Source organism: Jatropha curcas, chromosome 5 (genome assembly GCF_041381405.1).
Source record: "Jatropha curcas cultivar XTBG-Jc1 chromosome 5, XTBG_Jcur_1.0, whole genome shotgun sequence".
Classification (NCBI taxonomy): Eukaryota; Viridiplantae; Streptophyta; class Magnoliopsida; order Malpighiales; family Euphorbiaceae; genus Jatropha; species Jatropha curcas.
Genome location: NC_143155.1, coordinates 2,787,136 through 2,859,224, shown reverse-complemented (window position 1 = coordinate 2,859,224; position 72,089 = coordinate 2,787,136). Strand labels below are relative to the sequence as shown.

At 33.0% G+C, this 72,089-nt stretch overlaps 1 protein-coding gene, 1 long non-coding RNA gene, 1 other non-coding gene and 3 pseudogenes across 5 annotated transcripts; 1 reads left to right on the top strand and 5 right to left on the bottom strand.

The window, feature by feature from the left end:
- Positions 1-14,975: 14,975 nt before the first annotated feature.
- Positions 14,976-22,096, bottom strand: LOC149496052 (cytochrome P450 71B10-like; annotated as a pseudogene).
- Positions 22,097-26,152: 4,056 nt separating this feature from the next.
- Positions 26,153-29,599, bottom strand: LOC149496051 (cytochrome P450 71B34 pseudogene; annotated as a pseudogene). The gene is made up of 3 exons (XR_016320759.1): positions 29,303-29,599; positions 27,851-28,747; positions 26,153-27,017 (listed from the first exon to the last, which is right to left on the bottom strand). The product of XR_016320759.1 is annotated as a cytochrome P450 71B34 pseudogene (transcript).
- Positions 29,600-38,821: 9,222 nt separating this feature from the next.
- On the top strand, positions 38,822-38,928 carry LOC119370763 (small nucleolar RNA R71). The gene has a single exon (XR_005178316.2). It is a non-coding gene; the product is annotated as a small nucleolar RNA R71 (small nucleolar RNA).
- Positions 38,929-46,419: 7,491 nt separating this feature from the next.
- Positions 46,420-48,818, bottom strand: LOC149496050 (cytochrome P450 71B34-like). Its single transcript, XM_089721147.1, has 2 exons — positions 47,873-48,818; positions 46,420-47,260 (listed from the first exon to the last, which is right to left on the bottom strand). The coding sequence occupies exons 1-2, from the start codon at positions 48,770-48,772 to the stop codon at positions 46,640-46,642; spliced, it is 1,521 nt and encodes a 506-aa protein (XP_089577273.1). The 5' UTR covers positions 48,773-48,818; the 3' UTR covers positions 46,420-46,639.
- A 6,521-nt stretch (positions 48,819-55,339) lies between these two features.
- LOC149496049 (cytochrome P450 71B37-like) lies at positions 55,340-57,927 on the bottom strand (annotated as a pseudogene). The gene is made up of 2 exons (XR_016320838.1): positions 56,872-57,927; positions 55,340-56,068 (listed from the first exon to the last, which is right to left on the bottom strand). The product of XR_016320838.1 is annotated as a cytochrome P450 71B37-like (transcript).
- A 1,169-nt stretch (positions 57,928-59,096) lies between these two features.
- On the bottom strand, positions 59,097-62,093 carry LOC149496048 (uncharacterized). Its single transcript, XR_016320837.1, has 4 exons — positions 61,657-62,093; positions 61,140-61,534; positions 59,783-60,903; positions 59,097-59,611 (listed from the first exon to the last, which is right to left on the bottom strand). It is a non-coding gene; the product is annotated as an uncharacterized LOC149496048 (long non-coding RNA).
- Positions 62,094-72,089: the final 9,996 nt, after the last annotated feature.

Sequence of the window (72,089 nt, the reverse complement as noted above, 5' to 3'; positions counted from 1 at the left end):
TTGAATGAACTGTGCTATGAGAGTTTAGTTAAGGAATTTTATGGCTCTTTGAAAGTTAATGGGACAGAGTCGATCTCTGTCAAGCTTCAAGGTGAAACAAAAGAGTTATCGTACGCTGATTTTGGGAAAATTTTTGATGTACCGAATGCTGGGTCTAGGGTGACCAAAATTAAGAACGTTTCTAGGGTTAGCTATTACAAAAAGGAAGAGTTTGTGAAAAAGATTGTGAAAAAGTTTTTTGCAGATAAATAGGGCACAATAGAATGCTCTAACTTGACAGAGAGCATGAAATGCTTGTACAAGCTTATTGTACATTATATCTATCCCAAGAGCGCTTCACTGACGTATGTGAATCAAGTAGAGCTATGTATCATGTGGCACATAGTTGAGAAGAAACCTCTCAATCTATGTCACATTGTTTTTGACAAATTGCAGAACAATCCCAAAAAGCTACCCTATGGTATGATTCTTACCCCTGTGTTTGAGTTTGTGGATGTTGATCTAGATGAGTATGTTGGTTAGTCTGTTTCCAAGTTAGATAGCGAGTCTTTGAAAATGAAGGACGAGGAAGGAGGAGAAGAGAAAGAAAAAGAAGAGAAGGAGGAGAAAGAGAAGGAAGAGAAGAGAAAAGAAGAGATTGAAAAAGAAAAGAAAGTAAAAAGAGAAGCTGGAAATACAAAGAAAGAAAAAGTAATGAAGGACAAGGAAAGTAAAGAAGAAATTGAGAAGAAGAGAAAAGAAAAAGGAAAAGGAAAGTTAGATGAAATAGTAGAAGAAGAAAAGAAATCAGAAGAGAAAGTAAGAGAAGAGGAAAAGAAGACAGAAGAAAAGGCAGAAGAAGAGAAAGAAGAAACACAAGAAGAAGAATTAGAAGAAGAGAGAAAAGAGGAAACTGAAAAGGAGAATACTGCAGAGGAAGAAGAATTAGAAAAAGAAGAAATAGAAAAGAAGAAAGAGCCTGAAAAGATAGAAAAAGGGAAGAAAGTGGAGGAAGGTAGTGATGTTGAAACTGAGAAGCTAGAAATTAGCGATGAAGAGAAGACTACTGAGGATAAGACAGAGCGAGAATCTGAGTTGTTGTCGACTCAAAGAAGCAGGGAAATTATGCTGGGAAGAATAGAAAAGGAGCTAATAAAAGAGCACAACAAAGAAATAGATGAGGCAATACAGCAGTGTCAGACTATAATTGGACAGAATCAGTCTCTCATCAAGACTTTAGAAAGAATGAAGGATGTAAATACAAGGAAGTTAGCCACTCTCAGAGTGAAAGGAACAACATACATCCCCTCCTCAGAGAAATCGAAGAACGTGAAGCACACTGCAGGAAAGCACAGGACTCATAGAAGAAAGCCCCCACTGCATCCATCTTCTAAAAGACAAGAAAGTTCTTCTGAGACTGCTCCAGCTCAGAACTTGAGGAGTTCTAAGAGACTTAGAACTGGTTCTAAGCCTCTCTGATTTGTTTCTTATATGTTTTGAACAATTTATTTTTGCTTTATCTTCGTAGGATTATATTTTTGAACTGTTTATTTTTCTTTATTTTGCTTTAATTGTATCTAACCCTTTTGTATGATGACAAAAAGGGGGAGAACGTAGGTATTTTGGTGCTATTCTGAATATTTTGGTACGTACTTAGTAACTAAGGTACTTATATCTGTGTAGATTAGTGATGGCTATTGCTTTCTATATGGTCTATTTTGTTGAGCATATTTTCTATATGATAAGCTGAGTGTTTTTAGAACTTAGATTCTTATTCTAACGAATGTTTTGCAGGTTGGACATAAGATTTTTGGTCTTAATATTAGTTTCTATTGTTTTTGCTCTAACCATATGTTCTGATTATTAGAACTTAGAACATCTTGTCTATCTTTGCTAGTTCTAATATATATACATATGCTCTGATTATTAGAACTTAGAATATCTTGCCTATGTTTTGCTAGTTCTAAAATCAGTTTCTAAAAGGCCTCCCTAGTTCTAATTTTTCACAAAATAGTTTTATTGCATCTATTCAGGGGGAGCAAAATACATGTTCTAATTTGCTTATTTTAAGATCTTTTGGCATGTTTAGAACTTATATGCATAAAATTCAGGGGGAGCACATGTTTTTATGTTTGCTAAATTTATTGGTTTTGTCATCATCAAAAAGGGGGAGATTGTTGGCTCAAGGGTCAATTTCTAATCTCGGATTTTGATGATTAATATAAAACAAATAAATTTAAATTATGTTATTTGTGCTAATTTGATTTTATGCAGAATGTGTATGGAAACAAATCGTACAAGGCAAGTCCTACATTGATGTGAAGATATTCGAAGAACCTAGTAGCTAGGTATTTAGAATACTTTGTAGGATAGAGAGAAAATCTATATATGAGCACAAAAATTATTTTTCTCTCTCAAAAATATTTTTCGGAAAATTAGATTTCTTCAAAATAATTTCGATCGTAAAAATATTTTATTTTTCGAAAATATTCTTTAAATCGAAATGATTTATTTTTCTAAAACTAAAGAGATTTCTTCTCTAATGTTTTTGGTAATAAAATCATACACTCTTCGGAAATATATTTTGAAAGATCTAAAGTACTTAAATCTATTTTTCTTACCTTAAGAACGAAGGGGAATCTTTTTCGTTTTTAGTAAGAGCATCCTTCCGCAAAAATATTTTCCAAATAATGCTGTCGAAAATCTTTTGGTTAAAGGAAAGTAAAAATCGTGTTTTATTCTCTTACCAAAAAGGTCAAAATAAATTTTTGGTAATAAAGATTTTCGTATCTTCTAAATGAGGAAAGAAGATATTCTGATTTCAATCTCTTTCCAAAGGCAACAGCTTCTTAACTCTCTATATAAAGGAGCTTTCACGTCTTGAACTTTGGTGAAGTAAGAGTTTTCGTTTTAAGAGCATTTTCTCATTGATCAAATCTCTATCTCTCAAAACTTACTCTCTACCCCCATTTTTCTTTTCATCTCTACACTTAACGATTTCAATATTTAAACGTGAAAAGAATTTTTACAATTACTTTTGAAAAACGGTTCTGTGTTTTAATCGATCTTCTAATCTGATAAACTATTTTTCCTGTGCTTATATGTGCGTGAAACACCCCGAATTTTTATTTTCAAAGCTTTCGAATTTTTAATTAAATCAAAAATCTCGACTTTCAACTATTTGGGCTATATATATATATCAAACAATCTCAATTCGAGTCCAAGTTTGTGAGTTGGGCCTAAGCCCAAATATATCATCGGAATTGTCGATTTGAGAACGATTAAAATTTTTGAGAAATAATATGAAACCCCTTAATTTAACTTATTATGAATATATATAAATTAATTTTCCTAAAACCAAATATTGTTACTATTAATATTTTTATTATTAATATTGAGTAAATGGAGAAAATATTATGGAACCAAACTAACTAATTAAAAGAAATCGAACCGGGCTTTAAAATCAAATTAATCTTTCGAAAACCACACAAATAGCTTGAAAACCAAGTGAAAAACCTGCAAACCAAACAAAATGAGACCAAATCACTAAATCGGACCGAACCGATTTGAATTGAACCGGAATGTCCTAGATTTTTTTTTTCCTTCTTTCCTTTTCCTCCTTTTCTTTTCTTTTCCTCCTTTTTCTTCTCCAGGCGCGCAACTCCTCCTCCTTCCCTTCCCGATCCAATCACCTGAGCTTCTTGCCGATGTCTCCTCGCCGCTGCAAGTCCGGTCTTGTCACATCGCCTCTCCGTTCAACTCCGATGCAAAAGGTTGTCGCTGAAAGCTGCAATCGCAACAGCCCCTCCTCCCTCTTTCTTCGATCGCGACAGCAGCGCCACAACTCAGCGCCATCGAGTCCGCCACAGATCACGCTTGATCTCATTCTCTCCGTCTCCGGCTTGCGGTTCAGGCGTGAGCGACTCTCTTCCATGGATTGGCAGCAACTTTGGTGGCGGCTCTATGCCCTAGCGAGCCGTTTCAACCAACGAGAGTAACTGATCTCGCTCAACCGACGCCGGAATCGGACTCCTGGCAGAAAAACGAGTCTAATGGTGTAAAGAGTGCTCAGTTTCGAGCAAGTTTGATTTTTCGACCACCGTGCACGGCAGTCGGCGGCAGCGGTCCGGTGACCGGCCGGCGACACTCCGGCGAGGCCCCGAGAGACAGACTGCTCTTCTCTTCGCGCTGATCGTGGAATCGTCGCCCGATTCTCAATTGGTACGTTCTAAGACCAGTTTCTTTATCTTCGGTATAAATTATAAACTTAGTAAACATTAGCTAATTAAATTGAATTTGGATGAATAATCAAACAAATATAATTTTGTTAAGAAGCAATCGGTATAATATTGATGTAAGCTAATTTAGGAACTTGGATAAATATTGTTAGGAGAAGTTATAGATTAAGGCTTAGACAAGTGAATAGTTTTAGAGCCATTAGTAGTATCATTGAATCATGCTTGGAGGTTAATATAATTTATTAATTAGTTAATTTGGAACTATTAAGTGTATATATATGTGAGTTTGATTAGAAATTCGGTTCTAGTAATGGTATGAAGAAAGAAAGACATGTATAAATTATAGATGATTTATGAGATTGATTAATTAATGTGTAATATATATAATTTTGGTATCGAAAAACTCTGAATTTAGTTGATGATTATTGAATACTTAAGCTATAGTTTTATATGATTGTTAAGTGTCTATATTAAATTGTTTAACTAGTAACGTGTGGAGGTTAAGCAAATAGCTATTTTTCACTTATTTGCTTATTTATTTATTTACTTAATGTTATATAATAAGTTGAAGTTTGACATTGACGATTAAATATTGATGTGATTATTTTGGACGGAGGAAGGAAAATTAATTTGTTTGATTGCCCGATGGATGGGCTGTGTGTGTAATGGTTGATGGATATAATATTGCTGATATTTAAGCAGGTAGATAATCCCATTTTTAGGGGAGATGCTGCCGAAATTTCGATAGAACTTAGATAGTTTTAATTAACAATATAATTAATAAGTTTATTTAAATAAATTCTATAATTTGATACATAATAAATAAAGTACTCTAATTATTTATCGTTTATCATTATTATTATTTATTTTATTATTATTGTTTATTGTTAACACTATTTACTTATTTATTTGCATTCGATTTTGGATGTCTAATTGTGCATTGCATTACGATGTTTAATTGATTAATATGCCTGCATTTAATTGCAATACTTGATTAATTGTGTTGTGATATTGCTGTGCTTTGTTTGTGTGGAATTGGGATGAAGTGGGTCACCATGGGTTTGTGAGGACGGTTGGACCGTCGGCCGGGTAAATGGGAGATCGACGCCCCCGTGTGTACCTACCGTTGTGATCTATATGATATGTAAAACCACAGGTTGGCTTCTTTATTGGGCACACCTGATAATCTAGATTTGATCACAGCCCTCAAGGTGGCCTCCTGTTGTGAGCGCCTGATGATCTAGATTTGATGGAGACGACCAAGTTGCCTCCTGTTGGTGTGGAAAAGAAAAGAGAGAATGGAAAAACAATGAGAGGGCTGGTCAAGTGAGGATTAGACCGGTCGGCCAGTATGGGGGATCGGCTCCCTGGTGCACATGTTATGAGAGGATGGGCCATGTGGGAGGACAGCTCATCGGGGGTTTCGGTGACGCCACAGACCAATTTCCATGTGATATGATTATATGAAGATGTTAATGATTGTGAGTGCTGGTATGTGCCATTTGTGTGACTGGCTGCGTGAGCATATAACTAGTCGGATGACTAGATTGATATTTTTACACATTTGTGTGACTGCGTGTGTTGTGCAATAACTATGACTCCTTAGAAAACTCACATGTCTTGTTTGATTTTTCAGGAAGTAAGTTTTTCTTTAATTCGATTTAGGCTATGTTTCTTCGGCGCAGAGCAATAGAGAAATTTTCCTAGTTCCATAAATATTTTGCTATGTAACTATATGTATAAAAAGCTATGTATACCAAATAGTTAGTGACTCCGTAGTTGTAGAATTTACTTACATTTAGTCGTGTATTATCATAGACGAAATTATTCCGTGAGCCCATATTAAAAATGTGATGTATTATTAATTGGGCCCGAACTGTGGAATGTGGTAACTGATAAATTTGGGCCGAGAGATAAATAAAAATCTTGAGGTTTATTTTCCTATAAATATGGGCTGAATGTTTAAAATTATATTGAGATGGTAAATTTTTTTTTTTTTTTGTGTTTCAGGCTTACTATGGGCCTCGGGGGCCTTAAGCTTACCTGGGCCCTAGTGCCGGTCCGGCCCACGAAAATGGGTCGTGACAGTGCATTTCTTTCTGTCTATTTTTATTGTGTAATCTGTAGTAGACAGACTTTTATTTGATTAAACATTTGTGTAATAGCTTAGGTGAGAAGCTATTGTGATAGAGGTTATCAAGCGACCTTCTCCATGTGTGGGATTTTAATGTCTTGAATTGAGTTTCTGTACTCTGCCAAAAACAGAAAGGGTTGAGGTTAACTAGAACCTTTGGAAAATCTAGTGGGACAAAAGGGTAGATCTAGGTGTTGATCTATTACCTTGTACTGTTGGTTTGTCTCTTACCCTTTAAAAGAGATAACATAGTTGAGGATCTCAAGATGCGTCTTGGGGAGTGGATGTAGGCGAGTTAGTGCCGAACCACTATAAATCTCTGTGTTAATCTTTTTATTTCTGAAGTTTGCTTGATACTGTCTTTATATCACCTCTGTTTAATTTTTAGAAACGCTAAAATTGTTAATGATTCAGATGTTCTAAAACGGTAATAAGTCTTATCTCTTCTGAACATTAGAACTCTAGAATTCTAATAAGTGGATATACCATGTTCTAACTGTTGTTCTATTCACAGTATATTTCACTGATTGGGTTTCTAATTGATTTTCTAAAACTTTATGAGGAAGTTCTAATCTTGATAGCTTTCTATCATAAAGTCGTTCTGACATTTGATTAAGGCTCTGTGAAGAAGTTCTAAATTCAATAACTGTCTTTCACATAGCTTTATATGATTCTCTAATACTTTATGAGGAAGTTCTAATTTCAATAGCTTTCCTTCATAAAGAAGCTCTGATATTGAATAAGTCAGTGTGAAGCTGTTCTAATCAATAGCTGCACTTTGCACAGACTTTCTATCTTTTATAAATAGAACATTGTGAGGTGATTCTAATCCATATTCTATTCTCACAAAGTTCTGTGTTTTTCCGCTGCACTTAGAATTCGATATTTTGTTTAGAATTTCTAAAATTTATATCTGTCTTTAGAAAACCCAATTCACCCCCCTCTTGGGTTGTGCCATACATATACGGGACCCACATTATCTAGTCTTACCACTTATAAGAAAGAAGTTTTACCGCTTGTACCAATTAAATATCACATCACACAGAACAAAAAATTAATAAAAAATTAGATGGACGTGGCGCATTGTATTACTTTATTGTTGTATACTTTATTAGATGTTTCTTTCTCTATTCTACATATAAAAATAAATATTTATAAAAAAATAAATCCTACAACTTCAAAGAAATAAAAAAAAATTATAAAAGATATATATATATATATATATATATATATATATATATATATATATATATATATATATATAAACTAAAATATGGCAAATACATACTAAAAGCCCTAGACAATAAGTATTACTTAAAATTATTTTTATAGAATTATAAATTTGAAAGACATATGAAAAAATTCCATCTAAATAAATGGACATAAAAATTAAACAATTCAATCTAAAACTAAAAAATAATAAATATTCAAATATAAATATAGTTAATTATTAAAAAATAATAATTTTTAAACTTTAAAAAGTATTTAAATGACCCAATAAAAGAATAAAAGTTCAAAACAAAAATCCAGATATAGATTATTATTATTGTAAATGAATATTAATTTTAAAATATAATTATTAGATATAAATGATAATAAAATTTAAACAATAAGAATATTATTGTAACTATGAAGTAGGTATAAATGTTCACTTTACTATATATATATATATATAACTCTAAGTATCTCTTGGCAAAATAATAATAATAATAAATAAATAAATAAATATAAATAATACTTATATTTCTCTACCCAATTCTAGTGAAACTCTTTCAAAACTCAAATAATCAAATCATGCAATATATTGGCTCAATAATTTTAGAATAAAAAAACATTTATTACTATAATAATAATTACATGAGTTAAAGAAATTATAAATAACTAAATTTACATATATATGAATATGAAACAATGAATAAAAAAATTTACACATTTCTACTATATGCTAAAAATATAATAAAATTAAAAAAAAATACATAAATGGATTACTAGCTAGTTAGGTTTTTTTCCCTCTTCATGTTCATCAATACGATATTTCTCATACTTGTACTTACACACATACGACACATATGATTGGTGAAAAATAACAAAGAAAATATTACTAAAGAAATAAAGATTAAAGAGAAGAGAAATCACAGGATGCACTGAAAAAAAAAAAAAACAGAGACCATTAAAATTGCACAAAAAAAATTAAAAAATCTGAAAAAAAAGGAAAAAAGAGATAAAAAAATTAATAAAGAAAGCAATTAAAACTTAGAGAATTGAAAAGCAACAAAAAAAAAAAATACTCACTACGTTCGTTTTATATAGACAGACTTTTCTTTTGTGGTGTTCTTTTTATATAGACAAATTTTTCTTATTTAGTAACATTGAAAAAAAGCCAATGTGAAAACTTCATATTACCCTTGTCTTATTCTTTGTGAAAAGTTTTATTGTAGGAGATTAGACAAAAGTTTAGATTGATATTAATTGTAAAGAAAATTCGGTGATAGAATTGTTATTCTTTAATTTACATCGGAAAAATAAATACGGTTCAATTAAGAAACTGCACTCTGATTAGATGGAATTTGATCACAAAATTTAGAAACAGAGAACAACTAAGGATGCAGAATTGAGTTTCCAAAATTTAAATTTTTACTACCTAATCAAATCTCTTAATATCCCATTTATTTAGCAACACTAAAGCAAATCCCTCTTTTTTTAAGGATGACAACGCATTATTTAAACTGATTTATTAATTAGTTAAAATTAAAAAGTTTTAAAAGTTTTAATTTAAAAATTCAAAATTTTTAAAGTATTAATTATTTAAAAATTTAGATATATAAGTATATATTCGATTAGATGTAGGAAAATAAATATTTAAAAATTTATTAAAAAATTAAAAATTTGTAAAAAAAGAAAAAAAAAAGGAATTTAGAAGAATAGAGTGCCACGTAAGCTTTTTAAGTGTCTATTAAATATCTAAATGGATATTTAATTAGATGGATTTGAGATGGATACATGGAATACTTAAGATGTTTTAGGAAAAGAACTAAGCAAGATGACCTCCTATTCAATAATCCCTCGTCGTTGGTAGATAATTAAGGTAGAGAAAAATGAAATTGATATTTGTGTAATTTAAGAGCAGTTATCAATATTCGGAATGATTCAAAATAGACATTAGGTCAGGTCAAACCTTATGGGGAATGTGTCGTTTTTGAGATTCATTTGTCATTATATAGTATTTCGATGTGTGCTAGTATGTGTATATATATACATATATACACTGTATAGCTTTTCTAAAATAAATAAATAAATAAAAAGAAGGGGAGTACAAATTTTGCAGAGTTGAACGAGAGGCTCCAATTGACAATTTTGTTGAAAATGGAAAAACCAATTGGCAGTTGCATTTTTTTTTTCAATTGGCAGGTATTATCGATTCAAATGACTCAAATGATTATTCTTTAATTGTTGAATCTGATTCAAGTAATGCGATTTTTTAGTGTCATGTAAGGAAAAAAGCTCTTAGAAATGGTGATATATTTTTAATATATTTTTGTCAAAACCCGTTGCATATTCAATTTCAACTTGTTTTTAGAGAACAAAATTACTTTGCAGATTCTTTAGTGAAAAAGAGTATTGAAGCATCTAATGATATCTTAGTTTGATTTTGATTTGTTAGGCTGTTTCAATACTTTGATTTGAAATTTTTTTTTATTTTTTATTTTTTATATCTTCTTATTTTAAGAAGAGATGAATCTTATGTAAATTGAAGTTTTTCAGGTCTTTTACTTAACATTTTGGAGTTAGGTTAGTGTATTTGGGAAACCTAATCGTTTGGATTTAGAAATTTAAAAATGCTAAGTTTTCTTTGATATAAATTAATAAAATAAATATATATTATTGATAAAAAAAATTCTTAAATAACAAAAGTTATTGCCACCCTCCACTACCTCGTAAAGTAAATTACGGGAAATGCAAGTTTTTACATATGGAAAAACACTGTAAATGCTTTGATATCTTATTTTTAAGACTGTAAACAAGTTGAGAGGAGCCTCTAGCTACTACTAGGTGTCAATAATTCCGAGCAATATAACAAACATGATCATGCTAGTTAATCACAATTCCAATACAATAAAAAAAATGTCTATCTTAAGTTACTATATAAAAAAAAAAAAAAAAAAAAAATGGTCTACTTGAGAGGAACAAGCTGGCACACATGTGAAATGTCCACTTGAGAGGAACAGACAAAAGAATCCCGTGCTACATTATACGAGAAGCATATACAGTTGAGGGGATGCATGTGCACCTCTTTGACTTTGAAAATTTTTTTGGGCACTCAATAAAATATTTATAAAGCCAACTCATTAAATTGTTATATTTATAATTTGTGCCTTAAAATAGGCATGGCTACCGGTTCGGTTCTAACCGGAATCGAATCGGAATCTAACCGTACTGTAGACTAACTGAAATCGGACCGAAACCGGCGGTTCATAATTTTGAACTGGAATTGGCGGTTCAAGGGCCGGTTAAGGTTCATGTGAATATTAAAATATGAACCGGAATCGGCTTGGAACCTGCGGTTAACCGACGGTTCCGGTCCGGTTCGAACCGAATGCACAAAAAAATTATCTTAAAATTTTATAAAAAAATTTATATCACTTGAGTTGATTATAGTTGATTTGATTTTTAGTAAAAAGAAGTACAACGGTATATAAGTTATAAAGAATGATAAAAAAATACACATTTTTTGATTTAATTTATACAAAAAAAATGGTACATGAATAGTTGATTTATATAAAAAAAATGCTTTCAAGTGTACAAAAAAAGAGTGTAACAGATAGTTTTTTATATGATATGTGTTTTTTATTTATTTTTTGGTAAATAAATTTTATTCATTTTTTATCATTTATTTATTGTAATTTACTAAATTATCCAAAAATATAGCTGTTGTTTTTCTGTTATAAGGGACAATTTGAAAAACTAATAAATGAGAAACATGTATAAATATAATGAGTTGATATTTTTTATTTCACAACCAATTATATCCTAACTTTTCTCTTATTTTCAATCAAAATTCTCTCAAATTTCCATAGTTCATTATTTTTTCTATTGCTTTAATTTCCTTAATATTGGAATTATCTATTGTTTATTTTTTATTTTCTTACATCCAATTCCAAATTCTTTCTCTAATTTCAATTTTTTCCATTCATAAATTTACTTCATTTGATTTTTTTAATAATTTTCTTAGTATTTGAAAATAATAATTTCCAACTCATTCCATTAATTTTATATTCCATTTATAGTTTTCTATGTTAGTGAATTAGCAAAATTTGTAAATTTAATGTAATAATAGTTTTAAGTTAGTTAATAGAAGTTTTTCTTTTAAAATTTTATAATAATTTATTTAGTTAATAAAATTTAAACATTTTAAAATTATTGTTTATTTATGAATTCGGAATCAAAATTTTATTATTTTTTTAAAAATTTGCGTATTGCCGGAACCGAATCGGAACTGTAGTTCGAACCGTCGGTTCGCCGGAACCCTGCCGGAACCGAAAGCGGACCGAAACCGGAGGTTCAAGGGTCGGTTCCGGTTTAAAATTTTAAACATCTCGAACCGACGGTTCAGTGAATCTGAACCAGCGGTTCACTGAACCGGCCATGCCTACCTTAAAAGTATACTATGCATGAGTACTTCCCATACTTCTGAAAATAACTAATTCTCTTATCTATCTAATCAATACATAGAGGGTCCGCATCCAACGTTTGTTCATTAAAAATCAATTTGAGTTAATCAATCCAGTTCAATTTATAATTAATTTTGAGTAATTTCAATTTTTGATTTGGTGTAGAAAATAAGACAAAATTTGGTTAAAAATAATGAACTTATCGAATTAAAATGGTTCAGTTCAATTTTATAAATAATTTTATTTTAGTTTGGTGTAGAAAAAATATGTATCCGAGTTGAATGAATCCATTCCAAATATTAAAAAATTCATTTATAAATGAATTATAAATTTCATATTTTAAATTAACTTATATTAAACTGAGAGCAAATTCATTTGTAAATAAAATAAAATATTTTATTAATTACAAATAAAATAAATGAATTATACCTGTGGACCGTATAATTTTATATTTTTTAATTTAATTGAATGTAATTTTTAAGAAAATTATTGTAATTTTATATTTATGTTGTTTTAATTTAAATAATTTGCTTATTTATTTTTAATTAAAAAATAAAAGTAAAATTATCAGCTCTTTTCAAAATTGTCAAGTAATATTAATTAGCACAACTAATTATTGTAAGTAAATTATTATAATTTAATTAATATAGTTAATTAATTTTTTTCTCTTTAAAATTCTCATATTTTCAAATTAGATGAGGTATAAGCATATTTAAATTTAATGAAATAAATTTTAGTTGAATTGAAATTAACATTTTAATTTTATTTGTTAATATAATTACATTATTTACTTAATTTTCATTAACTATAGCTCTGTTGGAACTCCATTTTTTTATAGAAAAAAACTATTTGGCAGAATAAATATTTATCAGGGATTTAACCATAATTTTTATATAAGATATAATTATATTTTTGGATTAAATATTATTATTCGGATAGAATCAAAATAGGATTAGGAGATCTTATTCCCACTCATTCACCAATACTTATCCAACAAGGATTTTAGCTACAACTTTAATTGAGGTTTTTCGATCTATACATAAAGCGATGAAACGCTCTACTTAGGTGCACAATATCTATGCAATATTTATGCCATAGACAACACGATATCTTATTCAATTATAACTATTTATTATTCTCTCACTAACTTAAATATTTGAGTGGTTGCAGGCTTAAGGCCTCTCTTTTCTCTCCCCTTTTCGTTCATAACTTGTAAATTTCTACATGGGTGTTATGGATAGATTTTTTCTAAATCTATCACTATTTAATAAAAAAAACTTAATATTTATTAAATGTAAAAAAAATATTAATTAAGATTTATTAGTTTGTAACTCCATTATTTAATAAAAAACTTTGTGATTTTTATTAAATTTTAAAAAATAATTATAATGAAAAAAATGGCACATCATTAGTTTCATATTCTAATATATTACCGCATAAGCATTTATGCCTTAGAGATTATATATTTACTAGTCATATGCTTACGCGATGTGCGGATTATAATATTTTTGTTATTATTCCTATCGTTCTTCAATACTAACCTAAGTAATTAATAAAAAAAGAGAAATAAAGTGTCTAAATTTCATTATGTTTTGTCTTGAATTTAGAAAAAAAAAAATTGATATTTATTTATAACTATAGATCTAACACTCTCATAATAAAATAACAGGAATATTTGCTAATTATTTGTTCTTTGAGTTTAAATCCGAGTGCACCATATGTGAATCAATATATCAAGGACATTATTTCACTAACGTTTGGGAATCTCATTTTAGAAGAAAACTAAATAAAAAGATAAAAAAAACGGTTGACAACCCAAATTTAACCATGCCAAATGTCCAATTCATACACAAAACATAGTAAATAAAATAGATAAAAGCTAAAAACTAATCAAATAAATTAAACTAATAATCATGAAAGATCTTTCATTATTTGTAAAAAAATAATAAAACAAATTCACAAATGTGTTATAATAATTAATAAAACAAAAAAAGCAAAGAGATCTTATTAGTTGATTTCTTTCATTAAAAGAAAAGTATTACTTTGGTAGGATTTGTAAACCAATAAGTTCATCAAATTTCATGCAAATATAAATAGTGTGACGTGTTAGAAAACTTCGATCATAAATTGTGATGGAAGCTTCTATTATTTTCCTCTGTTGTATTATTATTGGTTTTCGGTAGCTTCCTCTCTCAGAAGGGGAAAGAGAGAGAGGAAATGGAAGAATGATTTATTTATTTATTTTGAGAAAAGAAATTATTTACACTATTTTTCCATGCTGTATTCATGAAATATTCATTCACATTTAAGGCAAATGATTGATTGCCAAGAATACAAAACAAAGGTCATTACAAATATAAATTTCCCACTTTGTATCAATAAATGAGAATAATTAATAGTTATATAATAAAACAATGAATTAAAAATGCAAAAAGAAAAAAAAGCAAATGAGCACTTCAAAGCTCTAGTTTTGTGCCTTGTCAGCTTTGAAATTCTATTTTTATATATTTATATTGATAGATATATGTAGATATAAATATAAATAAAAAGCAAAGCTCTTTGAGCCGTCTATTTCTGTTTCTTTTTTTTTTCTTTGGTATACATGGAGAGCAAACCCTCAAAGAGAAAGACTAGACAATAATATTGGGCTAAAAGCAATACGCCAGGAGAAATTCTTACATACACTCATCTACTACATCAGCTATAAATCCATCCAATAAAATAAAATAACATCAATAATTTGTATTTTTCTAGTATCACATCAGTAACTCTTAAACCAACACAACCGTGTTTCCTATCTCTAACTAAATTGGAAACGTGAAAGAATTAACAGAAAATAAGCTAAAAAAATAAATTGTTGATGTAATTTAATTTCATTTTATGGGTCTATAACTGACGTGGCAGACGGAGCTATAATTTCTCAAGTCGATGCAGTTGAGACATCTATTTGTTATTCTAAATGAGTTGATATTTAATTGGTACAAGCATTAAAGCTTCTTTCTTATAAGTTGTAAGACCAGATATCTCTTCCATATTAATCTCTGCCTCCATATTGTTAGGCAACTTCCAATCAAAACAAAACAAAAGGTTTGCAAGTGCAAGCTCCACCAAAGCCAATCCCATTGTGATACCAGGACAGCCTCTCCTGCCCCCCCCAAATGGTAACAATTCATAATTCTGCCCTCTAAAATCAATCGAATTATCTATAAATCTTTCTGGAAAGAATTCTTCAGGATTTTTCCAAGTTTTAGGGTCTCTTCCTATCGCCCACACATTGACCTGGATTCGAGTTTTGGGATGAATTTCATAGCCATTGATGCTGAATTGTGACATGGTTTCTCTTGGTATTAATAGTGTTCCTGGTGGGTGCAATCTCATTGTTTCCTTCAATACCATCTTTAGGTATTCAAGCTTGTCAATGTCAGTTTCAGATACTTTTGTTTTGTTTCCAAGAAGAGTTCTGATTTCTTCTTGTGCTTTTCTCATTACTCAAGGATTTCTAACAAGTTCTGCCATGGCCCAGACTAAGACTATTGCTCCAGTGTCCACTCCAGCGATAAATATATTCTGATATATAATGTTAAATTGAATTATTCCAAGAGTGCCAAAATTAAGAACTAGAATTGTAAATTCAAAATGAGAAATTATCAAGATTCAAATTTCTAACTTATTGAACTATAATAGTAGTGTCAAATTTTAAGGATCAGTAAGAATATTACCATGAGAATTGCTTTGATATGATTTTGAGAGAATTGAATTCTGTTGGGAAAAAATTACGCAAAAAATCCCTAATAAATCAGAAAATAACACACAATTTGATAACGGAGTTCGGCCAATCTTGCCTACGTCTCCGGACTGCCACAGATCTTTTATAGGAGAAAAATAAATACAGTGTTTACATACACTCACAACTCTTTATTCAAGAATACCCGAAAAATTAAGCTTAATTTTTCTTCTTGAATAATCACTCTATTTTTCTCTCTCACAATTGCTCTCTCACAATTGCTCTCACTCTCACAATTGCTCTCTCACAATTGCTCTCACTCTCTCTGTCTTGTTGGTGTAAGTAAATGGAAATTCTATCCTCTATTTATAGGAGAGAAAATACGTGAATGAGTGAAAGAGCTATGCAATTCAAATGCAAATTGGCTACCAATTCCAATTTGCACAAATTTAACATGTGCCACCGACCTTCATTATTTTCTTCCTGCCTTTGTTGATTAGTAGAATACAAATGCAAATTTGCCACATGTTTGTTTTATTTTCAACCTTTGCCAACATACTTTGACAATCTCCCACTTGAAGACTGATTTTAATCTGTCTTCACACATCAATCACGTGGCAGTCTTCTCTGGTCTATTATTCTAGCAGGCCAACTGAAGTTGAGCACAACTTCAGTTTGTCAAAGGTCACCACTTTTGTTAACATATCAGCTGGATTCTTGTTTCCTTGAATCTTCTCTAACTTTAGCACATCATTCTCAAGCAGAGACCTGATGAAATGATATCGAAGACCAATGTGTTTAGTTCTAGAATGAAATGCTGAATTCTTTGCCAAATGTATTGCACTCTGACTATCACTGTACAAAACATTCTTTTCCTGCTTGAATCCCAACTCTGTTAACAAACCTTGAAGCCATATCATCTCTTTGCTGGCTTCTGTCACTGCGACATATTCAGCTTCTGTTGTGGATAGAGCTACAATCTTCTGTACTTGTGACATCCAACAAACAGCTGTAGTACCAACAGTGAAAATATAACCTGTGGTGCTTCTTCGGTGATCAATGTCGCCTCCATAGTCTGCATCTACATAACCTTGTACTTTTAGTTCTCCTTTACCAAAGTACAAACACTTTTCAGTAGTGCCTCGTAGATACCTCAAAATCCACTTTACCGCTTCCCAATGAGCTTTCCCTGGATTTGACATATACCTGCTAACAACTCCCACTGCATGGCCAATATCTGGTCTCGTACAGACCATCGCATACATCAAACTTCCTATGGCTGAAGCATAAGGAATTTTGGCCATGTCTTTTCTCTCTTCTTCCGTCTGAGGGGACTGGTCCTTGGATAGGCGAAAATGACTAGCCAAGGGTGTGCTGACCGGCTTAGCATCATTCATGTTGAATCTTTGCAATACACGATTGATGTAATCCGCCTGAGATAACTGCAACACCTGTTTTTGCTTATCTCTCGTGATTTGCATTCCAAGAATCTTTTTCGCTGGACCCAAGTCCTTCATGTCAAATTCTTTTGACAATTGCTTCTTCAAGTTTCTGATATCATCCATATTTGAACCTGCTACTAACATATCATCAACATAAAGCAGTAAAATGATATAACTGGACCTGTATCTTTTGAAGAAGCAACAGTGGTCAGCGTTGCACTTCTGGAAGCCTTCATTATGCATGAAACTGTCGAACTTTTTATACCACTGTCTTGGAGCTTGTTTCAGTCCATACAAGCTCTTCTTGAGTTTGCACACCATATTCTCTTTTCCTTTTTCTGAGAATCCTTCTGGCTGGTACATGTATATCTCCTTATCCAAGTCTCCGTGAAGAAACGCTGTCTTTACGTCCAACTGCTCAAGGTAGAGCCCTTCACTGGCAACAATACTCAACACAGACCTGATAGTATTGAGTTTTACAACTGGTGCAAATATGTCGGTGTAGTCAACTCCTTCCTTCTGCTGGAACCCTTTGACTACCAGTCGAGCTTTGTATCTCTTGGAACCATCATGTTCCTCTTTCACTCGATACACCCATTTGTTGTGAAGTGCCTTCTTTCCCACGGGTAACTCAGCTAGTTCCCATGTTTGATTGGAGATTAAAGACTTCATTTCGTCTTTCATGGCAAGCTCCCACTTGCTGGCATCTACCGTTTGACATGCTTCCTCAAAGCATTCAGGTTCTCCTCCATCTGTTAATAACAAATAATTCATATATTTTCTGTTAGGCTTTGGAGGACGTTCAGACCTTCTTAACGCTTGTGGAGGAGAAGTTTGTGGTGTGTCGATCGATTCCTCCGATTGAGGATCTTTAACTAACTCATTTGGCAGACTTTCTGAGATGTCGTCCACCTCTACAAACACTGGCCCTCTCTGTTCTGAGTCGCTGGCAACTGTGTCATGTCTGTTCTTGTACATCATTCTTTCATTAAAGACTACATCTCTGCTGCGAATCACTTTCTTGTTTTCTTCATCCCAAAGGCGATATCCAAACTCATTTCCGCCATAGCCGATGAAAATGCATTTCTTAGATTTGGGATCAAGCTTATTCCTGCCATGATCACTTATATGCACATATGCTACACAACCGAAAACTCTTAAGTGTGAGAGTTTTGCTTCTTTTCCACTCCATACCTCTTCTGGTATTTTGTGCTCCAATGGTACCGATGGACCTCGGTTGATCAAGTAAGCTGCTGTGTTGATTGCTTCTGCCCAGAACTGCTTTGGTAAGCCTGATTGTACACGTAAGCTTCTGGCTCTTTCTGTTAACGTTCGATTCATGCGCTCAGCTACACCATTGTGTTGAGGCGTGCCTGGCACGGTTCTCTCCATCTTGATTCCATGCTCATAGCAGAACTTCTTGAACCTGGTGTCTTCATATTCACCACCATTGTCGGTTCTGAGCTTTTTGATCTTCAATCCTGTCTCATTTTCAACCATAGCTTTCCAAATTTTGAAAGCATCAAATACTTCTGACTTATATTTTAGAAAGTAAACCCAAACTTTCCGAGAGTGATCATCAATAAAAGTCACAAAGTAGTGTTTCCCACCAATGGATGAGACAGTAGTTGGTCCCCACACATCGGAGTGAACAAGCTCAAGTTTCTCCTTCTTTGGGGTTCTTCTATTTGTCTGAAAGCTAACTCTTTTCTGCTTTCCAAATATGCAGTCTTCACACATGTCAATTTCAATTGACTGAAGACCTGGTAGTTTTCCCTGTGAGTGCAGAATCTTCATTCCTTTCACACTCATATGGCCAAGCCTCTGATGCCATATATTGGGAGTTTCACTGTTTGCTGCAACAACAATGGAATAGCTTGCTCCTCCTGTGCTGTAAAGAGTACCACTCTTACTTCCACGAGCAACCATCATTGCACCCTTTGTAATCTTCCACTTATCACCGTGGAAGGTTGTTGTGTAGCCTTCGCTGGCCAACTGGCCTACTGAGATTAAGTTCTTTCTCAGGTCAGGAATATGTCTGACATCCTTCAACTCCCATGTAGACCCATTCAACTTAATCTTCACTACTCCTTTACCAACAATATTACATGGTTGGTCATTACCAAGGTATACTTTTCCAAAGTTTCCGGGGGCATACCTTTCAAGGAGTTCTTTTTGTGAAGTTGCATGGAATGACGCACCGGAGTCTAAAACCCAAGACTCCTGCTTGCTCTCCAAAGAGCATATAAGTGCATCATCTTCCCCTGAGGTGGAGGCAACATTTGCTTCTAACTTCCCCTCCTGGTGTTTAGGTGCATTCTTGCACTGATTTTTGTAGTGCCCAGTTTTTCCACAATTCCAACATTCGATGGACTTCGTGTTATTGAAATTGTTGGGATTTCTAGATTTGGACCTCCTGTCCTTTGATTTGCCTCGGTAGTTCGATCTACCGCGTCCATTCCCTCTGGTTGAATTTCTTCCTCTTGATTCTGTATGCAAGACTGAAGAAGTTGAAAGTTCACCTGACTCTCTCCGTCGGATCTCTTCACTGAGAACCAGGTCACGAACATCATCAAATTTTAACTTCTTGCTTCCGGACGAGCTACTCACAGCTGTGACAGTAGCATTCCAACTTTCTGGTAGGGAAGACAAAAGTATCAATGCTCGTACCTCTTCATCAAATTCAATTTCAACTGAACTCAATTGGGTTGTCACTGTATTGAGTTCATTGAGATGTTGGGCCACCGATGCGTTTTCCATCATTCGTAGATTGAATAACCGCCTCATCAAGTGAACTTTATTTGCGGCCGATGGCTTTTCGTACATATTGGAAAGAGCCGCCATAAGACCCGCCGTGGTCTTTTCTTTTGCTATGTTGAAGGCAACATTACGGGAGAGGGTTAAACGAATAACGCCAAGTGCTTGTCTGTCTAGAAGATTCCAATCTTCTTCCTTCATAGCCTCTGGCTTTGTTCCGGAGAGAGGTTGGAAAAGACCTTTCTGATACAGATAGTCCTCTATCTGCATTTTCCAAAAGCCAAAATCTGCACCGTCGAATTTTTCAATTTTCGACTTTCCTTCATCTGCAGCCATTGCTCCCACTCAAGTCTGACTCCGACTTGATTGTTAGTATACGTGAATAGTAGCTGTGAATAGTAACCGTACACGTAAATAGTAACCGTACACGTGAATAGTACTGTACGTGAATAGTGACCGTATACGTAAATAGTAACCGTACACGTGAATAGTACTATACGTGAATAGTGCTAGGCTTAACAGTGACGGACTCAGCAACAGTAACGCCAATAGTACTGTTCACCACCAACTTTCAGTTACTGTTTTACTATTCACCACTAAGTCGATTCTGCAATGACTTTCCGAGCGGACAACACCGATAGACTCGTCGTAATTTTCTGATCGTCGTGGTATATTTGTTTTCAGAGTATATCCACGGATCCGGTACCGCTCTGACTAGCTGGACCTGCCGAAACCTTTGGCTCTGATACCAGTTGTTGGGAAAAAATTACGCAAAAAATCCCTAATAAATCAGAAAATAACACACAATTTGATAACGGAGTTCGGCCAATCTTGCCTACGTCTCCGGACTGCCACAGATCTTTTATAGGAGAAAAATAAATACAGTGTTTACATACACTCACAACTCTTTATTCAAGAATACCCGAAAAATTAAGCTTAATTTTTCTTCTTGAATAATCACTCTATTTTTCTCTCTCACAATTGCTCTCTCACAATTGCTCTCACTCTCACAATTGCTCTCTCACAATTGCTCTCACTCTCTCTGTCTTGTTGGTGTAAGTAAATGGAAATTCTATCCTCTATTTATAGGAGAGAAAATACGTGAATGAGTGAAAGAGCTATGCAATTCAAATGCAAATTGGCTACCAATTCCAATTTGCACAAATTTAACATGTGCCACCGACCTTCATTATTTTCTTCCTGCCTTTGTTGATTAGTAGAATACAAATGCAAATTTGCCACATGTTTGTTTTATTTTCAACCTTTGCCAACATACTTTGACAAATTCCACCAGATTCAGTTTGATCTTTCTCCATTTCCAGCAAAACATCAATGATATCTTCATGTCCAGGATCTGCTTTTCCCTTTTGGATATGATCATCAATAATCTTTTGGTAGAACTCATCAAATTCTTGAAAGTTTCTTTCTAGTCTTTCATGGAGACCTGTAAGCCTATCAACAATCCAACCCACATAAGGAAAAAAATCAGCTGCAGAAAAACTCCCCAACATAGCCAACCCTTCATGAATCACTTCTTGAAATCTTTCATGGGCAAGTCCTCTTTCTTGAAAACTTTCCCCAAAAGCTACTCTACAGGTAACATTTGCAGTAAGAGACAAAGTCTTTTCACTTAGATCAACAGGAGAAGAAGAGGCTGAAGAAGATTTTAAAATCGAATCAATTAAAAAACCCACTTCTTCTTCTCTAATGGACTGGAATGATTGAACTCTTTTAGCGCTAAAAAGTTGAAGTACACAAATCTTTCTTATTTCTCTCCAGTAATCTCCATATGGTGTAAAAGCTATATCAAGATAGCCGTAAGATAGCCTTCCAGTACCAGCCAAGCGAGGTCTGCTGCAACTATTGAGGTCATTTGCTTTAAAGAGCTCTTTTGCAGCTTCTGCAGAGGAGATAATAACTGTAGGAACTCGACCAAATTGCAGAAGCATCACAGGACCATATTTCTTGGATAGTTGCCATAAAGAATAATGAGGTAAGGCCCCAAGTTGGTGTAAATTGCCTATTATTGGAAGTCTAGGAGGACCAGGAGGGAGGTTCTTGCCTTTTCTCTTAGTTCCTAGTCCTCCTTCTAAAACAAGAAATAAAGCAAGAAGAAGCGGAAGTAACCATAAAAGCAGAGATGGAGAAACCATTTTTTTCCTGGTTCTTTTTTGGTGTTTGTTGTGATATATTTATATGTGAGCTTGCTCCAATAACTTCCTATCACATGTTTTCACATGTCAATCATACATGAACTATCTTTAATTTTATTTCTTATATTAGTCAATGATTAACATTAAACACTTCATTTTTTATCAAATACTACTTAAATAAATTTTTTTTGTCTCTAAATAATATATAATTTTATAATGTTACAAAAGTTGGATTTGCATATAATACTTCAATGATAAATAAAGATGGTGATGATATTTATTGCACCTTTCTTTGTGTCTCTGTATATGCATCCGATCCATACTTTTCAACTTTCTTTCCTTTTTTTTTTTTTCCAGTTTAAAATGTGATGCATGTGCTTATGATTCTGTCCCAATATAATATTTATAAATGGTGGGGGTTGTTGATATATATATATATATATATATATATATATATATATATATATATATATAACTAATAATCAAATTCCATTAATGAAAACCAAGAATCTCATCCAAAATTCCATTAAATTTATGTGCAATGTGGAATTAAAGTTGAAATTAATTAGAGAGTTTTGATCCAATAGTCACGGTTTTTTCAATAGTATGGTTAATACATGTATTCATTTTTAAATAAGAATATTGGTTGGAGGCTGGACCGAAATAAGCCGAAAAGAAAAAATGTATTGGGCTTAAATTCCATTAATAAATAAATAAATAAATTAGTAAAAAAAAAAAAAAAAAATCAATCATCCTCCCTCACAAAACTCAGTGCCGCCTCAGCCTCTCACAGCCGATCAATGGCCAAAAGCAACTACTTTGACCCTCGTCCAACCTCTCCTTTACGTCGGGATTCTACCTCTTCCTTATCTCGGCGTTTCTTTTGCACAATTAGAAAGAAAGAGGAGAGACGTCCTCTTTTTTCTTCCTTGAGTGAGATGTTATCTAGCTCTATTCACTATATTGAAACGCTCACTCCTGTCTCAATTAGGTCATTTCTTCCATCAACCCCTACTGCAATCAGTCTCTTCAAAGCAAAGGATATATGTTTTAGATTACTGTATTTTCTGTCCTAATATGTAGAGTTCCGTAATTATATAAGTGTGAGTTGTATAATAGATTTCATTAAAATTATATACTGAAGATGTATGAGTTATGGATTTATTTTAAAGTTAATTGAGGACCGCAAGCCCATGATACATTTGAGTAAATGAATGTAAAAGTTATGGCATGATGAGCATGAGGCTTGTTGCGGATTTAGGTGGAGTTGAGCATGCCCAAATCCTAGTACTGGTCGGTTAATAAATTTAAGTCGTAAGATTTATATACAAAATTTAAATTTAAATTGTTTAGGTATTTAATTCAATTAGTCTTTTTTTTATGACATACATTTGCACGTTTATTATACTCATTATTTATACTCATTTAATTTTTTTGTTTACGTAATATTAAAATATAAATTTTTATTTAGATTAAAATAAATAAAATGTTCATTTATATTACACTTTGCCCTAAAAACTACTTGTAATCTTGTTTCTATATACTTCTATTTTATATAATGAAATGGTCTTAAAGTAAAGTTTACCGTAACCCCTAAACGTAATTTCAGCTCCTAATTTATACAGATTTTTGAAACCATCTAAAAAGTAAATTAAACCATCACTCAATCCCCATTCTTTCTGTCCCCAACCCTTATCAATATCTATATATATTAATAATGGAGAAGTAAAAAATAAATAAAAAAAAATTCCTTGAAAAACTGATTTGAATTGTTTAAAAATAACATGAGCCAGAATAATAGTAATAATTACTTTGGCTATATTGATAGTATTATATACTTAATGCATTAGAAAAATGAACATATTCATATGCACGGATCCTTGAAACCTTCAAAAGTGATCGAAAATCGAAATATATAGTTCTAATTTTTTTTCAGTTTTTTAAATACTATTTTCCTTCGAATCAAACAAATTTAGGATATAAGAGAAAAAATTTCAAAAAATTAAAAATATTTAATCATCAAGAAACCATCTTTTTATTGCAAGAAGATACAAATCTCTTACTAAAGAAAACAAACTACTCCAATTTGAATATTAAAAATCAGCCCCTTCTTCAATTGGAAAGCCATGATTTAATGAAATTTGAGTTTGATGGACAAAAAAAAAAAAAAAAAAAAAAAAAAAAAACTAAAGTCAAGTAAAAGAACATATCCAATCAAATTATACAAATATAAAGAAAAATAATATTTAAATAAAAAATATATCCAATCAAATTATACAAATATAAAGAAAAATAATATTTAAAAATAAATGTAAAAAAAATCAAATAAAAATTGTAAAAAAATAAAAAAATTCAAAAATCAATTCTAGTCAAAATATTTTAAATTACAATCAAATATTAGATATTTTTAAAGATTTTTCCTTATCCTTTTCTCTCTCCTAATAAAAAACATTTAAAATTACATTAGATATTATAAATATTTTTTAAGATAAAATTGTTTTAATTGGCTATCATAGGTTATTTCAGAATATTTTAAATTTCACCGAAAAACACTATCGAAAATCTCATTATTTTTCCTATTTTCACATTTATATATAGTATAAACAGATTAAATAAAATTTTTTTGGATAATTTAAAATAAACACATTAAATGGAATAGATTCAATGAATTGACAAATTTTTATTAAAAATGATTAGATAAAATTTTAAAATATTTATTAGATGAACTAAAAAATATTAAAATTTATCATGTTCGTGCGTGCACTATTCAAAAATTTTAAAGTATAGAATTTTTAAAAAAAAATTAGCGAAAAGATCTTTGAAATTCAAAAATTTGAAAGTCATAATTATGTATGTATTTGTTTATAAATTACTCAAATATTATGTGTATGTAGTATTTAAAAATTTAAAATATAAAATTTTAAAAACTAAGGAAAAAATCTCTAAAATTCAAAAAATTGAAAATTATAATTATCTATTTAACTCAGTTTTCAAGCCCTTTGGATTGTTATATTAACCATCCTTTTATTTATGTTTTTCCTCTCTTTCATTTGAAATATTATTTAACAGTGTAGGACCCTTCATTGCTCTTTGCCTTAAAAAAAAAAAAAATCTATCGCTCTCTTTAACTATAATTACTATAATTACTATCTTTTTTCTTTATCAACAAAGATGAATTTTTATTTATTTAAGAAATAAATAAAAATAAAAATGGAAAAAACTCAACTAACCATGTTTTTGCACTCAAGCCATCTGGTTTCCCCAGTACATCATATCTTATTTTGGAAAGTTAATTAAGTAAAACCTGAATCCACACCCAATAGATAATCCAAAATATACGAGCAAATGGCAGCGGTCCCTTTTCATTAGGGAGAAAAGCAACTATTGACAAACAAAAAAAAACACAAATATATCATATATGAATTTATAACCATGCCAAAAAAAGGTAAAGGTATTATAGCCGTTATCCCTTTCTTTGCCAAAGAATCTGCAAATGAGCGTCTTTTTCTTTTTATACGACAGAACTAAACTTAAGATAAAATATTATATAATGCATCGGATTTGGTAATATTTTTCCGTCATTCCCATTATTTTTTATTTTTTCCATGTGATAGCATCCTTGAATCAAACTCAATAATCAAAAGGCAATTATTATAGTGCGATTTATAGAATAATTCTATTACATTTAGAATGGCTAAGAATTTAGTCTCGTTTTGAGTCCACAGCACCCACAAATTTAAAAAACAAACACAAGACATAACCTGAGGCATTTCTAAGCATACCACCAATATCTGTATCTCCTGACTTGCCTCTTGAGGATCCATCAACATTGAATTTCAAGGTTCCATGTTCCAGCGGCATACACAACTGAGATTCAACTTGGTACATTTTTCTTTAATTTATTCCAGCAACACTATTGCACATAAGAATGGGAAAACACTGAGCAATAAGGCGTCATTGGGAAATCTGCCTTTAGCAGTCACTATTCAATTTTCAATTAAATTTATGTTTAATAAATATACAATATTCCAAATATAAAAATATCCTACCGTTAAATTCACAAATCAAACAAATTATTTATTAACAAGAGGAGAGCACAAATCTAAGAAACTAAAAACTGAGTTTGGGATACGATACTCTGTTTATATCATGATTTAACCAGTAAACTAAACTAGCAGGGGGACTACTAAGACATTATATTAAACATTATAATATATTTAGACATTATAATATATAGGATACCAACATTATAATAAACATAGCAAGCTATTTGAGACATTTATTCTTTTTTTTTTTTTTTTTATGCAGGTTGATATTTAATTGGTACAAGCAATAAAGCTTCTTTCTTATGAGTAGTAAGACCAGGACCAGATGCCTCTTCCATATTAATGTCTGCCTCCTTCATATTGCCAGGTAACTTCCAATCAAAACAAAACAAAAGGTTTGCAAGCGCAATCTCCACCAAAGACAATGCCATAGTCATACCCGAACAGCTTCTCCTACCACTGCCAAATGGTAAAAATTCATAATTTTGCCCTATAAAATCAATGGATTTATCAATAAATCTCTCTGGAAAGAATTCTTCAGGATTTTTCCAAGCTTTAGGATCTCTTCCAATTGCCCACACATTGACCTCGACTTGAGTTTTGGGATGAATTTCATAGCCATTGATGCTGAATTGTGACATGGTTTATCTTGGTATTAATAGGGTTCCTGGTGGGTGCAATCTCAGCGTTTCCTTCACCACCATCTTTAGGTATTCAAGCTTGTGAATATCACTTTCAGATACTTTTGTTTTGTTTCCAATTAATCTTCTGATTTCTTCTTGTGCTTTTCTCATAACTTGAGGGTTTCTAACAAGTTCTGCCACAGCCCAGACTAAAACTATTGCTCCAGTGTCCAATCCACCCAGGAATATATTCTGATATACACGCATACATATTAAATTGAAATATTCTAACCGTGTCAAATGCTCAAGTCAACTAAGAATTGCTCAATTGAATTCTAAAATTTTTTTTATCAGAAATTATCAGTGCAAAGTTAATTGTAAAATGCATTGTTTAGACTACAAATATTATGATTCAAGAAAGGAAAATAGTTTTTTTTTTTTTTTTTTTTTTTTTTTTTTAATTTGGAACTTATTTTTCATTGATTTGGTCCATGAATAGGCTCATGGACCTAGTCTAGATAAGTCAATCCCATTATTTCAAAACTAGCAAACAAAAGAAGAAAAAGGAATTAAAGAATTGAGATTGAGTTCTTGTTTGAACCACAATATAATTTGGAATTTGGAGAGAGCATAATTGTTACCACATAGAATAGCTATTCATCATTTTGATTCAAATTTAAATTTGAAATGACTATTTTAAGCAATTGCAAATTTATAATGTTCAATTTTAGTTGAATTTTAATCATAAAATAATTTATTATATGTAATAGATATTTTCAAATTTTATAAAAAATAAATTTTTTTTATGTAAACCATGGGTATCCGGACTTTATTACCAGGGACCGCCTAACCTGGCTCAGGGTTTAGTCACAGTTAAGACTATTGGCTCCTTCCTGTAGATGCGTTTAGGAGGAGCTTTTTTCACATGTCCTCCCTGCGTTGCCAACTGAGCCATAGACTGTAGTTAAATAACAAAGTTCTTAAAAAGTGAAGAATAAATTTTCCTCTACCGACTAGCTATTCTATTTCTTTTTAATTTAATTCGCTAACTAGACAAAGTTTTTAAGAATCAATAAGAATATTACCATGATAATTGCTTTGATGTGATTTTTAGTGAATTGAATTCCTCCAGGTTCAGGTTGATATCTCTCCAAATCCAACAAAACATCGACAATATCTTGATGTCCATGCTTCTCTTTTCCCTTTTGGATATGATCATCAATAATCTTCTGGTAGAATTCATCAAGTTTTTGAAAGTTTCTTTCCAGTTCTGCATGGAGACCTGTAACCCTATCAACAATCCAACCCACATAAGGAAAAAAGTCAGATGCAGAAAAACACTATAACTTGGCAAGAGCTTCATGAATCACTTTCTGGGTAAATCCGCTTGCTTCAATACTATTCCCAAAAGCCACTCTACAAGTAACATTTGCAGTAAGAGATATAGTCTTTTCAGTAAGATCCACAGGAGAAGAAGAAGAAGAAGAAGCTTTTAAAATCGAATCTATGAAAAGACCCACTTCTTCTTCTCTAACGGATTGAAACGATTGAACTCTTTTAGCACTAAAAAGTTCAAGAACACAAATCTTTTTTATTTCTCTCCAGTAATCTCCATAAGGTGTAAAAGCTATATCAAGATAGTTGTAAGATAGTCTTCCAGTACCAGCCATGCGAGGTCTACTGCAACTATTGAGGTCATTTATTCTGAAAAGCTCTTTTGCAGCTTCTGCAGAGGAGATAATAACTGTAGGAACTCGCCCATATTGGAGAAGCATGACGGGACCATATTTCTTGGATAGTTGCCATAAAGAGTAATGAGGTAAGGCCCCAAGTTGGTGTAAATTGCCTATTATTGGAAGTCCAGGAGGACCTGGTGGGAAGTTATTGCTAGTTAGTTTCTTCTTCAGGAGAAAAAGTAAGGGGAAAAGAAGAAGAATAAGAGCTAACCACACATGCTGAGGAAGAGAAGCCACTATTGGTAGCTATGTTTCTATTTTGAAGTGCATATACTAGAAGAAGAGGAAGTATAACCATTGTGTATATAACTATATATATAGAATGCCTTGGCTCAGCATAGGCGGATTAATCTTTTGACTGGGTAAGAATACACATTAAAGTTCGGTTTTTATTCCTCAAAATTTAAACAAGAAAAATAATACCAAACCCACCAACTATTTTCTATTAACAATGATTTAGAAATATATATGTAATACCCCGAATTTTTATTTTTGAAACTTTCGAATTTTTTATTAAATCAAAAATCTTGATTTTCAACTATTTGAGCTATAAACACCAAATAATCTTAACTTGAGTCCAAAATTTTGCGAGTTGGGCCCAAGCCCAAGTATATTGTCGAAATTTTCGATTTGAGAACAGTTAAATCGGATCAAACCATTGATTTGGACCAAACTGGTTCGAATCGAACCGGAATGGCCTTGAACCCTCTAGAAACGCCTCCTCTCTTTTTTTTCTTTTTTTCTTTTTTTCTTTTTTCTTTTTCTTTTCTTCTCCTCCTCTTCTTCGGCGCGCGACCTCACCTGGCCCTCTTCTCCTCTCGTTTTTCGATCACCGGAGACCAGCGCCACGCCTTGCCGTCGCCTCCACGCCACAGCGGATTCCAGCCTCTCTTCCTCTCTCTCTCTCCTTTCGTCTTTGGCGAGCGCAGCTATCGCAGGGAACCTGCGATTTCGTCCGATCGGAAAATCACGTCGCAGCTCACTCGATTTTCTAGCGACTCCAATACCAGCGATCAGCGATGAAGCTTCGGTCTCTTCCTTTCTCGCATTCTCTCTTCTGTTTCCGGTTGGCGCAGTAAAACGATGAGCTAAGATCATGACAGCTTGTTTCGCAAGTGTACGAATCGCTACAAGTAATATATGATGAGTGAGATATCGTTCCCACGAGGATTGTAATCCAAGTACCAAAATTATGTTATCTTGTTATTATTTAAACGATAAATGAGGAAATTGTTTATAGAAATTAAATTTAACAAGAATAAGAAGTTAAGCGAGCAATTATTGATTAAAGAAATCAAGGAAGTAAAACTACTAGGGGTTTTGATTTCACTTAACTCTATCCAATTTATTTCATTAATTCATTAATCAATTTAATTATTCAAGTAGAGGAAACAACTCTGAATTCACTAACAAGCTCTTCCGATGTATTGCTAGCTATTTTAATTCCATTTAATTACCTATCTTCCAATAGCGCAATCAAATATAAATTAAATCATTAGGTTTTGTAGTTTGTTTATGAATCCATAAACTAAGGTTGTTAATTCATGAAAACCCCCCATGAGTCAAACCATATAGCTTCCGCATCAAGTTGTTATTCTCATGTGATTTATTAAACTTTTTCTTATCAAAAATCCTTCTTCCGATAGTGATAATTGAAATAAATCAATCTAGGGGACAATTTTGCCTAGAAGCATTAAGATCATTAACAAATCATAACTTGAATAAGGAAAAATAAATCTAATTGCATAAATTGGAAAAGAGATTAAGCTACATCAAACCCCTAGTATAAGAAATTAGTTACACATAGTACTTAAATAAAACTCAACAATACTTGATAAATATTCCATAATCAATAAAGATGATGAAAGAAATAACAAGAGTAAGAGTTTAGAATTAAGAACTAGTGATAGGTTGCTTGGATGGCTTCCTTGAAACACTTGACAACTCTTCAATGCCTAACTTCTAAAAAAGACTATATACAGGCTATGAGAGGGAGAAGAGAAGTAGAGATGAATGTAATGTGTGTGATGGGGATTGGATCCTGAGATGAACTATCCTCTTCTTTATATAGACTTCTTTGGTATATGATTCCATAAGGTTTAATGGTCAAAGTCTTCTTTTGTTAGGTTGTAAATCTCTCTTTTAGGTGTATATTTTCTTTAATCATGATTCACCCATGTGCATAGAGTTGATCTTGGTTTGCATGTAAGGAGAGTTGTCCAAAATATGCTTCATAATTTGGTAGAAGTAGGTTGCAACTTTTGACTGAATTTCAGTTTTCTTGATTGGCACGGGCGTGCTGCCTGGCACGGTCTGGGGCGTGCACTCTCCTGGAAGTCTGGGTGATAGCGCGCACGGCCGTGTGGGGTAGCACGGGCTGGGGCGTGCATCTCTCTGGGAGTCAGAGGCACATGAGGCACGGGCGTGTTCCGCAGCACGGCCTAGGCAGGCTAGCGAGCACGGGCGTGTTCCTCGGCACGGCTTAGGGCGTGCATCTCTCTGTCTCTTGGTTTGTCTCGCCTTGTGCAAGACACGGCCGTGCTTCTCGACACGGGCCGGGGCGTGCCATTTGTACCTTGCTTTATTTTTGTTCTTTTCTTTGCAAAATCCTACAATTTTCTTTCCAATCAAGTGAGTTGTGATTAAAGGAAGCTTTTGAATAAAAACATATCAATATTACATAAAAAAACTAATTTAAATAAATTAAAAGTAATAGAAATTCCAATAAAAATTACAATAAACATACTATAAAAATCAACACTATTAAAATTCCCCAAACTTAAACTATTGCTTGTCCTCAAGCAATAAAATGTTCTTGAAAAAGCATGGAATAATTAATTGCGAATTTAATCAATATCTAAATTATTAATCATAAGAATAAATTATATGTAAATTTTCTAAAGTAAGTTATTTCTAGCCAAAACTAATATAACATATTCTTTTTATTAAACATGAGTAAGGAATATTTTTGCCTCCTTTAGAATATTAGTTACTTGGGAATATTAGTTACTTGGGACAAGTTTAGCCTACATGTAATATTTCTTATCTCAATGCATTTTTAGGTAATCTACTTCTATTAAAAAAATTGGTTGCATTTTATGCTCCATACCTCTTCTCATATATATATATATATATATATATATATATATATATATATATATATATATATATATATATATATATATATATATATATATATATATATATATATATATTTTTTTTTTTTTTTTTTTTTTTTTTTTTTTTTGTGGTTGCATTTTATGCTCCATACCACTTATATAAAAATATAAGTAATAAGTAGCTGCATTTTATGCTCCCTACTACTTTGTTTAAAATAAAACCTTCATCCTTTATTGATTTAAAATCATACATGCAATATGGCTTTATTGTCCCTTGTCTTTTTATTCAAGTTTGGAGTCAAAATTCCTACACAAATGGTCAAAGCAAAGAAATATGTTAACAATATTAGTTTGGTTAAAAATAATTGACTTTAGAAATATTGATACTTTATTCAAATGTTAATGATTTAAAGATAAATCATAAATTTTGCTTGTAATTATTCCATACTTATTTTATTACAGCAAAACAAAACTTTTATTTTGATAGTTTAGATAAAAGGTCTACCCCCCAAATTAAACTAGCACATTGTCCGCAATGAGCAATTCCCCAAAATTATGGCATAATAAGAGGTGGAGAAATTTTACCAACGTTTGATGGGAGACAATAGAATGAAATGGGGTGGTGAAGATTATCCAAGCTATAAGGTGAGAAAACAGAATAAAATATCCAAAATATTAAAAACTGAAAGTAAATGATATCCAAAGTAAAATAAAATTAAAACCAATCCAAAACAAGATAAAAGGTTGAACAGAATAAGGAGAATGAGGTAGAAAATCATCAAGCCTCTGGTGGTGGAGGGGGAGGAGGCTGAAGCAACTGGATCACAGTCTGAAGCTGAGTGGAGAGGCCCTGGTAGTGACTCTGCAAAGTGTCCAAGCGAGAGTCAATGCTGCCCTGTGTGATCTCAAGAGACTGGAAGCGATCATTAATCATGGACTCCATGCCGGTAAGTCGAGTGTCGAACATATCCATGCGAGAAAACATACGGGCGAACAACTCATCATTTGACACAGTGGAAGTGCCCTGGAATGAAGGTCCAGCTCCAGATGTACCTGCACCGGAAGGAAAACCAGGGAAAGGAGGTGGCTGATCCTCCTCAATGTCAGTAGCTGCAGGTATGTCCTCGTTAGTGGTTTCCGCTGGGGCACCTATTACTCGATATGTATCTCCAAGTTTTTCCACAATCTTCATGTGAATCATAAGATCAATGTCTAATCGTATCCCTCTACCACCTCCTAAGCTATCATAAATCGGTCTGGCTGGATTCCACATCCTCAAATAGGTGGCAATGAGTGTAACAAAGCTACCCATCACAATGGCTCCCTTGTCGGCGCGTGCCACTCGAGCCCATTTTTGGCATAGCCAATAACCCACATTTATCGACACTCCATTTTTAATAGCCCATAAAAAATAAAGTTCATTGCGCCCTACAACTCCTTCACTCTCATTTCGTCCAAAAATAGTGTGCACCAAAAACTTATGGATGTATCGTAAAGCGGGGCATTTTAATTTTGATGCTTTGGATGATCTAGCACTATAAACACTGCTGTCTGCTAATTCACCCCACCTATGACGATCCATAAAATCATTCAGGACTTGGGTGACTGCATTTTCAGTAGGAAAACCGAAAATGTGACTAACCTCATCTATGGATAATTCAAAATTTCTTCCTAGGAGTCTAAATATGATTTTATTCCTAAAACTGCCAGCTGGAAATTTAATTGATGCAGAAAAGGAGCTTAAAAATTCTAACGTGAGGGGCGGATACACAAGGTCTTTCATTTCAATAAAGGCACCCCACCCTACACGTTTCAACGGTTCAATCACAGCATCTTTAAGCCCCACAATCGACAAAGCATGCTCATCAATAAATTTATTTGGTAAGATGGGGCGTAGTAGAAGTTTATTGTACCTCTCTAACTGGTCGCTGGAACCCATATCAAATGGAGGCAGTGGTGTAGTGTCCGAAGAAGGCGTGGAAGATCTTGTGGTGGAGCCTCGTCTAGCCGCTACTGATGAAGAAGAACGGTTGCGCTTGTACCTAGGAGGCATGATGTGAAAAATTATTGAAGAAAATCAGATATAAGTGCAAGAAGATGAAGGAAAACGAGAGAAAAGTGAGAGAAAATGAGAGAAAGAGGCTGTGACGGCTAGGGCGTGTTGAGTTGAATGATACAGTCGCTAGGGCGTGTCATTTAAATAAGGTAGCGCGCACGGGCGTGCAAAGTGACACGGTCCAGGGCGTGCACTCTCCTGGAAGTCTGGGTGATAGCGCGCACGGCTGTGCGGGGTGACACGTTCCCAGGCGTGCACCTCTCTGGAAGTCCTGCGCATGCGCGCATGGACGTGCTGCGCGGCACGGCCTTGGGCGTGCACCTCTCTGGAAGTCCTGCAGGGCACTTATCTTACCTGGCACGGGCGTGTGGTTCTGCACGCCTGTGGGCATGCATGAAGGCACGGGCGTGCAACTCTGCACGGTCCAGGGCGTGTTTCTCTTTTTTTTTTTTTTTTTTAAGCTTTAATTTTCTTTTGAGCATGGTTTAGCTAAGTTACATACCAAGATCATCTTAACCTTTTTGGCAACTGTAAAAAGCAATTAAAGTTATAACAAACTCATAAAACAAAATAATCAAAATGAAAATGGGTTGTCTCCCATAAGCACTTTTGTTTAACGTCGTTAAGTTCGACGTACCGAACCTGATTCAAACTTACTCAAGATTGATAACGGTTTTAACAGGATCAAAATTTCCACCTTGGTAAACCTTTAATCGTTGAGCATTAACTTTGAAACTTCGATCACTGTCCATAATCTCTACTGCTCCATGCGGGAAAATTTCTTTAATCGTGAAGGGGCCGGACCACCTTGAGCGTAATTTTCCTGGAAAAAGGCGGAGTCTAGAGTTGTAGAGTAATACCTGCTGGCCTACCCTTAGATTCCGCAGAATAATATGCTTATCATGCCACTGTTTGGTGCGTTCTTTATAGATCTTAGCATTTTCATAAGCGTGGAGCCTTATTTCATCCATCATATTCAATTGAAGCAACCTCTTTTGACCAGCTTCCTTAGTGTCAAAATTAAGAAATTTGATTGCCCAATATGCTTTATGCTCCATCTCGACAGGGAGGTGACAAGCCTTACCGTACACCATTCGATATGGTGACATGCCAATTGGTGTCTTGAAAGCAGTTCTATAGGCCCAAAGAGCATCATCGAGCTTCTTGGACCAGTCCTTCCTTGATTGGCCAACAGTTGTCTCTAAAATCTTCTTGATTTCCCGGTTCGTGACTTCTACTTGTCCGCTTGTTTGAGGGTGATATGGAGTACCTACACGATGTGTAACGCCATATCTGGAAAGTAGTGAGTCAAGGTACTTGTTACAGAAATGCTTACCTCCATCGGTGATTATTGCTCTTGGAGTACCATGCCGTGTGAAAATGTATTTCTTGATGAAGCTCATTACACTTTTGGCATCGTTATTGGGAAGGGCAACAGCTTCTGCCCATTTTGATACATAATCCACTGCCACTAGGATATATTGGTTTGAGTATGACGATGGAAATGGTCCCATGAGGTCTAGACCCCAAACGTTGAAAATTTCGACCTCAAGAATGCCATGCAAAGGCATCTCATGTCGCTTTGAAATGTTACCTAACCTTTGACATCGATCACAAAGACGAACATAGTTAAAAGCATCTTTAAACAGATTAGGCCAATACAAACCGCTTTCCAAAATACGTGCTGCTGTCTTGTTTGCTCCAAAATGTCCTCCACATTCCATTGAATGGCAGAATTTAAGGACACTTTCCATTTCACTTTCCGGTATACACCGCCTGAATAGTTGATCACTACAATATTTGAACAAAAATGGCTCCTCCCAATAGTAGTATTTGATATCATGGAAAAATCTTTTCTTTTGTTGATAAGAAAAATTGGGAGGAGTAATTTTGCACACAAGATAGTTGACTATATCAGCATACCAGGGGGTTTGAGTCATTAGCAGAAGATGCTCATGGGGAAAACTCTCGTTGATTTGTAGCTCGGTTATATCCTCTTCTCCTAATTCTAACCTGGAAAGGTGATCAGCCACCAGATTCTCGGTTCCCTTTTTGTCTCGAATTTCCAGATCAAATTCCTGCAATAAGAGAACCCAACGAATCAGTCTCGGTTTAGCATCTTTCTTTTCTATCAAATATTTGATGGCTGAGTGGTCTGTGTAAACTATTGTTTTGGCCCCAATTAAATATGCTCTGAATTTATCAAAAGCAAAAACAATAGCTAACAATTCTTTTTCAGTAGTTGCATAATTCAATTGTGCGTCATTCAATGTGCGACTAGCATAATAAATGACATGCAACTTCTTGTCCTTTCATTGTCCAAGAACAGCTCCAACAGCATGATCACTAGCATCACACATAAGTTCAAATGGGAGAGTCCAATCTGGTGTGGTGATGATAGGTGCTGAGATTAACTCCTTCTTTAATCTGTTAAAAGCATCTAAACATTCTTTGTCAAAATTGAAAGGGACATCTTTAACTAATAAATTACAAAGAGGTTTTGTGATTTTTGAGAAGTCTTTGATAAACCTTCTGTAGAACCCTGCATGACCAAGAAAACTTCTTATGCCTTTCACTCAGTTAGGAGGAGGTAGTTTTTCAATTACCTCGACTTTGGCTTTGTCTACTTCAATTCCTTGTTGAGAGATTTTATGCCCCAAGACAATACCTTCACTAACCATGAAGTGACATTTTTCCCAATTCAACACAAGGTTAGTATCTTCACATCGTTGCATTACTAAAGATAGATTATAAAGACATGCATCGAAAGAAGAACCAAATACAGAAAAATCATCCATAAATATCTCAATGGATTTCTCAACCATATCAGAAAATATGGACATCATGCATCTTTGGAAGGTTGCAGGAGCATTGCATAGTCCGAAGGGCATTCTCCTATAGGCAAAAGTGCCATAAGGACAAGTGAAAGTAGTCTTTTCTTGATCTTCTGGAGCAATGGGTATTTGAAAGTACCCGGAATAACCGTCCAAGAAACAGTAGAAAGGATAACCTGCAAGTCTTTCAAGCATTTGATCAATAAAAGGTAAGGGAAAATGGTCTTTACGTGTTGCTTTGTTTAATTTTCTGTAATCGATGCACACACGCCAACCTATGACTGTTCTAGTGGGAATTAACTCATTGTGTTCATTAAAGATGACAGTCATACCTCCCTTCTTTGGCACCACTTGAATAGGACTTACCCAACTACTATCGGAGATTGGATAGATAATACCGGCATCCAGAAGTTTTATGATTTCAGCTTTCACCACCTCCTTCATGTTCGGATTCAAACGTCTTTGATGTTCGATTGAAGGTTTGTAGTCATCTTCCATTAGGATTTTATGCATGCATACACTTGGGCTTATTCCTTGTAAATCAGAAATTGACCATCCTATTGCCTTCTTGTGCTTTCGAAGAACCTGCAACAATCCTTCCTCTTGATCAAGCGTTAAATGAGAGGAAATAATAACAGGAAAGGAGTTGTTCTCACCTAGAAATGCACGCTTCAAATGACGAGGAAGCTGCTTCAGTTCTTGGTTAGGTGGTGTGTCTTCTTTTTCTTTTTCTTTTTCTTTTTCTGCATTGTTATCGTCTATGCTATATAGAGTTTTATCTACACATGTATCTATTACATCTATCCTAAAGCAATCATCGCAGTCCATAGGTAATTTACAAGATTTTAATACATCGAAAACGACTTCTTCTTGACCTACTCTCAATGTCAGTTTCCCATCATGTACATCAATTAGAGCTCTTGCAGTTGCAAGAAAAGGTCTTCCAAGGATCAATGATCCTTCTCTTCCTTCATCAATGTCAAGGATGACAAAATCTACTGGAAAAATGAATTTTCCTACCTTGACCAGTACGTCTTCGATAATTCCTTTGGGATATTTGATCGATCGATCTGCCAATTGTAGAGACATCCTTGTTGGCTTGAGTTCCCCCATACCTAGCATTTTAAAAACTTCATAAGACATCAGATTTATGCTAGCTCCTAAGTCAGCTAAAGCCTTTTCAAAATTTAAATTGCCAATGTTACAAGGAATAGAAAAACTCCCTGGATCTTTAAGCTTTGGTGGCAATTTGTTTTGAATGATCGCACTGCATTCCTCAGTCAGTTTTACCATTCCTTGGTCATCGATCTTTCTTTTCTTGCTCAAGATTTCCTTTAAGAATTTTGCATAGCTTGGCATTTGAGCAAGAGCTTCAGCAAAAGGAATGTTTATTTGAAGCTTTTTGAAGACGTCTAGAAATTTCATGAAGCTTTGGTCATCCTGTGTCTTTTTCAACCTTTGTGGAAATGGAACGGGTGGAACGTACGGTTTCACTTCTTCCTTCTCCACCAGATCAATGATAGGCGCTTTCCTCTCTTCCTCTTTCTCTTTCTCCTTTCTGGGCTTGTCTTCCAATTCTTTACCACTCCTCAAGGTTATGGCTTGTACCTGTTCTTTAGGATTTTTCTCAGTGTTACTAGGTAACGTACCTTGAGGTCTAGCTGCCATCATGTTAGCAAACTGTCCCATTTGGATCTCCAGATTTCTTATCGCAGCTTGTTGGATTTTGTTGTGTTCTCTTGTTTCGTTCATGAAATCCATGTGCGATTTTGAAAGGGCAGTGAGGAGATCATCATGAGACTTTTTCTCCGGATGCAAGAAACCTGGTGGTGCATTTAAAGTGTTGTTAGAATTACCATAAGAAAGGTTTGGATGATTCCTCAACCTGTTATCGTAGGGATTCGAATATGGGTAGTTCCTCCTTTGTTGATTCATCACATAGTTCACTTGCTCCAAAGTTTGTGGATTTGCAGAATCTATCATGCATTCTCCAACTCCATGCGGTTCATTGCATCTGTCACAAGTTTGCATGATAGAGTTCATAGATTTAGTGGTTAGCAAATCGAGCTTTCTTACCATGTTATCAACTTTGGCATTGCGTGCAGTGATGGCATCTATTTCATAGATTCCAGCAGTTTTTCTTCTTTCAGAACTGCTTTGATAATGGCTATTGCTTGCCATTTCTTCTATTAAATCATATGCCTCATCGATCTCTTTTCTTTCAAAGGATCCTCCTGCAGCTGCATCCAAAGTGATTTTAATGTTAGGTGACAATGAATTATAGAAAGTTTGGACTTGTAACCATTTGGGCAAACTATGGTGAGGACATTTTCTCAACAAATCTTTAAATCTTTCCCAAGCCTCATACAAGCTTTCTTGATCATGATGAGCAAAAGTCATGATCTCATTTCTTAATTTGGTGGTTTTAGAAGATGGAAAGAATTTAGCCAAAAATTTCTGGGCTAACTCTTCCCAAGTTGTAAAACTCCCAGCAGGACAAGATTGTAACCATGATCGTGCTTTGTCCCTTAGAGTGAAAGGAAAGAGTCTTAATCTAATGGCATCGTCAGAAACACCATTTTGTTTAAAAGTATCACAAATTTCCAGGAAATTGGTGATGTGAGCATTAGGATCTTCACTAGGGAGTCCTCCATATTGAATAGAAGTGGAAAGCATTTGTATTATTGCTGGTTTAATTTCAAAATTATTTGCTTCCACTCTTGGTCTAGTGATGCTGGAGGTAGCTCCGTTAAGAGAAGGTGTGGTGTAATCCCGCAAGGTGCGGACATTTTGTCCATTCTGAGGATTTGCAGCAAGAGGCATTTCTGGAGGTGGAGGATTATTTTCGTTCATGTTTGATTGTTGTTCGGTTCTGTTTTCTTGTGCTCTCCTTGCTGCGTTGTTCCTTCTGCAGGTTTTCTCAATTTCTGGATCAAAGATCAGAGGTTCTGTCCTTCTAGATCTTCTTTGCATAAAACCTGAGATAGTCTACAGAGAAATTAAATGACTAAAAACAAATAAATAAATGTCTAAATTAATAACAGGATGATTCGTATTGATATTGGCTTTGCCAATCCCCGGCAACAGCGCCAAAAACTTGACAGCTTGTTTCGCAAGTGTACGAATCGCTACAAGTAATATATGATGAGTGAGATATCGTTCCCACGAGGATTGTAATCCAAGTACCAAAATTATGTTATCTTGTTATTATTTAAACGATAAACGAGGAAATTGTTTATAGAAATTAAATTTAACAAGTAAGAATAAGAAGTTAAGCGAGCAATTATTGATTAAAGAAATCAAGGAAGTAAAACTACTAGGGGTTTTGATTTCACTTAACTCTATCCAATTTATTTCATTAATTCATTAATCAATTTAATTATTCAAGTAGAGGAAACAACTCTGAATTCACTAACAAGCTCTTCCGATGTATTGTTAGTTATTTTAATTCCATTTAATTACCTATCTTCCAATAGCGCAATCAAATATAAATTAAATCATTAGGTTTTGTAGTTTGTTTATGAATCCATAAACTAAGGTTGTTAATTCATGAAAACCCCCCATGAGTCAAACCATATAGCTTCCGCATCAAGTTGTTATTCTCATGTGATTTATTAAACTTTTTCTTATCAAAAATCCTTCTTCCGATAGTGATAATTGAAATAAATCAATCTAGGGGACAATTTTGCCTAGAAGCATTAAGATCATTAACAAATCATAACTTGAATAAGGAAAAATAAATCTAATTGCATAAATTGGAAAAGAGATTAAGCTACATCAAACCCCTAGTATAAGAAATTAGTTACACATAGTACTTAAATAAAACTCAACAATACTTGATAAATATTCCATAATCAATAAAGATGATGAAAGAAATAACAAGAGTAAGAGTTTAGAATTAAGAACTAGTGATAGGTTGCTTGGATGGCTTCCTTGAAACACTTGACAACTCTTCAATGCCTAACTTCTAAAAAAGACTATATACAGGCTATGAGAGGGAGAAGAGAAGTAGAGATGAATGTAATGTGTGTGATGGGGATTGGATCCTGAGATGAACTATCCTCTTCTTTATATAGACTTCTTTGGTATATGATTCCATAAGGTTTAATGGTCAAAGTCTTCTTTTGTTAGGTTGTAAATCTCTCTTTTAGGTGTATATTTTCTTTAATCATGATTCACCCATGTGCATAGAGTTGATCTTGGTTTGCATGTGAGGAGAGTTGTCCAAAATATGCTTCATAATTTGGTAGAAGTAGGTTGCAACTTTTGACTGAATTTCAGTTTTCTTGATTGGCACGGGCGTGCTGCCTGGCACGGTCTGGGGCGTGCACTCTCCTGGAAGTCTGGGTGATAGCGCGCACGGCCGTGTGGGGTAGCACGGGCTGGGGCGTGCATCTCTCTGGGAGTCAGAGGCACATGAGGCACGGGCGTGTTCCGCAGCACGGCCTAGGCAGGCTAGCGCGCACGGGCGTGTTCCTCGGCACGGCTTAGGGCGTGCATCTCTCTGTCTCTTGGTTTGTCTCGCCTTGTGCCAGACACGGCCGTGCTTCTCGACACGGGCCGGGGCGTGCCATTTGTACCTTGCTTTATTTTTGTTCTTTTCTTTGCAAAATCCTACAATTTTCTTTCCAATCAAGTGAGTTGTGATTAAAGGAAGCTTTTGAATAAAAACATATCAATATTACATAAAAAACTAATTTAAATAAATTAAAAGTAATAGAAATTCCAATAAAAATTATAATAAACATACTATAAAAATCAACACTATCAGATCGCGATTTGCTGCGTTTGGGACAGTCGACTCATCGTTTCTCTGCTCCTCCAGCGAAACCAGCCAAGGATCGGCCGGTTGAGCTCTTCCATTCCCTCTAGCGACCTCACCGACCACGATCCTCTTCAGCTCCAGCCAAGCTAATGCCAGCAGAATCAGATCTTGGGTAGTAGAGCAAATTTCGGTCATTTTAACCGAAAAATTCCAATTTTCAGCTCGTTTTACAGCTAGGTAAGTTCATTCTCTAACTTCCTTTTTGCATCATTTGTGAATTCTTTGTGCTAGGATATGGAATTTCATGTATTAGCCAAGCTAGAGTAAGGATTAAATCCCTATATATTCTATTTATGCAAATTTTAGGAAAAGGTTGATTTTATTTACTAACTAGAATTAAAACACATTCTAGTGCGTGTTTTGAAGTGAGTCATGTAGCTTTAGATTAGAATTGAGTATTGAATTTAAAGTGGCAGCCTCTAGCTAAAGAAGATTATAGTTTTTGTTGAGTTAAGTCCATATTTGGTGGTAGAACTATGTCTTTCATAACTTGTTGTTAATGTAAAGGTTTAATGATCGAGATAGAATAAAAATGAGAATTTTCTTGAAATGGTAGCAACTATTTTTAATTATTCCTATAAAGTATTGCTGGATATAGTACATATGGGGTTGTAAGTTTAATTTTTTGCAAAGGATTGGTTAATTGGTGGGTAATCTATGATTTCAGCATAGGAGAACTCTGAATTTTTGTATATCGGCAGCAACTACCTTGAGATCTTGTGTTGTTTCAGAAGGACAAATATATATAACGAGTGTACTTTTAAGATTTTCTTACTATTTTGATGTGTAAAATTTTTAATTATAATTGATACACGGTTAAATGAGTTAGTACATATGGTTTTGTTTGATGAGGATAATAATTTACAGGTCAATAAACTGAATCATGAGACCCCAGTTAATTATGACAAGGAATATATAAGTTATAGGTGTATATGATTGTTAACAGTATACAGTTGGATAGTTTTAACTAGTAGAATTGATGTTAAGCAAATAGCTATTTTCACTAATTTGCTTTTTTTATTTATTTTCTTAACATTATATAGTAAGTTAAAGTTTGGCATTGACGATTAAATATTAATGTGATTGCTTTGGATGGAGGAAGGGAAATAAATTTGTTTGATTGCCCGACGGATGGGTTGTGTGTATTGATTGATAAATATATAATAATATTGTGTTATCTAAACAGGTGGATAGTCTAAATTATAGGAGAGGTGCTGCCGAAATTTTGTTAGAACTTAAACTAGTTTTAATTAATAACATAACTAAAAAGTTTACTTAGATTAATTCTATAACCTAATGCATAATAAATAGGGTGCTCTAATTATTTATTTATTATCTTTATTATTCATTTAATTATTTAAGTATTTAATTATTTTCATTGTTATTGTTTATTGTTATCACTTATTTTATTGTTGTTGTTTATTGTTACTGGTATTTATTTAATTATTTAATTGCATTTGAGAATGGATGTCTAATTGTGCATTGCATTACGATGTTCAACTGATCAATATGTCTGCATTTGATTGCAATGTTTGATTAATTGTGTTGTGAAAATGCTATGCTTTGTTTGTGTGGAATTGGGATGAAGTGGACCACCATGGGTTTGTGAGGACGGTCTGTGATATGGATCCTGAATACGATATGATACTTGACTGTCGGCCGGAAAAATGGGAGATCGGCGCCCCCTTGTGCACCTGATGATATAGATTATATGGGGTTTTACAGGATGACTTCTTGTTGTTGCGCACCTGATAATCTAGATTTGATTGTAGCCAGCAGGGTGGCCTCCTGTTGTGAGCACTTGATGATCTAGATTGGATGGAGACTACCGGGTTGTCTCCTATTGATATGGAAAAGAAACGAGAGAGTGGAAAAACAATGAGAGAACTGGTCAGTGAGGATTAGACCAGTTGGGCGTATGGGGGATCGGCTCCCTGGTGCACATGTACGAGAGGGCGAGCCATGTGTGAGGACGGCTCGTTGGGGTTTCAGGTGGTGCCACTGACTAATTACCACTTGCTTGATTACTTGAAGGTGACATTACGTGTGAGTGCTGGTATGTGCCATTTGTGTGACTGGCTGCGTGAGCATATAACTAGTCGGATGACTAGATTGAAATGTTTACATATTTGTGTGACTGCGTGTGTTGTGCAATAATTATTACTCCTTAGAAAATTCACATGTCTTGTTTGATTTTTCAGGAAGTAAGTTTTTCTTTAATTCGATTTAGGCTATGTTTCTTCGGCGCAGGGCAATAGAGAAATTTTCCTAGTTCCATAATTATTTTACTATGTAATTATGTGTATAAAAAGCCATGTATACCAAACAGTTAGTGACTCTGCAGTTGTAAGATTTACATATATTTAGTCGTGTATTAACATAGACAAATTAATCCTGTAAGCCCATATTAGAATGTGATGTATTGTAAATTGAGCCCGAACTACGGAATGCTGTAGGAGATAAACTTGGGCCGAGAAATAATAAAATATTGAGGTTTATTTTTCATAATCATATGGGCTGAATGTTGAAATTTATACCGAGATAATAGATTCTAGTGTTTCAGGCTGACTACGGACCTCAGGGGCATTAAGCTTACCTAGACCCTAGTGCGGGTCCGGCCCATGGAATCGGGTCGTGATAATATAAGATTTGTATAGTTTGTTCTTCCAAAGAGAAATTTAATTAGGGAGATAAATAAATAGAGTATTTTTGGATAACTAATTCCATCCTATTTGATCTAATCATATAAATTTGTATATTTATAACTGGGCATGGAATGAGTACACGTTCAAATTTATTTTTAAACAAATAATAAATTAAAAAAAATAATAACCTCGGAAAATCATTAACTAAACTATAAAACATTAATAAAAAGTTTAAATTTTGAATATTTTTGTAATTATTGATTACTTTTTTTTTTGGATGGATACTCTCAGTTATTCTTTTTTAAACAATGATGACCTTAATTCATTTACCCTTTGTTTGGAAAGGAGAGATAAAAACAATATTGGAAAAAGGAAAATAATAATCAAGAATTGTCACTTTTATTTTCACTGTTATTTTTCATCCTTGTGTTTGGATATAATGAAGGAAAGAAAATAAATTTATTTTCCTTTATTTGAAAAGGACAAAATTTTGCAAGTTGAAAGTTGGAGTGTTTAATTAAAAAATTTTTCAAATTGAAGTATTCAAGAGTTGAGGACCATAAGATTTTTTTTGTTAAATACATGAGTGAATTTATACATTTGGCCGAAATTTAAGCAATCTTATTATATTATATAGTTCATAACATTTTGGCCTATTTGACCTTTAATAAATAAAAAGAATATTGCAAAAATAAATTATAAAAAAAGGTCTAAAATTATGGTAAATTGACCTTTGGATCTAAAATTAGTTGGTTGTCTTTCAATCTATAAACTAACTCGCTAAGAACTTCAATTGAAGTGCAACTATGGTTAAAGAGCTAGCTTATCAATGGAAGAGACAATAATATGATTACAAGAAAATGATTAAGTAGTTAATGATTAATAATATTAGTAAGTACGTTTAACTTCATGTATTTGAGAGATGTAGCACAACCGTTTTGTTCACACCACACATGTTGGGTAATAGCATTTGCACATAAATAACCAGATAATGCCTGAAACTCACGTCCCTAATCAGCCTGTAACATTTGAATTGATATATTAAAATAATTTTTCACAAGTTGGGGAATTTGAATGAAGGTTGGTAAAAGTAAAACATCAGATTTTTGTTTTAAGAAATAGACCCATGAATATTTGCAATAGTGACCATAAAACAAAACATAACATCGATAGCCATCAATTGATGCGACTGATGCGGGTCCCTAAAACAAATTAATTGAAGTGGCAGACCCATGAATATTTGCTATAGCTATAGTGACCATAAAATAAAAATAATATTGATAGCCATCAACTGATGCGACTGGTGAGGGTCCCCAGAACAAATTATTGAAGTGGTCGTGTCGTCTGAAAAATTGAATCAGGAAATGGAAGGTTATGCGTTCTGCTGGAAAAACACGCATCACAAGGTACAAAAGGAGATGTCTTTTTATTACAAGCTAATTTATTAGAACGAATAACATTATGAACCAGACCAGAATTAGCATGACCAAGTTTGGCATGCCAATCTGCAAAAGTAGCAGCATTAGCTTGTGGACGAAACTAGGCCAGAATATAAGCTTTTGTTTGCTATTTTACACTTTATAATTGAAATAATCAATTATAATTACACTTTATGTTTAACAAACGTCGAGATTTCTAAATTATAGTTAAATTAACACTTATAAAGTAATTAAAAAAAATTCTGAAGCCGGAAGGCCATGTCCCCTTCTCTCCATCCCTAGTTCTCACAAGTACCAAATCTCCTACCTATATTACTATCCATCCATGAATTGTGAATCCAACTTTGCCGTCCACACCTGCAGAAATGAGGCTCCTTACTTGATCCTTGCGTATGATTTTTCTGAAGTATGGATGCAAAATACGAAGGGATCATTGGTTTAAGAGGTAGGTCATGGTTTAATCAGTGAGTCATAAAAATATTAATAATATATAACAATTAAATAATTATAATTTAAAATAATTACAATATAATAAAAATAATTAATAATATATAAAAAAAATGGTCCTGGCCAATCAGGCATGTGCGGATCAGCCTGCTGGACATCGGGACCATCGGTTCAATCCTAATAAACATTAAAATAACAAACTTTCATAGTTCTTTACCTGAAAAAAAAATCTATTACTGATCCCTTTAACTAGATTTATTTATCCTAATAAACATACTATTCAACTTTCAATTAAATTTATGTTTAATAAATAGAAAATTATTTGCCTAAACGGAGTCTATAGCCACGCTTACGGATCAAACCAATAATAGTAAGAATTTTTTAAAAAGTATTCCAACCTTTTTTTTTTTTTTTCCAAATGTATAGTCAAAAATATCATTGTTTCAACGAGAAATCTTATTCTATTGGTTTAGTCCATGAATGAGGCTATAGACCGGGTTTAGGTAAAATTTTTCGTACACTATTTTGAATATAAAAATATTCTACCATTAAATTCACAAATCAAACAAATTATTTATTAATTTCATCCCTAAAATTTATTTTATTATACAAGAGGAGAGCCAAGCTCTAAGAAATTAAAAGCTAAGTTTAGGATAGGATACTCCCTTACGTCATGATTTAAACAGTGAAATAAACCAACAAGAAGACTACTAAGCACATGCGTACTAACATTATATTAAACATAGCAGGCTATTTGAGACATTTATTCTTTTTTATGCAAGTTCATATTTAACTGGTACAAGCAATAAAGCTTCTTTCTTATGAGTAGCAAGACCAGAACCAGATGCCTCTTCCATATTAATATCTGCCTCCTTCATATTGCCAGGTAACTTCCAATCAAAGCAAAACAAAAGGTTTGCAAGCGCAATCTCCAGCAAAGACAATGCCATAGTCATACCAGGACAGACTCTCCTGCCGCCACCAAATGGTAAAAATTCATAATTTTGCCCTCTAAAATCAATGGAGTTATCAATAAATCTCTCTGGAAAGAATTCTTCAGGATTTTTCCAAGTTTTTGGATCTCTTCCAATTGCCCATGCATTGACATGGACTCGAGTTTTGGGATAAATTTCATAGCCATTGATGCTAAATTGTGACATGGTTTCTCTTGTAATTAGTAGTGGTCCTGGTGGGTGCAATCTCAGTGTTTCCTTCACCACCATCTTTAGGTATTCAAGCTTGTTAATATCTCTTTCAGATACTTTTGTTTTGTCTCCAATTAATCGTCTAATTTCTTCATGTGCTTTTCTCATAACTCGAGGATTTCTGACAAGTTCTGCCATAGCCCAGACTAATACTATTGCTCCAGTGTCCACTCCACCTAGGAATATATTCTGATGTACATGTGTACATATTACATTGAAATATTTTAACAGTGTCAAAAATTCAAGTCAGAACTAAGGATTGCTCATGAATTCTAAAATTTTTTTTATCAGAAATTATCAGTCAGAAGTAATTGTAAATTAATTGATTTGTTAGATTGCAAATGCTTTGATTCAACAATGAAATATAGTTTTACTCTTTTTTTCATTGGTTTGGGCTATGAGTAAACCCATGAACTTGGTCTAAACTAATCAATTCAATTAATTCATAACTAGCAAACAAAAGAAGGAAAAGGAATTAAAGAACGAAGAGATTAACGTCTTGTTTGAACCATACAATATTGTTGAATTTGAAGAGAGCATAATTGTTATCGCATAGAATAGCTATTCATCATTTTGATTCAAATTTAAACTTGAAATAACTATTTTAACCAATAGCAAATTTATAATGTTAAATTTTAGTTGAATGTTTAATCATAAAATAATTCATTATATGTAATAGATATTTTTCAAATTTATAAAAAACAATATTTGATGAAAAAACAATATTGACTAGCTATTCTATTTCTTTTTAATTTAATTCACTAACAAAACAAAGTTTTTAAGAATCAATAGGAATATTACCATGATAATTGCTTTGATGTGACTTTTAGAGAATTGAATTCCTTCAGATTCAGTTTGATATCTCTCCAAATCCAACAAAACATCGACAATATCTTGATGTCCATGCTTCTCTTTTCCGTTTTGGATATGATCCTCAATAATCTTCTGGTGGAATTCATCAAGTTCTTGAAAGCTTCTTTCCAGTTTTGAATGGAGACCTGTAACCCTATCAACAATCCAACCCACATAAGGAAAAAAGTCAGATGCAGAAAAACCCCCTAACTTGGCTAAAGCTTCATGAATCACTTCTTGAAACCTTTCCTGGGTAAATCCTCTTGTTGCAAAACTATTCCCAAAAGCTACTCTACAAGTAACATTTGCAGTAAGAGACATAATTTTTTCACTAAGATCCACAGGAGAAGAAGAAGAAGAAGATTTTAAAATCGAATCTATGAAAAGACCCACTTCTTCTTCTCTAACGGATTGAAACGATTGAGCTCTTTTAGCACTAAAAAGTTCAAGAACACAAATCTTTTTTATTTCTCTCCAGTAATCTCCATAAGGTGTAAAAGCTATATCAAGATAGTTGTAAGATAATCTTCCAGTACCAGCCAAGCGAGGTCTACTACAACTATTGAGGTCATTTATTTTGATAAGCTCTTTTGCTGCTTCTGCAGAGGAGATAATAAGTGTAGGAACTTGACCAAACTGGAGAAGCATGACAGGACCATATTTCTTGGACAGTTGCCATAAAGAGTAATGAGGTAAGGTCCCAAGTTGGTGTAAATTTCCTATTATAGGAAGTCTAGGAGGACCTGGTGGAAGGTGCTTGCTATTTAGTTTCTTTTTCAAAAGAAAAATGAAGGGTAAGAGAAGAAGAAGAAGAAGAGATAACCACATATGTAGATGAAAAGAAGCCATTTTTCGTCTGTGTTGGAAGAGCTTATATTCGAAGCAGAGGAGACTACTATATATAGGAAAAAAAACTATCACACCAAACCCAATACTATTTTTTATTCTTTTTCTAAACAGGTTAAATGAGGAAAAGCTTTATTAAACTAAGTACGATTAACTTAAAAAATAGATTTAAAAACTCGTTAATAGATTTAATAAACTAGCTTCATAATTTAATAGATGAAGATCAATATTATTAAAGATTTCAAATGAGGTCTTCGTGGACCTGAATATCAAGCAGTTGATTTGCACTCCTAGTATATATATCCAAATATTATTACTGAGGACCGCCCAAACCAGCGCGGGCTTAGTCACAGTTAAGTGTTTAGTGGGAATTGAACTCGAGAGTTCTTCCAACATACTTAGCTTGCATTGCCAACCGAGTCACAATCCGTAAATTATAATTTTGTTCGAATATAATATTATTAAAATTTCATTAATAACAATTCAAATTAATACAAAGAGAACAAAAGCTCTCTCCTGAAACCGGATATAAAACAAAACTATTATAATTAAAATAGTTATCATTCAATGATCTATGAAATCCTAATGAAAATTATTGGAAGGTGAACTTGAAAAATTGATAGAATTTTAAAATGATTGACTAGACAAACTCTCTAAATCAAGATGGAGATAAATTAAAAAAATTAAAGGAAATATAATTTATATAGATCCATATCAAACAAACATAAATCTATAATTTATTTGACAAAATACATAAATATTTGCAAAAAAAAAAAAAAAAAAGAGAGAAATAAGATGGAGGCGTTATCATATCTGGTATTTTTGATGGAGAAATAGTTAAAAAATTTTAATGAAGAGGAGAGAAGAGATGGGCTAGGATTTTTTTTTTTTTTTTTTTTTTTTGTAACCGTCCTAGCTTCAAAAGTTTTTTTCGTAATATAATTTATATATAAGGATTAATACGTATTTAACAATAAGAAAAGGAATAACATCACAAATTTTGAGTTTGTTTTAATTTGTTCTTTTGGATATAACTAGTCTTTGATATGACATGCGTTACACATTAGTGTTTTATATGACATGCGTTGCGTGTTGACTATGCTCGTTATATACTCATTTTTTGTACTCTTTTAATTTTTTTATCTATATAATATTAAATCATAAGTTTTTATTTAAATTAAAATAAATACAAGTGATTAATTTGTATTTCATTTTGCCGCACAAGCTATTTGTAATGTTACTTTTTATGTACTTAATTCTACTTTTATATAATGAAATGATCTCAAACTGAATTAATAATGATAATCATTTTGACTAGAGTGACACTATTTCTTTTAGAATTTACTTTCTAGAACTTGACAATCTTAAATATTTGCTCATTTTCTTTCATTTTTTTTCTTTTATCTTTGGAACCAAATCTACCATGTTTCAAGCATGTCGCAAATTCATTAGCATAGGTAGTTTTTCCTTCGAGGACATCAATTCTAATAGGAGCATTTGCAGCTAGTATGTAAGATTTATTTTTCTTTTGGATCAAGAAATATATCTGACAATTAATTTGTAATATTTTTCAAAATGAATTATCTTTTAAACTTTTAAATTCATATTGCCTCGTATGAGAATCAATATATAATAACGATAATTCTTTTCCAATCAATTATTTTTCTACCAACTTATTTTCTCTCTCCAATGTCGGGATCAATAACAATTAGCAAATTTGGCATCTATAACTTTCTTATTTGAAAGTTCTAAATATTTAATAATAGATCATATCCGACATATATTCTCAACCTCTTTTGAGGATCTAACTTAGTGCGTAGTGGTGGAGTTATTAGAAAATATAGCGCACATTTAAAAATTCCTTGATGGGTAATATTTAGTTCTTGATCCAAAATTAATTATAAAAGGGAGAACATATGATAATTTATTGGTCTGATGCGAGTAAATACTACTACATGTAATAGCATGTCCATCTACAAAAATAGGGAGCTTTGTTATTATAATAATGGCTTTGCAATTAATTGCAATCAGTTAATAAATGATTATATTAAATCATTTTGAACATAAATAAAAGCAACAGCGGGTTACCCTAAATTATTTAAATTAACACATGTTAATCATTAAAGGTCTGATGTGTAAATTCATCATCATTCTCAAGATAAATTAGCTTACTAGCATAATCTGGAAATTGTATTTTTAATCAAATTATTGCACAAATTAATCTTACAAACTCAGGTTGCAAGTTAACAATAATCTTTGCAAACTTCAGGTTACAAGTTAATAATATGATGTAACTATCCTTTGAATGCATCCATAAAACATCTTAATGATCCACATGGTGGATTTAACCTTTATATATTCTAAAAAATGCAAGTAGTTCAATTTGAACTCTACTTGGCAATTGCTCAATAATTAATTTGCTTTAAGAACAAACTAAAAATGAACTAGCTCTATTCTTTCTTTTGCACAATTAGAAAGAAAGAGGAGAGACGTCTTCTTTTTTCTTTCTTGAATGAGATGTTATCTAGCTCTATTCACTAAATTGAAATGCTCACCCTTGTCCCAATCGGTCTTCAAAGTGAAGGATATATGTTTTAGATTAATGTATTTTCTTTCCTAATATGCAGATGCATAAATCTTATGTAGAGTTCGGTAATTATATAAGTGTGAGATGTATAATCGATTTCATTAACATTATATACTCAAGATGTATTAGTTATGGATTTATTTTAAAGTTAAGTTGAGGACCACAATCCCATGATATATTTGAGTAAATGCATGTAAAAGTTATGGCATGATGAGCTTGAGACTTAATTTATCTAAACATCAACTCTTTAGGCTTGTTGCCGATTTGGGTGGCGTTCAGCCAGCCCAAATCCTAGTATAGGTCCGGTTCATAAATTTATGTAGTAACATTTATAAACAAAAATTAAATTTAAGCTATTCAGATATTTAATTCAACTAGTCTTTTTTATGACGTACATTATATGTTTATTATATTTATTATTTGTACTCATTTAATTTTTTTGTTTACGTAATATTAAAATATACATTTTTTATTTAGATTAAAATAAATAAAATGTTTATTTACATTACATTTTGCCTTAAAAACTACTTGTAATCTTGTTTCTATGTACTTCTATTTTATATAATGAAATAGTCTCAAAGTAAAGTTTAATCCAACCCCTAAAGCTAATTTCAACTTCTAATTTATACAGATTTTTGAAACCATCCAAAAAGTAAATCAAGCCATCACTCAATCTTCAATCTTTCTGTTCCCAACTCTAAATCAATAACTATATATATTTATAATGGAAAAGTAAAAAAAATAAAAAAAATTTCTTGAAAAACTGTTTTGAATTGTTTAAAAATAACATGAGCAAGAATAACAGTAACAATGACTTTGGCTACAATGACAGTATTATATCCTTAATGCATTAGAAAAATGAACATATTCATATGCACAGATCCTTGAAATCCCCAAAAGTAATCAAAAATAGAAATATATAGTTCTAATTTTTTTTTTCAGTTTTTCAAATACTATTTTCCTTTGAGTTAAACAAATTTAGGATATAAGAGAAAAAATATCAAGAAATTAAAAATGTTTAATCATCAAGAGACCATCTTTTTATTGCAGAGAAGATACAAATCTCTTTCTAAAGAAAACAAACTACTCCAATTTGAATATTAAAAATCAGCCCTTCTTCAATTGGAATGGCCATGATTTAATGAAATTTGAGGTTGATGAAAAAAAAAAGACTAAAGTCAAGTAAAAAAAGATATCCAATCAAATTATACAAATATAAAGAAAAATAATATTAAAATAAAAAATATTTTTTTAATTTTTTATCCCTCTCCCAAAATAAAATCTTTTGAATCATAATCAAATAATAAAATCAAATATTTAAAAAATAACTTTGAAAAGTAAAAAATTTTAAAATTTTAAAATGCCTTATAATCATATAATTTATGTAAATAAAATAAATTTGAAAAATTTAAAACTTACGAATTTTGAAAAGCTTAATTATCTACGTGTATTTATTTAAAAAATTAGTTTTAATACAATATATCCAATCAAATTAAAAAAAATTTAAAATATTAATTTATATAAAATCAAATTATTAAAAAATAAAAAATATAGAATTTTAGGAATAAATAGTTTTAAAAATAAATTAAAAATTTTCATAGGCTTAATTATGTGTAGATGTATATTTACAAATTAAATGTATAAAAAAATCAATACAAATTGTAAAAAAAAAAAATTCAAAAATCAATCCTAATAAAAATATTTTAAATTACAATCAAATATTAGATATTTTTAAAGATTTTTCCTTATCCTTATCTCTCTCCTAGTCAAAATATTTAAAATTACATCAGATATTATAAATATTTTTAAGATAATATCTTTTTTTTAATTGGCTATCACAGTATTTCATAATATTTTAAATTTACTAAAAACACTATCCAAACTCCCATTATTTTCTCTATTTTCACATTTATATATAGTATAAATAAATTAAATAAAAATTTTTTGGATAATTTCAAATAAATACATTAAATGGAATAGATTAAATGAACTGACAAATATTTGTTACAATTGATTAGATAAAATTTTAAATATTTATTAGATGAAATAAAAAAATATTAAAATTTCTTATGCTCGTGCGTGCACTATTCAAAAAATTTTAAAGTATAGAATTTTAAAAAAAAACTAGCGAAAAGATCTTTGAAATTCAAAAATTTGAAAGTCATAATTATGTATTTGTTTATAAATTACTCAAATATTATGTGTATGTAGCATATAAAAATTTAAAATATAAAATTTTAAAAACTAAGGAAAAAATCTCTAAAATTCAAAAAATTGAAAGTTATAATTATCTATTTATATATTAATTATTCAAATATATATATATATATATATAATAAACTAAAATTTTTTGATTGGCAATAAGATATTTCAAAAAATGTCGTAAATTATTAAAATATTTTAGAAAATCTTATTATTTCTCCCGGAAAATCCTTTTATTTCCACATTTTGCTTTGATCACACGTTGAGATACATAAATATATAGATACCTTAGAATCTTATAGTATGTGCAACTCTTCTGCTTATAGAAAAATCATCTAAGAATTGAATATGATATAATAACAACCAATATTTATGGAAAAGGAAAAAAAAAAAAATTAAAGTGTTGTCTTTATAAATAACAAAAAAATTGAAAAATTTAGATATAGATAAATAGATATAAAAACAACAAAGTGATATATATATATATATATATATATATATATATATATATATTGTATTCATTGGATTGTGCTAATAATTAGTTAATTCACTAATTAAAAATTGCATTGCACTAACAAAAATCACAGAATACACTGTAAATTCAGTCAAATCGACTACCACAATTCAAAAATCAAGTTTTTGTTACAAAATTCTGCAATAGATTATTTTTTATCGGCAAAATTTATAATTTTAAGAATGAAAATTACCAGGAAAAAACTTAACAAACATCTGAAATAGAATGATTGGGAAAAAAATTAATTAAAATACAAAGAAAAATTTCGTAAATTACTCATCAAACCCAATTAGCAAAAAGTAGGCCCACTTGCCAATGAAGTAGATAACCCAATAGATACCTGAATCCACATCAAATAGATAACCCAAAATATAAGAGCAAATAGCAACAGTCCATTTTCATGAGAGGAGAAAAGCAACTATTGACAAACAAAAAATACACAAGTATATCATATATCAATTTATAACCATGTCAAAAAAAGGAATTGTAGCTTTTACCCTTTTCTTTAACAAGGAATCTGCAAATAAGTTTCTTCCTATCTTTATATGACAGAATTGAACTTGAGATAAAACATTATAGAAGGCATCAAGATCTATTAATTTTTTCCCGTCATTCCATCGGTTTTTTATTTTTCCCAAGTGATAGCATCCTTGAATGAGACTCAATAATCAAAGGGCAACTATTATATTGCGATTCATAGAATAATTCTATTGCATTTAAAATGGCTAAGAATTCAGTCTCTTTTTGAGTACATAGCCTCCATAAATTTAAAAAACAAACACAAGACATTATCTGAAGCATTTCTAAGCACACCACCAATACCTATGTCTTCTGACTTGCCTCTTGAGGATCCATCAACATTGGATTTTTAAGGTTCCATGTTCGGGCGGTACCCACAACTGAGATTCAACTTCGTGTATTTTTCTTTATTTTATTCCAGCAACACTATTGCACGCAAGAATGAGAAAACAGTGAGGCAATAAGATTACATTGGGAAATTTGCCTTCAGCAGTTACTATTCAATTTTCAATTAAAATTATTTTTAGTAAATATACAATATTCCAAATATAAAAATGTCCTACCGTTAAATTCACAAATCAAACAAATTATGTATTAGTAAGATTCCTAAAATTTTATTTTATTTTACTTTTTCACATAAGAGGAGAGCAGAAGCTCGAAGAAACTAAAAACTGAGTTTGGGATAGGATACTCTGTTTATATCATGATTTAACCAGTAAACTAAACCAGCAGGGGGACTACTAAGACATTATATTAAACATTATAATATATTTAAGACATTATAATATATAGGATGCCAACATTATATTAAACATAGCAAGCTATTTGAGACATTTATTCTTTTTTTTTTTTTTTTTTATGCAAGTTCATATTTAATTGGTACAAGCAATAAAGCTTCTTTCTTATGAGTAGTAAGACCGGAACCAGATGCCTCTTCCATATTAATGTCGGCCTCCTTCATATTGCCAGGTAACTTCCAATCAAAGCAAAACAAAAGGTTTGCAAGCGCAATCTCCACCAAAGACAATGCCATAGTCATACAAGGACAGCTTCTCCTACCACTGCCAAATGGTAAAAATTCATAATTTTGCCCTATAAAATCAATGGATTTATCAATAAATCTCTCTGGAAAAAATTCTTCAGGATTTTTCCATGCTTTAGGATCTCTTCCAATTGCCCACACATTGACCTCGACTCGAGTTTTGGGATGAATTTCATAGCCATTGATGCTGAATTGTGACATGTTTTCTCTTGGTATTAATAGTGTTCCTGGTGGGTGCAATCTCAGTGTTTCCTTCACCACCATCTTTAGGTATTCAAGCTTGTGAATATCACTTTCAGATACTTTTGTTTTGTTTCCAATTAATCTTCTGATTTCTTCTTGTGCTTTTCTCATAACTTGAGGGTTTCTAACAAGTTCTGCCACAGCCCAGACTAAGACTATTGCTCCAGTGTCCAATCCACCCAGGAATATATTCTGATATACATGCATACATATTAAATTGAAATATTCTAACCGTGTCAAATGCTCAAGTCAACTAAGAATTGCTCAATTGAATTCTAAAATTTTTTTTATCAGAAATTATCAGTGCAAAGTTAATTGTAAAATGCATTGTTTAGACTACAAATATTATGATTCAAGAAAGGAAAATAGTTTTTTTTTTAATTTGGAACTTATTTTTCATTGATTTGGTCAATGAATAGTCTCATGGACCTGGTCTAGACAAGTCAATCCCATTATTTCAAAACTAGCAAACAAAAGAAGAAAAAGGAATTAAAGAATTGAGATTAAGGTCTTGTTTGAACCACAATATAATTTGGAATTTGGAGAGAGCATAATTGTTACCACACAGAATAGCTATTCATCATTTTGATTCAAATTTAAATTTGAAATAACTATTTTAAGCAATTGCAAATTTATAATGTTAAATTTTAGTTGAATTTTAATCATAAAATAATTTATTATATGTAATAGATATTTTCAAATTTTATAAAAAATAAATTTTTTTTATATACATCCGGACTCTATTATCAGGAACCGCCTAATCTAACTCAGGGCTTAATCAAAATAATTATGGCTCTTGGCTTCTTCACGTAGATGCGTTTAGGAGGAGCTTTTCTCATATGTCCTGCCTGGGTTGCTGAGCCATAGACCATAGCTAAATAACAAAGTTTTTAAAAAGTGAAGAATAAATTTTCCTCTACCGACTAGCTATTCTATTTCTTTTTAATTTAATTCGCTAACTAGACAAAGTTTTTAAGAATCAATAAGAATATTACCATGATAATTGCTTTGATGTGATTTTTAGTGAATTGAATTCCTCCAGGTTCAGGTTGATATCTCTCCAAATCCAGCAAAACATCGACAATATCTTGATGTCCATGCTTCTCTTTTCCCTTTGGATATGATCATCAATAATCTTCTGGTAGAATTCATCAAGTTTTTGAAAGTTTCTTTCCAGTTCTGCATGGAGACCTGTAACCCTATCAACAATCCAACCCACATAAGGAAAAAAGTCAGATGCAGAAAAACACTCTAACTTGGCAAGAGCTTCATGAATCACTTTCTGGGTAAATCCGCTTGCTTCAAAACTATTCCCAAAAGCCACTCTACAAGTAACATTTGCAGTAAGAGATATAGTCTTTTCAGTAAGATCCACAGGGGAAGAAGAAGAAGAAGCTTTTAAAATCGAATCTATGAAAAGACCCACTTCTTCTTCTCTAACGGATTGAAACGATTGAACTCTTTTAGCACTAAAAAGTTCAAGAACACAAATCTTTTTTATTTCTCTCCAGTAATCTCCATAAGGTGTAAAAGCTATATCAAGATAGTTGTAAGATAGTCTTCCAGTACCAGCCATGCGAGGTCTACTGCAACTATTGAGGTCATTTATTCTGAAAAGCTCTTTTGCAGCTTCTGCAGAGGAGATAATAACTGTAGGAACTCGCCCATATTGGAGAAGCATGACGGGACCATATTTCTTGGATAGTTGCCATAAAGAGTAATGAGGTAAGGCCCCAAGTTGGTGTAAATTGCCTATTATTGGAAGTCCAGGAGGACCTGGTGGGAAGTTATTGCTAGTTAGTTTCTTCTTCAGAAGAAAAAGTAAGGGGAAAAGAAGAAGAATAAGAGCTAACCACACATGCTGAGGAAGAGAAGCCATTATTGGTAGCTATGTTTCTATTTTGAAGTGCATATACTAGAAGAAGAGGAAGTATAACCATTGTGTATATAACTATATATATATATAGAATGCCTTGGCTCAGGATAGGTGGATTAATCTTTTGACCGGGTAAGAATACACATTAAAGTTCGGTTTTTATTCCTCAAAATTTAAACAAGAAAAACAATACCAAACCCACCAACTATTTTCTATTAACAATGATTTAGAAATATATAAGATTTGTATAGTTTGTTCTTCCAAAGAGAAATTTAATTAGGGAGATAAATAAATAGAGTATTTTTGGATAACTAATTCCATCCTATTTGATATAATCATATAAATTTGTATATTTATAACTGGGCATGGAATGAGTACATGTTCAAATTGATTTTTAAACAAATAATAAATTAAAAATAAAATAATAACCTCGGAAAATCATTAACTAAACTATAAAACATTAATAAAAAGTTTAAATTTTGAATATTTTTGTAATTTTTTTTTTTTTGAATGGATACTCTCAATTATTCTTTTTAAACAATCATGACCTTAATTCATTTACCCTTTGTTTGGAAAGAAGAGAAAAAGGCAATATTGGAGAAAGGAAAATAATCCAGAAAAATAATCAAGAATTGTCAACTTTATTTTCACTATTATTTTCTATCTTTATGTTTGGATAAACAAAGGAAAGAAAATAAATTTATTTTCCTTCATTTGAAAAGGAAAAAATTTTGCAAGTTGAAATTTAGAGTGTTTAATAAAAAAATTTTTCAAATTGAAGTATTCAAGAGTTGAGAACCATAAGAATTTTTTCGTTAAATACATAAGTAAATTTATACATTTAGCCGAAGTTTAAGTAAATCTTACTATATTGTCAATTTCATAACATTTTGGCTTATTTGACCTTTAATAAATAAAAAGAATATTACAAAAATAAATTATAAAAAAGATCTAAAATTATGGTAAATTGACCTTTGGACCTAAAATTAGTTGGTTGTCTTTCAATCTATAAACTAACTCGCTAAGAACTTCAATTGAAATGCAACTATGGTTAAAGAGCTAGCTTATCAATGGAAGAGACAATAATATGATTACAAGAAAATGATTAAGTAGTTAATGATTAATTATAATAGTAAGTACGTTTAACTTCATGTATTTGAGAGATGTAGCACAACCGTTTTGTTCACACCACACATGTTGGGTAATAACACTTGCACATAAATAACCCGATAATGCCTGAAACTCACCACCCTAATCAGCCTGTAACATTTGAATTGATATATTAAAATAATTTTTCACAAGTTGGGGAATTTGAATGAAGGTTGGTAAAAGTAAAACATCAGATTTTTGTTTTAAGAAATAGACCCATGAATATTTGCAATAGTGACCATAAAACAAAACATGACATCGATAGCCATCAATTGATGCGACTGATGCGGGTCCCTAAAACAAATTAATTGAAGTGGTAGACCCATGAATATTTGCTATAGCTATAGTGACCACAAAATAAAAATAATATCGATAGCCATCAACTGATGCGACTGGTGAGGGTTCCCAGAACAAATTATTGAAGTGGTTGTGTCGTCTGAAACATTGAATCAGGAAATGGAAGGTTATGCGTTCTGCTGGAAAAACACGCATCACAAGGTGCAAAAGGAGATGTCTTTTTATTACAAGCTAATTTATTAGAACGAATGACATTATGAACCAGACCAGAATTAGCATGACCAAGTTTGGCATGCCAATCTGCAAAAGTAGCAGCATTAGCTGTGGACGAAACAAACGTAACGGAAGAGAATATAATCCATCTTTACTCGGGCCTTTGTTGATAATATTCCTCGTGCGAATATCCTTCAAAACTAAAAAGTAGGGAAAAAACTCAATAGAAATATTATTGTGACGTGAAACAGCTGAAACAAAAGCCAGATTTCATGAGATACGAGGAGAATATAAAATATCATGAAACTGAAATGAATGTGAATGAGTACGAAAAACAGACGAATCAATGGAGGAGATAGGGATTGTTTTACCATTGCAATTGTGATAGCATCAGTATCAGCATATGATTTGCTCTGGTCGATATTTCCATTGTCCGGAGTTGAATGAAAGTTTGCTCCAAAATCCAATGCCCACTCTTGACAGTTATTTGTATCACCTTTTGTAGCCATATTAGAAACTGGCAATTGTTGTCGAGATTGATGAGGTGAATGACATTTTGCTAGTATGCCAACACCACGACAATTAAAACAGACCAAAGAAGAACTCGACTGTGGAGCACGAGGACTTGAATTGAACTATTGAGGTCGAGATGATGAAAATAACCAAAAGAAGAACTACTACATCCTCGACCATGGTGATTCCGACCAGACCTGCTGGACTGATTTTAGGCATAATGAACCGCGGGAGAAATAGAGGAGTCCACGGTTAAGGATGCCATTTTCAATTGTGCTTCCTCACTCAAAAAAAGGGCATATAGTTCATCATATGTAATAGCAAAATTCCAAGTCTCAATGGCTCTAATAAAAGGACGAAATGAGGAATTCAAACCTTCTAAAATGTCCCTAATGAAGGACTCATCAGATATAGGATGTTGAAGGGGCGACCATAGTATCATAAAGGGATTTGGCATGCTTTAGATAGCCATCAATAGACTCTGATCCTTGTTTCAAATGCTTCAGTTGTCTGCGACATAGCATGATCTGAGTATGCGTCCCTTGAGAGAAAATATATTCAAGCTTGCGCCAGATTGCTTGACCAGTAGATAGTCTAATGATTTGGGGTAGCAGTGACTCTGAGATCAAACAAAACAACCAACTCACTACCAACTGATCGTGATTGAACTAAGGCATATTCAGGATTAGGTTGTCCATTGGGGAAAAATTGTGCAGGAAGCGAGCCAGAAGAAGAGATATGATTGGCTAAATTGCGGCCATTCAGAATGGGTAATAATTGTTTCCAAAGGAGAAAATTGGAGGAGTTTAGCTTAATTGGTAAATACTGAGAGATATTTGGAAGCGAGTTTGAAGAAGTGATTGAACCAGTAGTGATTTTCACAAGAGTAGAATAGTTCGACATTGTCATTTGGCTTGGAGGCTCTGATACCATAAAACTTTAAAGAAGTATGTGTTTGAAGAGAACATTGGTAGCGATTCTGCAAGTATACGGGTCGTGCAAGTAATTACGTATCAAACCCAATTGAAAATTGGAACATATATATCATTGAAACAACAATGAATGGCAACTTGAAAAGAAGGTTTAGCATGGTCAGGAAGTTTCTTGTTACAAGCAATCTTTTATGATAGGATAACAAAACTAAAAGACACAGAGATTTACAAGGTAAAGCCAGAAATAAAGAGATTTTAAGTACAAAAAGCATCATAAAATCACCTTTGGACCTAGCTGCAATTGAGAATCTAAAGATTTGCTAGAAAAAGAAAAATCTCCATCCTTGCAGACTGATATGTACTTTGCCTCAGGAAGGCTGTAAAGCTGAGCTAGAATTCTACAAACTTCATCGATCCCAGATTTATCTACATCAAATGCCTTCCACCATGGTGGATTCTATACAACCCCACAAGCCACAACCTCACTCTTGAAACGAACACACAAGGCTGTGTTAACAGGATATTATTCACGAAGATATGGCAGCAGATTAGCGCATTCACATTATTGACTTATCATGATTTTATGCTGATTATAATGCAGTAATAATGCTTGTAGAGCTAGGACAAATCCTCCTTTTACACCTGTATTTGTACAGTATATACATCCCTTCATTGTAGCTGCAAGAATATTAACAAAGATACAATTCTTCAATTCATATTATTTTCCTTTTCAGTTTCTTTGATTATCATGGTATCAGAGCCATAATTTTTTTTTCTTTTCCTTTGAATTAAAACCATACCTGCGATTCAGCGAACAAAATTCGGGTTTTCTTTATTCAAACATTCTGAAAATTTCACCATGGCCACTGAATATCGTGATCTCTTCTCCATGAAATTTGATGGCAAAAATTATTCTCTGTGGGAGTTTCAGTTTAGAATGTATGTAACTGGAAAAGAGCTCTTGGATATTCTTGATGGCACAAAAAAGGAACCAACAGATGACAAGAAAAGCCAAAATGGATAACTGATAACGCTAGAATTATATCTTGGCTTTTAAACTCAGTCAACAAAGAAATAGCCTTAGGTTTGTGCTCCTTTCAAACAGCTTCTGCAATATGAAAACACCTTCGTAAGGTATGTACTCAATCCAACTACGCTCGAGTTTATGAATTAGAGCGTGAAAATGCAAAACATAAGCAAGATGATAGAGACATCAACACTTTTTATTCTGGTATTCTAGGTTTGTGGTCAGAACAAGACATGATTTCTAGTATTTCATTGCCTTCTGATGCAATGATAGGTATAGAAAAAGAAAGAAATTGTTGTGGAAATTGGGTTTTTTCTATCAAAAACAATTTGTGAATTAATGTACTGAGTAACTACACTAAGTAAATTCCCAGATAAGTGGAGGAGTCACAAATGGTCTCACTTAAAATCCACTTGCCTAGACAGAATTTACCTAGAAGTAATTAATTAGACAATAACCAGCAAAAATAGTTTGCCCAACAATAGCTATTAAATAAATAAAGACAAAAGCAATAAATAAGAGAGAACACCAAAATTTAACGAGGTTCGGCCAATTTTACCTACGTCCTCGGACACTACCAAATTTATATTTCACTAAAGAAATATACAAATTGAGAGAGGAAAGAAACTTATCTAACCCACTAAGTATTGTAAGACAAGTTTTGGAATGAATAAAACTTAAGGAGCTAGGCTCCTTTTATAGCCAAACAACTCCCTATTCTAATCCTAGTTTCCCGATGTGGGATTTTTGCCACATAACCAATAATCTCCACCTTGGCAAAAATCCCACCAATGCAAATTTCTGCTGTCTCTCTCACAAAATTGCAATGTCTTCAAATGTGCTTGGCAGTGCCAAGCTTCAATTTTTAACAATATTGATCAAGTCCAAACAGTATTTGAACTTGACAGCAGTCACCACTTTCGTCAACATATCAGTAGGATTTTCAGCAGTCTGAATCTTTTGGAGTTGAATCTGTCCTTCCTCCAGAATTTCTCTGACAAAATGAAATCGAACGTCAATATGCTTCGTCCTTGCATGATAAACTTGATTCTTTGCCAAGTGAATAGCACTTTGACTATCGCAATGTACAACAATGTTGTTTTGCCTAATTCCCAATTCATCAAGCAATCCTTGAAGCCAAATTGCCTCCTTAACAGCCTCTGTAACTGCCATGTACTCTACCTCTGTTGTAGACAAAGCCACTGTTGACTGTAAAGTGGACTTCCAACTAATTGGTGCTTTTGCAAGAGTAAACACATAACCAGTAGTTGATTGACGTTTATCCAGATCACCGGCATAATCAGAATCACAGTATCCGACTATGCGTTGACCACTATTCTTCTCTTACTCAAAAATCAATCCAAAATCCACGGTGTTCTGAAGGTACTGCAGAATCCATTTCACAGCTTGCCAATGCTCCTTGCCAGGATCATGCATGTATCTGCTCACAACTCCAACTGCCTGTGAAATGTCTGGTCTTGTACACACCATAGCATACATCAAGCTACTTACAGCATTTGCATAGGAAACTTTTGACATGTATTCCCGTTCTGCATCATTTTTTGGCGACTAAGCTGCACTGAGTTTGAAATGAGGAGCAAGAGGTGTACTAACAGGCTTGGTTTTGTCATCCATTCCAAAACGCTTTAGTATCTTTCTCAGACATTGCTTCTGATTCAGACAAAGTCTCCCCAACTTCCTATCTCTGGTTATCTCCATGCCGGCAACCTTTTTGCTTCACCCAGATCTTTCATTTCAAATTCTTGATTCAACTGATTCTTCAAAATCTCAATTTCTTGTTTATTCTTTGAAGCTATCAGCATATCATCAACATACAAAAGAAGATAAATGAAAGAGCCATCTTGTAGCTTGCGCAAATACACACAATGATCGTATTTGCTTCTTGTGTACTTCGACCTTTGCATAAACTTATCAAATCGCTTGTACCACTGCCTTGGAGACTGCTTCAATCCATAAAGCAATTTTTTAAGTTTGCATACCATATTTTCCTTTCCAGCAACCTTGAATCCTTCTGGCTGAGTCATATAGATTTCCTCTTCCAGATCTCCATGTAAAAACGCAGTTTTTACATCCAATTGAACTAGTTCCAAATCAAACTGTGCTACCAAGGCTAACAAAATCCGAATGGAGGAATGTTTTACAACTGGAGAAAAAACTTCATTATAATCAATTCCCTCCATCTGAGCGTAGCCTTTAGCTACCAACCTTGCCTTATAGTGAACACTGTCTGTGTCAGGAAATCCATCTTTCTTTGCATATACCCATTTGCATCCTATTGCCTTCTTTCCCTTTAGTGGATCAACTAAGTTCCATGTCTGATTCTTATAAAGGGACTTCATTTCATCTTCCATAGCTTTTCTCCACTTTACTTCTTCTGAACTTTTGACAGCTTCATTGAAAGTGGATGGAATGCTATCATCTGCAATTGGAGATGCATAGGCCACCATATCATCAAAACGAGCGGGCTTTCTTATAACTCTCCTTGGCCTATCAAGTGCAATTGACTCAAGTTGCTGTGGAGGTTCTTGGAGTTAAACCTCATCTTCATCTGAATCTCTTCTACCTCAGGAGTTTCTGCAGGTTCAGTACCTGCCACTGGGATTTTTCTATCAAACTCCACCTATTTGGGAGTATCCTCCACCTGTTGTGGAGTACCATCTGACTGCTCTACTGTCACCTTTTTTAACATGGTAGATTCATCAAAAGTGACATCTCTGCTAAAGATTATTTTCTTTGATTCTGTGCACCATAGTCGATAGCCTTTAACACCGGTGCTTATCCCCATGAAAATGGCTTTCTTAGCTCTTGGATCCAGCTTCGATTCCTTAAAATGATAGTATGCAGTGGAACAAAATACACGCAAGGAATCATAATCATTAGCAGGTTCTCCACACCATACCTTTATAGGTGTTTTGCCACCAATAGCAGTTGATGGTAATCGATTAATGAGATGGCATGCATATGACAAAGCCTCCGCCCAAAATTTCTTGTCTAACCCAGCATTAGACAACATACACTGAACTTTCTCCAGCAATGTTCGGTTCATGCGTTCTGCCACCCCATTCTGCTGCGGTGTATTTCTAACTGTGAATTGCCGAACAATACATTCATCTGCGCAGATTTTATCAAAAGCATCATTTTTGTATTCTCCTCCATTGTCTGTTCGGAGACATTTGATGCGTCTGCCAGTCTGAGTTTCCACCAATTTTTTCCATTTAAGGAAAACTCTAAGCACTTCATCTTTTGACTTCAAAGTATACACCCAAACCCTTCGAGAGAAATCATCAAAAAAGGTCACATAATAGTGTTTACCACTCAAAGAAGCTGTTGTAGAGGGTCCCCATACATCAGAGTGAACATAGTCTAAGATACCCTTGGTATTATGGATTCCGGTGCCAAATTTCACTCTTGTCTGCTTTCCTTTGGTATAATGCTCACAAAAGTCCAACTTGCAGGTTTTGACATCTTTCAATAATCTCTGATCTAACAATCTTTTCAAGGATTTTTCACCTACATGTCCCAAATGCCTATGCCACAATCTGGTTGTTTCCAATTCTTTGTCATCACTAAAAACAACTGTTGCTGTCGATCCAATAATTGTATTACCCTAATAGTAATACAAATTATTCCTTCTCCGAACTCCTTTCATCACCACAAGTGCAACAGAGATGACTTTCATCACTCCATCTTTCGCAATTATAGTGAGTCCTTTTGATTCAAGGACTCCCACTGAAATGAGATTCTTTGTCAAACTCGGTACATATCGAACATCAGTCAGGATCCTGATTGACCCATCATGATTCTTCAAACGGATTGAACCAATCCCTTCTATGAAGCAAGGAACATTATTTGCAGTATAGACAACTTCATTTTCAAGTTCTTTAAAGTCAAAAAACCAGTCCCGATGGGGACTCATATGATGACTGCATGCAGAGTCTAGCAGCCATACTTCACCAGAACTTGTCAAATTTGCTGATGAATTGTCTATAGATGCCATGATAACTAATGAGAAGTCTGAGTCTTCATCATCACACTCAGCTATGTTTGAATTAATAATAGCTTTGCCTTTGGCTTTTAACTTTGGACAATCTTTCTTCCAATGACCTTTCTTACGACAAAAGGCACACTCATCTTTTTCAACTCTGGTTTTTGAACGGGATCTACTTTTATTTCCCCCTTTCTTTTGGCTTCGTGAACGGCTTCCAACCACCAGAGCTTTTACTTCAGTTGCCTTTTCCTTCTTTTCTATCTTTCTCAGTTCATGGCTGTAAAGATCAGCACAAACTTCACTGAAAGTCACATCTTTATTCCCATAGATTAGAGTCGTTGTAAGATGCTCAAATTCATCAGGAAGAGATGCCAGCAACAACACTGCCAAATCTTCGTCTCCAAATATCACATCCAAATTAAACAAATCACCCAACAACTGATTAAATTTTGTGATGTGTTCATTCATAGTGGTACCAGGAACATAATTGAAGCGATACAATTTCTTCTTCATGAAGAGTTTATTCTGATTGTTTTTCTTCAAAAATTTCTCCTCCAATGCTTTCCACAATTTGTTTGCAAAAGTTTCTTTCGAGAAAGCATATTTTTGCTCTCTAGAAAGACACGACCGAATTGTACCACATGCCAAACGATTGATGGTCCTCCATTCACTCTACTCCATCTCATTTGGTTTCTCTTCTCTAATAGCAACATCTAGACCTTGCTGAAAGAGAGCGTCTAGAACTTCACTTTGCCACATGCCGAAATGACCGGTGCCATCGAAAATCTCCACTGTAAATCTTGCATTTGATACATCATTTCTTACTAAGGTTGATGCTGTAGCAGGTGTGGTATTTTTCTTTCCGTCTGTCATTTCTGCTTTAAATATTTAATAGCTATAAAATCAATTTTCAAAAAATACGGAACACAACCAAGGAACCTTTTTTATGTGGCAGATCAGACTATGCTGCAACCACAGTGAATACTTAGTAACCTTGGCTCTGATACCAATTATTGTGGAAATTGGGCTTTTTCCACCAAAAACAATTTGTGAATTAATGTACTGAGTAACTACACTACGTAAATTCCCAGATAAGTGGAGGAGTCACAAATGGTCTCACTTAAAATCCACTTGCCTAGACAGAATTTACCTAGAAGTAATTAATTAGACAATAACCACCAAAAATATTTTGCCCAACAATAGCTATTAAATAAATAAAGACAAAAACAATAAATAAGAGAGAATACCAAAATTTAACGAGGTTCGGCCAATTTTGCCTACGTCCTCGGACACTACCAAATTTATATTTCACTAAAGAAATATACAAATTGAGAGAGGAGAGAAACTTGTCTAACCCACTAAGTATTGGAAGACAAGTTTTGGGATGAATAAAACTTAAAGAGCTAGGCTCCTTTTATAGCCAAACAACTCCCTATTCTAATCCTAGTTTCCCGATGTGGGATTTTTGCCACATAACCAATAGAAATACCGTTCGGGTTGTTCAATTCCTTATGAAACTCCGTCTAGAACATGAGGCTATTCGGGCAAATTTTTTGAATAGAGAAACATTACTAGATCTTGATATAGTTCTCTCTGATCTTCTATGCGAAGAGATTAGACTTCAAACACAAAAGTCTCTTGATGGTTCATCAATATTTGATGCAGCTATGATAGTTTTGGTTGATCGATCCAAATCCAAAGTTCAATGCCATGAGTGCAAGGAATTCAGTCATGTTGTCGCACATTGTAGAAAGAGAAATTTTTAGAACTACTGCAAAAAGAAAGGACATATCATCACTGAATGTCGTCGAAAACCAACAAATAAATCAAACATGCACAGAGCTTATAAGGTTAGTGAAGATACACCAATCAACTCTTCTCCGATTGATCATGAGATAATCCAACCCTTAATCAAGGACACCAGTTGCTGCTGCTCAACCAGGTGCTCTTTCCAATGCACTTACAGTCAGTAAATATCCAGGTATAAAATCGAATAAAAATGTAAGGCATATTGATTCTGCTGCTTCTAATCATATGAGTGGTAATCATGAAAACTTTTCTTCACTTAACCTCAAACCAAAATTAAATACTTTTGTTACCACAACCAATGGAGAAACTTACCCATATCAGCTATAGGTAGTGTGTCCATTTCTTCATACACAAAGACACATATAATACATTATGTTTTTTATGTGCCAAAATTAATTGCAAATCTATTTTCTGTTGGATAGCTTGTTGAAAATAATTATTTGGTTTCATTTTCTCACCATGGTTATATTGTTCAGGACCTTAAGACCGGGAAAGTGATAGCAAGAGGACGTAGACAGGGACGCATGTTTTTGCTACAATTTGATGTGATTCCAAATCATGCATGTTTTCTTTCTGCTTCAGCATCTGATATTGAGTTAGCAAATAAACAATGGAACTTGTGGCATCGTAGACTAGGTCATCCTCATTCTCCAAGATTAAACCTCATGTTAAAGTCTTGCGTGCCATCTAATAAAAGTAATATTCCTTTGTCTCCTACATTAACATGTGAAAGTTGTGCAAAATCCAAAAGTCATAATTTACCATTTCCAACTAGTCAATCTGAATATTCTTCACCATTTGATTTAGTCCACAGTGATATTTGGAGTCCATCATCGGTTATCTCTCGAATAAGCTATCGATATTTCATTTTATTCATTGATCATGCTACTCATTTTACTTGGATATATTTCTTTCACAACAAGTGGGAAGTACTAGAAATCATAATCTCTTTTGTCAATATGGTTTAAACTCAATTCATTAGTCATATTAAACTCTTTCGGTCCGATTCAGGGAGAGTATATTGGGTTTAAACTTGCTAAATTTTTTTTCTGACAAAGGGATAGTCAATCAACGATCATGTCCAAACACACCTGAACAGAATGGAATTACAAAACGTAAAAATAGACATATAGTTGAGTTATCTCTTACACTTCTTCTTGACTCAACACTCCTCAAAAATTTTGGGTTAAGGCTGCTCAAACAGCCGTATATTTAATAAATAGACAACGAACATCAATTCTTAACCGTAAAACTCCCTTCTTTTGTCCTTACTGAAAACTTTCTGAATATTCTCACTTACGTGTTTTTAGGTGTATTTGTTTTGTTCATCTTTTCCCTCATGAACGTCATAAGTGGTTAGCTAAATCTATCAAATGTGTGTTCGTCGGTTATAGTTCCAACCAAAAAGGTTATTTGTCTTATGATCCTGAGAATCATCGCCTATAAGTATCTAGACATGTATTTTTTTTTTTTTTTAACATTGATATTATTACAAGTCTTCATCCAATATTAGTCACAACACCATTTCTTTATTGCCAAACTTCTCAGATGTATCTTTAAAAGACAGAAATTTGGATGAGCATCAAGATGTTGCAACACCTCCATCTACATCCTCATGTGATAATTCTCTTGAGATTAATTCCACTAATGACCCAAACAACACATTTGAAAATAATAATGAACCTTCTGTTCTTTGAAAATCTTCTCATCAAGCCCATGTTCCAAATCGCTATGGTTACTATCCTGGAACTTATGGTAAATCATATGTCTTACACACCACTTTGAATTCGATTATTATACCTAACTCTTATACGTAGGCAGCTAGTCAAGAAAGGCGATGGATGATGAACTACAAGCACTTGAGGAAAATCATACTTGGGATCTTGTTCCTGCTCCATCTAATACAACTATTATTGGTAGTAAATAGGTTTTTTCTGTCAAGCTTAGAGCAGATGGATCTCTTGAATGATATAAAGCTCAATTGGTAGCTCAAGGCTACAAACAAGAATATTGCATTGATTACAAAGAAACATTTGCTCCTGTTGCTAAGATGACGACGGTTCGGAAACTTATTGCCATAAGCTGCTATGAGAAAATGGCCTCTTTTTCAAATGGATGTCAAGAATGCATTCTTACATGGAGATTTAGAGGAGTTAGTGTATATGAAACGTCCATCTGGTTACTCATTATCAGAACCTAATTTGTTTTGTCGACTTAAAAAATCCATTTATGGCTTGAAACAGGCTCCTCGAACATGGTTTGGAAAGTTTCAAACCACTATCTTTGGTGTTGGATTCTCACAAAGCAATTTTGATCATTTCATGTTCATACGCCACTCCTTAACTGGTATCACTATTATCCTCTTATATGTAGATGATATGATCATTACGGGTGATGACTCTGAAGATATTTGCCAATTGAAGGAATTTTTACACTCATCTTTTCATATGAAGGATTTAGGAAATTTGACATATCTTTTAGGTCTGGAAGTACTTCATACTGATAGTGGCATACAACTAAACCAACAAAAAATATAGAGAGGATTTAAATACACTTGCCAATTTATCAGATGATAAAGTTGCTTTCATACCTATGGAAATGAATACTAAATATGGAAAAAATGATAGTGAACCCTTAAATGATCCTACCATGTACAGAAAACTTGTTGGTTGTCTAATTTACTTGACTATGACAAGACCATATATCTCCTATGCAGTACAAGTTCTAAGCCAATTTGTGTCTGATCCTCGGCAACTTCATTACTCCACTTTACTTCGCATAATTCGATATTTGCGGGGAACTACTGGTAAAGGGCTATTTTATTCATCAACTGCTTCTTTAAATTTATCTGGCTTTGCTGATTCCGATTGGACTAGACGTCGAATCTCACGGGGGTCTACCACATGCTGGTGTATGTTTTTGGGCACTTCATTGATCTCTTGGAAGTGTAAAAAGCAAGATTGTATTTCCAAATCTTCAACAGAAGCAGAATATAGATCCATGTCTGCTGCATGTTCTGAAATCATTTGGCTTCGCAGGCTTTTAGAAGAACTTGGTGTCAAGATTAACTTCTACACACCTCTTTATGTAGATAATTCAAGTGCAATTTAAATTGCCTCCAATCCTGTCTTCCATGAGAGAACAAAACACATGGAAGTGGATTGCCACTATATTAGAGATCTTGTACAAAAAGGTGTTGACAGCTTATTTCGCAAGTGTACGAATCGCTACAAGTAATGTATGATGAGTAAGATATCGTTCCCACGAGGATTGTAATCCAAGTACCAAAATTATATTATCTTATTATTATTTAAACGATAAATGAGGAAATTGTTTATAGAAATTAAATTCAACAAGTAAAGATAAGAAGTTAAGCAAGCAATTATTGATTAAAGAAATCAAGGAAGTAAAACTACTAGGGGTTTCGATTTCACTTAACTCTATCCAATTTATTTCATTAGTTCATTAATCAATTTAATTATTCAAGTAGGGGAAATAACTCTAAATTCACTAACAAGCTCTTCCGATGTATTGCTAGCTATTTTAATTCCATTTAATTACCTATCTTCCAATAGCGCAATCAAATATGAATTAAATCATTAGGTTTTGTAGTTTGTTTATGAATCCATAAATTAAGGTTGTTAATTCATGAAAATCCCCCATGAGTCAAACCATATAGCTTCCGCATTAAGTTGTTATTCTCATGTGATTTATTAACCTTTTCATATCAAAGATCCTTCTTCCGATAGTGATAATTGAAATAAATCAATCCAGGGGAAAACTCTGCCTGGAAGCATTAAGTTCATCAATAAATCATAACTTGAATAAGGAAAAATAAATCTAATTGCATAAATTGGAAAAGAGATTAAGCTACATCAAACCCCTAGTATAAGAATTTAGTTAGACATAGTACTTAAATAAAACTCAATAATACTTGATAAATATTTTATAATCAATAAGAATAATGAAAGAAATAAACAAGATTAAGAGTTTAGAAATAAGAACTAGTGATAAGTTGCTTGGATGGCTTCCTTGAAACTTTGCACAACTCTTGAATACTTAACTTCTAAAAATAAACTATATACAAAACTATAAGAGAAAAAAAGAGTGGAGTGTAGTGTAATGTGTGAGATGGGATCTCTACAATGCATCATTCCTCTCTTTATATAGACTTCTTGGGAGAGAACTTCTACATTGTTTAGGGAATAAATTCCACCTTGTTTATGGAATAAAGTTCTCAATCAAGCCTTCAATTTCTCTCGATCATGTCTTCCATGTGGCATAAATTAAGGCTTGATTTGTATGTGAAGGAAGGTTTCCAAGATTAGCTCTTGAAATTGGTGAAAATTGGTTGGCAACTTTTGACTTAGTTTAGGATTCCTTGCTTG

Bases quoted from the DNA above. Each gene is read 5' to 3' on its own strand.
- LOC149496050 (XM_089721147.1), bottom strand. From the start codon at position 48,772: ATGGCTTCTTTTCATCTACATATGTGGTTATCTCTTCTTCTTCTTCTT. The intron at 47,261-47,872 runs GTAATATTCCTA...CATGTACATCAG, and splicing joins ACATCAAAGCAATTATCATG to AATATATTCCTAGGTGGAGT.